Below are 72,089 nucleotides of genomic sequence, written 5' to 3' on the forward strand. Positions count from 1 at the left end.
CTTGATTGAGAACCCCTTCGGCGGGAGATCTGAGGCTCGCAATTGCGCCGTGCACGGGCGGCCACAGCTAATCACAAGGTGCCTTCTCCGCCCCGTAGCTCCAGAGTGAGAAATTGACGACTCGGCTACCTGCCAATTAGAGTCACGCCTCACCTGATGGCTTCTCTTGTTTTTTTCTTGCCAGCTCCTTTGTTTGGTGCCAGCCTCCCTTCATCATGCTCGTGATTTCGAGCCTTCGCTCCCGTAGCCCAGAGACAAGGCCCCTCCCCCCCCCCCCCCCAACCATTTTGCTCTTTCACCTCCTCCTGTGTCTCGACCCCCGTAATTATCATCTCTTTGCGACAAATGCTTCTTTAATTTGTGCTGCGCTGCTCCACTTTTGTTCTCGCTTATGGTCTTGCGGGTGCCACTTCTAGGCGAGGGAGGAGGGGGGGGGGGGAGGCATGCACAGTGCAGTGGTTCTTTCGGTAAAGTCACGTAGGTAGAAAAATAAAATAAACAAAAAAATAAATTATTAGTTACAATTTTTTATTTTTTGTGGAGTAACCGGAGTGAACTCACACCCACGTACGTGGGGATGCTATGTCCGAATAAATTAATAACTGTGGATTCTATAGAAACCCCACAGGAAATTAGGGGACAAAACTCAAAGCTTCGCAACACACACACACACATATATATTCAAGAATACATTGCAGCAGAACCCAAGCCGAAAACACACACCCGGTATTTGTAGGTTATGCGTCCCACCGTAAAACACTAACCCAGGCTAATTGAACCTGCTGAGCTTTCAACATATGATGACAGCCGGGCACATTGAGAGCAATTTGGGCAGTTCGGCAAAAAAAAAAATAATGTTACATTCATATTTAAGCTGAACAACTTTGACGTATGGCCCGTTGTCAATGCACAGGAGGAATAAATAAAAATAATAATATTTTTATTTTATTTACTTTTTCTACCTACGTAAACAAAAAATATTTTTTTTTAATAAAATAAATAAAAAATAAAAAATATGTTTGTTTGTTTTATTTTATTTTTCTACCGACGTGACTTTACCGAAAGAATCAAAGAGTATGGATTCCTGCAGTCACGAAAGCTTCAAATCAAGAGTGCAGTGGTTGTATAGGATTGCTTCTGTGAGCGCGTGCTGTTAAGCTGACCTGATAAGTTGTGCCCACTGTAAACGTGTACGTCCCCTTATCTAAATCCACTACTGGATCAAGTGGGGGGTGGGGGGCTATCCACAGTGGCGTGGACTCGTGGGGACTAGTTGACCATATTTCACCGCGCTCGATTAGTGCGGGGTTGGTGAAGGACAGGGAATAGACGTGGGAGCACAGAAGTACCATACAACAATGGATGATTTTTCCGACGCTACCCTATGCTGCCCTTAATGGGTACTGTGGGTAAAGAAATAATATAAAACAACATCCACATACAAATTACAGTTATTTTAGCTTGGCAGCCCATGGGCTTTCCATACTTAAGAGTGTTTTTTTTTTTTAATCCTTTATATTAAGTTCACTTGTGTACTTGCTTGCTTGCTTGTGCGCTTATGACCGTGCAAATCTTTCGGTCGTTTTTTAACCCACTTCCCGTGATCCAATCGAGCTGAAATTATGCACACAGACTCGTTGTGCGTGACAATTTATTTTCGTGAAATTTTTTTCAAAAATGTTACACTTTTTAGGAACATTTTTTAAGTATTTTATTACGAATTGCTTAATGGTGGCAGGCAATCATCTGACCCATAGGTGGCAGCCATCTCAAGCCAGAGGACGAGAGGACTCTAGCCGCCACGCATATAAAGGATTTATAGTGAAAAACTTTGTTTTTACGGGTTAATTTTTATTTAGTCAGCAGCAGCATTTGCTTAACGGGTCTGACTGTTTACGAGACCCTGAAAGTCAAAACCTGGTCATCGGCCGTGATCTTTACAACGCTGAATGGAAGCCGAACACAGTTGTGAACAATATACACATATATAAACTAAACTCTATATATTTTTAATTTTTTACTAGGCAAAGCTCGCTGAGCTATATAGCTCTTTTTCAGAAGCGGATCTGGCCAAAAATGATAGTTCACCGAAGTGGCTTATCATGGGGAAATGTATAGAAGCCAAAACTCTAAACGCGCGTTGATTCTAAATGTGAAGGGGAAAACCCGAGCACCCAGAGAAAGATGTACGCGACCACGGGGAGAGACACGCAAACTCCAAATATACAGCAGCAGGCGTCAGGGTCGGGATCGAACCCACGACCTCCTGTAGACCAGGCGAGGTAGTTAACATCTCCTAGCCACCGTGATGATGATGATGAGAGAGAGAGACACGCAAACTCCAAATATACAGCAGCAGGCATCGTCAGGTTCGGGATCGAACCCACGACCTCCTGTATCCCAGGCGAGGGAGTGAGCATCTCACTACGTGGAGAGAGACACGCAAACTCCAAATATACAGCAGCAGGCGTCAGGGTCGGGATCAAACCTACGACCTCCTGTGTACCAGCCGAGCTAGTTAACATCTCCTAGCCACCGTGATGATGATGATGAGAGAGAGACACGCAAACTCCAAATATACAGCAGCAGGCGTCAGGGTCGGGATCGAACCCACGACCTCCTGTAGACCAGGCGAGGTAGTTAACATCTCCTAGCCACCGTGATGATGATGAGAGAGAGACACGCAAACTCCAAATATACAGCAGCAGGCGTCAGGGTTGTGATCTAACCCACGACCTCCTGTAGACCAGGCGAGGTAGTTAACATCTCCTAGCCACCGTGATGATGATGAGAGAGAGACACGCAAACTCCAAATATACAGCAGCAGGCGTCAGGGTTGTGATCTAACCCACGACCTCCTGTAGACCAGGCGAGGTAGTTAACATCTCCTAGCCACCGTGATGATGATGAGAGAGAGACACGCAAACTCCAAATATACAGCAGCAGGCGTCAGGGTTGTGATCTAACCCACGACCTCCTGTAGACCAGGCGAGGTAGTTAACATCTCCTAGCCACCGTGATGATGATGAGAGAGAGACACGCAAACTCCAAATTTACAGCAGCAGGCGTCAGGGTTGTGATCTAACCCACGACCTCCTGTAGACCAGGCGAGGTAGTTAACATCTCCTAGCCACCGTGATGATGATGAGAGAGAGACACGCAAACTCCAAATATACAGCAGCAGGCATCGTCAGGGTCGGGATCAAACCTACGACCTCCTGTATCCCAGGCGAGGTAGTTAACATCTCCTAGCCACCGTGATGATGATGATGATGATGAGAGAGAGACACGCAAACTCCAAATATACAGCAGCAGGCATCGTCAGGGTCAGGATCGAACCCACGACCTCCTGTATATCAGGCGAGGTAGTTAATATCTCTTAGCCACCGTGATGATGATGAGAGCGAGAGGGACACGCAAACTCCAAATATACAGCAGCAGGCGTCAGGGTCGGGATCAAACCTACGACCTCCTGTGTACCAGCCGAGCTAGTTAACATTTCACCACCGTGGCGCCCCAATACACAATATATACTGCTGTGCATAGACAGTTTTTAGGTTTTCACGGTCGCACTGTACAGCTCCCTGTTTTCAGGTTGAGCCGCGCGTGGTTTGGCACGATGTCCGACGTTTACGCTGCACGCGCTGGGACCTTCTTCAGGAACTGAATGTTGCTGAACGAGCTCCCAAAAGGGCTGGCATCGGAGAGCCACTATACCCCGTGCTTGTATGACTTCAGTATAAGACCATATTATACACAGTATATATATTCTTTGGTTATTTTGGTGAAGGCATGTATAAAGAGAAAATAATACATTAAATAATAGCATACGACGTTTCGATTGCAACACAAGCAATCATCATCAGGTACAAATGAAAGAGAAAACAAACCTCGTAAACTTAGAAATGTAATGTGTCTACGGTTCTGAGTTTCGTCTCTCTCTCAAACTTAGCAATCTTTGGAAGAACGTAATCAACCCAGGTAGGGTGTTGACTGTCATGTTAGCCGACTATCTGTGTTGTATTGCATTACATTTCTAAGTTTACTAGGTTTTGTTTTCTCTTCCATTTGTACCTGATGACGATTGCTTGTGTTGCAATTGAAACATCGTTTGCTATTATTTAACTTATTATGTTCTCTTTCTACGTGACTTTACCGAAAGAACCAAGGAGTAAATTCCTGCAGTCACGAAAGCTCCAAATCACAGTACATACATGTTTTTACTTTATTTTATATGACCACATGGTAAACTACTGGAGTCTGTCCTCCTTCAACGGAGGATGAGGAACAGCAAAACAACTTCCAGGAGCTCTCTCCTGAAGCCTTCTCGTCGTGGCTGGCGGATCTCAACATTGGCATTTAGCTCCTTGTACATATTATCCATACAGAAGAATAGAATATGATCCTAATATATATGTGTGTGTGTGCAAACACGTGTCCATTAGTACAAAAAAACGTCAATCAGTTTGAGCTGGGGCTTAAGTTTGATTGTGTCTGTGATCGAGAATTTCGAGTCAAATGTCATCTTCATTTAGCTCCTGTGAATGTGTATCACAGCCCTCAGCTGACTGAGCGAGAAAATACTGAACAACATTTTAACACGAGCATGATTGGATCCTCATAGTAGTTTCATGCTCGTGAAATAATAAGAAGAATAAACTCACCACGGTCTCAGCAAATTATAGATACCACCATCTCCTTTTTGGCATCCAGCACTCGGTTTCGTGAATCATTTTTTTTCTTTTCTCCTGAAGATTATTCAAATTTCCCAAAAGTATTTTTAAAAATGTTGCCCTTAAACTCCGAAGACGAATTGCCCTGTTTATTCTGTGTCAGGAATGCGCAGCTGTGTGGTGAGTTCTGGCCAACGCATTCAGGTGGCACTTTGGGACTCCGTGGTTCTGTTGTGCTATAAAGAGGGCCTTGTGCGTGGACTAACGAGTTCTGACACATCCCAAGGTATGTGGGAATTGTACGCTATGCATGGAATATATTTAGAAGTGAGAGTTATGTAGTACAGTGTTTAATAACAATACGAATTTTCAGCTACTGTCGGATGGAAGCCTTGTATGTCCAAAACTGTTACTTTTCAGAAAACGAAAGAAAGCCTGTTTTTTCCCCCAAAATAAATGCTTTTCATTGGTTACATATTTGTAAAACACATTGACAGATGTAAAGGGTGACCAATAGCATTAATTTTTGAAAAAATATGGAGATATAAAATATGGATTCTGCCTGATACATTGTTGCTGTCGGGATGGAAACCTTGTATCTCTGTCTTGCCTCACGGCAGATGTGGAGCGTACGTTCACAGGAAGTTCCTGTTTTTTTAGGCTAATTTTGGTCACGTGACCAGGAAGTCACGATGTTAGATTTCAGTGAACCACGTGGGCATGGGCCATCTTACTCATAATTCAAGATGGCGGCACGCATTGCATCTCAGTGAGACCACAGCCGCACTTGTCCATTGTGGGAGCTTAAGAAGCATTGTCTGTAAGTTTGTTTATATTCCTATAATATTGGCAATGCTGTTGTAATGTTGGAATGACCGTATATGCCTTTATGGTGCCGTTAAGTTGTTGTAGTAAATACGAGGCCTAGTTAGTAACGAAGCCTGCGACTTTCCTTATTGTGGATGTTAATTGTGATTTAGTAGGTCGAGTCAGACTTGTGCCTATGTTGCAATCCTGAGAGTAAAGATGACGAAGTATCTCATCCACAGTTTAGTGTTAAGTGTAATGCTGTACATTTGGGGTGCAGTTGGATGAATATACGATGCACCTGTATGCAACGCACCGGCTTGTGCTTTTGTCTAGTTGTTCAGTGGTAATGTAGGGGCCTGGTCCGTCCAGGATCTATTGTTATCTAAGACAATGTTCTGATGCTGTGATGTTCATTTTGTTGGTGTTTCCGGATTATAACAGATGCTGTATCAGTGTTTTCTCACCAGTTTTACCTTGTTACAATCAATAAATGACGATTGGAGTTGGACGTTCATCCTGGCTCCGAGGGTTTATTGAACGCAAGGTTATCTACTCGACTAGCGCACAGCGAGGCCGAGATGATCTCCATATTTATATTATAATAAATAATTTATTTTATAACTAAAATAAATGTATTTATTTTGTCAGGTCTGCGACACAATCTTGGTCCACATCAAAGAAAGGTTCTCCTTTACCGACCACCTTGTAAGTGCCACGCTGCTACAAGGAGAGATGTTTCAACAGCATGGCCATACATTCCCTGTTGAGGCTCTGAACATCACTGTCAGGGCATACCCTATGTTAAATGAGGCGAAGCTGAAGACTGAACTGTCTCTCATTTATTAGAGTCCAGAATTCAAGGGCTGCTGTGGTGCACTGGCGCTGTACCAGGTTTTGCTGAAGTACAATTTCCAGGATACTTTTTCAGAGACTGTTGCTCTGTTGAACATCCTCATAACCACTCCCATGACAACTGCTGAAGCTGAGAGATGTTTCTCAACCTTAAAGAGAATCAAGACATTCCTGAGAAATGTAATGGGACAGGAACGTCTGAATGCACTGGCTATGCTTTCCATGGAGAGGGAACTAGTCAGGAACATGCCTGCTTTCAATGAGAGAGTAATTGATCACTTTGCTACTTTGAAAGAGAAGAAGAGCAAAATTTCAGTATAAGTAAGCAGTGTATTAAGCGAGTAATGTGACGTAAGCAGTGTAATAATAGTGAGTATAGAAACAAACAAGGAGATGTATTGTAAGAGTCACTTTATTTTTCATTAATATTAAAGTAGTGAAGTTGCCTTTACATGCTTAAGCTGTTACTTTATCCATTGCATGGGTGGACCTTATCCTTGTCAATCATCCAAACATTTGCCCCCCCTGAGAGATTTTGTAGGAGCCGCCACTGCTTTTAAATAACTTTTATTGCCGCCAGCAATATCAGTACTGGAGGCGATTTCGATTCGAAATACAGTCACCAGCAAACGAATGAAATATAAACGCTACAAAGCCACGCGCTGTGGCGCTACAAGCACCACGCACAACACGAAAGAAAGGTCACGTGGTGGCTGTGGTGGTCATCGCGCACGCCACGGTGACAAGCGAGCGCTTCAGAAGGTGAACACGAGGGTGCCGTCCACGCTGGTACAGAGAGGGGCTTTTCCGGCTCCCCAGCGTTCGAAGAAGACGTGCACATTACCGACATGTGTGTGGTATGCGTGCTGCAGCTGCAGCCGCGCCTTGAGCAGGCTTTTGAACACTGGAAGCACGCAGCAGTCATCAGTGTCACCTTCCAGCATATTTTTCCTCGTTCTGTACACTGCCATCTTCACCTGAGCACAGGCGAAGTTGGCGAGATCATGGCGCTTGTTCGCCAGGTAAGGCACCACCCCATATACGAAGCTGCTGTTGGCTTTAGAAGGAGAGTGACTTTAGGAGGAAAGTGATTCTTGAAGAAGAGTGACTTGTGTTTCGCAGTGGCTTTAGAAGCCATTGCTAGTAACTTAAAATGCATTATTGTGGTCGTGGGGCGAGTCAAAATAAAGACATGGTTTGGGCAGAGCGTGAGCGGTAGTGCATAGGAAGACGTTACAAGGAAAAATAAAAACCCGTATCAGAATAAACACTTTTAAAGAATGTAATAAAGTACACGACCAAAATTAATAGCTGGATGGACGAGGAGATGTGTATGCAGACAGGATTAAAGCTTTGCATGTAGATGGATTTTTGAAGGAGAGATCTTGAACTTAATATCTCCCACATTTGCATTGTTTTTACTGCACAGTATTTTATATTGTGCAGCGTGTAATACAATTTAAATAAATAAACTGTATTCTTGATTTATAATGTATTGCCTTTTTGTACAATGGGTTATATAACATAGACCTAGATATTTTTTTTCTTTAATTTACTTGATTTGTGAAATAAAATCCATGAGATGAAAAACAATATCCCACGTGAATTATGACTTTGGCAAACGTTAATAATGCTAGCGTCATGATAAAATTGTTAAACAAACATAGATTAAATATGTACTATCCCAGTCGAATGTCTTTCTTAATAACGAACACCACACTGGCAAAACATCGCCTTATGTAAGTTAATTCTCTCTGGACGTACACTCCTTTTACATATGTTTGTATCATTATCTAAAACGTATGTGTGTCAGCATGTATCTCCTTCCAGCATGTGTCCACCATATATTTGTTTTATGTACTCAACTGGCGAGCAGTTATTATCAGGCCACTGAACTTGTACCAGGAAGATAAAAGCATTTTTTGGGAAGGGTTTTTTTATTTAAGTCTTTATCAGTACCAAATGGCCAATGATGGCGTGACTATAATATTATTATTATACTTGTTTTTCCCAGGAAATCCCCAATGAGTCTCAAGGCTCTTATTCTAAGAGGGTCCTGTCAAATGTATGCAGTGATGGGGGGGCAATGTTGGTGTCATGTGTAATTCCAGGAAGTTTTTAGGTATTGTGATGTTTTCAACAATACCGATTACTATGTAGGGGTTTTGTTTTCTTGCAATCTACAGGAGGAAACTAGGGGAGAAAACGTACAAGCGTCACGCGGAAAGGTGCCCCGATCGGGAATCGAAGGCACAGCTTTCTTTCTGTGAACGACCAAGTGTCACCACGACACCACGTGGGCTGCCCTGAATTGTATTTGTGCAAATGTGAAAGTGCATATTTATTTTTTAAGTGAATTCAGAATTTAAGCGAGGCACTCAGTGGCGTAGTAAACTACATATTCAGCTTGGTGGGGTTGTGGCAATCGTTCACGTGGGAGCCCCCAATATTTGATTTACGCAATTTGCGTAATCTAAACGTTACTGCTCTAATTAAATTAAAATAAAACGTGGAACTGCAATGAAGGAATTTTTCATTTAAAAAATATTCAAACTGCGTTTTTTTGTTCTTTTACACTCCATAATAGAAGTTTTTGGGTTAGATCGTGTAAATACACTGTTGTTGAATACATATTTCATGGTGCTTGTCAAGGGGAGGCACACAACTCGTAGATTTGGCCACCAGTGGCGGGGGGGGGAAGGCACCCCCTGCCTCCCCGAGTGATGCTACTGAAGGCACGCCAACTGGCCAGAGAGCCGGCCAACTACTTGGTGATCCCTGTCATCTCAGTGACCTGTCTCATCGGGCAGCTGGAGGTGACGAAATGCGATGGCAAGAAAAGCGCAAAGGACCGAGGAACGACGGATGCGCGGTGTCGAATTCGCTTGGGCTTAACAAGGCAGCTCGTGCAAGCCGCAAATCAAGTGCTGGTGCGTTGCCTGGAAATGCTGGCCATTACCGCACCGTTCAGAGCTCAAAATAATTGTCAAGATGTTATTGCTCGGAGAACGGCATAAGCCTGCTAAACGCGCACAGCTTAAGCCAATCCCACCCATCACTGTCTGGGCTCCCCAGAAACCCGCACCCAAAGGAAATGATCGAATTTACTCCGAGCTTGTGTTTATTTTTTTGTTTTTTTATTGAAAAGTGAGAACATGCATCTATTTCAAACACCGCTGGATGTCTCTTTATATTTTAAAAAAATAAGTTTTTTTCCCCGTTAGGGTTTTGGACAAGGGTCTTCATCACACCAGTATCCCAGTGGGGGGGGGGGGGGGGGGGGACGTTTTCTTACGAACAAGTTGGCGAGAGAGTCCGTTAAGCGAGCCTCCACTCTGGCAGGGCATTCAACGTCGCAGAGAAACGCGCGCGCGCGCGAACACTCGCAAACGCACACACAGAGGGACACACGCGTTAGGTACTGGCAGCAGCACAACGAGTTATAATAGACGATAACTTATTCACTTTTTGTCGGGTCCAAAATTCCCTTGTTGATCTCGAGCAGGAACGCTCCAAGGCTGGACATTGACTGTTAATTTCATGGTGAGTGGTTTACGAGCTTTGTAAAAGATAAAGGCGCAGCCCAGCAACTGCTTCCGTCACTGCTGGTGGTGGAAGGGCCTCCACTTAGAGCCGTGCTCTTCACTGATTTTCAGAGGGGGTTGGAGGGGGTGGGGGCGGTGCACTTTCCCCAATAAGACAGCATCAGTGTGAGAACTGCCACACATTTGAAACCATTGGGGTTTAACAGCAGCATACAGTGGGGCGTTTTCACACATTTGGATATTGCCGGGGGGGGTGGGGGGGGCATTAAAGGCCACCAGGGGCCGCCAGTATCCTGAGGGCCTTGCAATGAAGAACATTGGTTTAGAGGGAGTTGAAGAGTTTATTCTTTGGTTCTTTCGGTAAAGTCACGTGTAAAGAAAAAATAATAAATTAAATAATAGCATACTACGACGTTTCGATTGCAACACAAGCACTCTTCATCAGGTATAAAAGAAATAGCAACAAAAATCTAACCAGAAAACTATAGACAGACATACGAATTGCCCGATGATGCTGGTTGCAATTACCAACGAAACGTCGTACTCAAATTGTAAATGTTGTGGCTTCAACACACCGGTGGGCTAAAGCAGTGAACTATTTGTCTTTGTCAACGTGACACTTTTTTACTGATTGGCCGTGTCGGGTGGTGGAGGGTTACGACACATTTATAAATAAACGCGATCTAAACCCAAAAACGTTGATTATGAATAACATTGGTCGCGAAAGCCTACGTGTTAAAAAGACATACTGTCTGCTTATATGTCTGTCTATAGTTTTCTGGTTAGATTTTTGTTGCTATTTCTTTTATACCTGATGATGATTGCTTGTGTTGCAATCGAAACGTCGTAGTATGCTATTATTTAATTTATTATTTTTTCTTTACACGTGACTTTACCGAAAGAACCAAAGAATAATTCCTGCAGTCACGAAAGCTCCGAAATTGAGATTGGAGTTGAAGAGGTCGCTTCTGGGAGATATATTTGACCTCTTGCACGCTTTTTCCTGCTTCAGCTTTATTTCGTTTGAACCAGTTGGGAACTCAGGACACTTGCGTGGAGTCTCATTTGCAAGAGTGACGACTGTCCACACATCTTGTAGGGAGGTCGGCGTGCCCACAATTTAACTCACCACCCAACCACCTGCAGCTCCACACAACTACCTGTTTATGCTGGAACACGGACGGAGGCGGTGGGTATTTATTTATTTATTAAACCTTCCCCATTGTTTAAACCGCGGCTCCGGCGAGACGGGAATCGAACCGGCGACACCGGATTGCAGGTCCAGTGAAGGAAACCATTATCACTAAACTAAAGTGTTTTCGTTTTGCCACGTAAGATCCCACTGAGCTATAGCGCTTTTTTTTCAGAAGCGATCTGACCGCAAATGCACGTTGATTCTAATTGTGGAAGGAAAAACCGGAGGACCCCGGAAATAAATCCACGCTACCTCCAAATATACAGGCGTCACGGTCGGAATCGAACCCATGCACTGGTGGGGGGGGGGGGGGGGTGGCACGTGCCCCCCCAATAGAAATCCCGAATATCGATCGGATCATTGGGGTTTATTAGTAATATATCGGCATTTTGTGACCCCCACTGCCACTGTGTAGCATATTATTACGTGCCAGGGACTCTATGAGATGATAGGACAATAGTCAGAGTCCATAATTGGCAATAAGTAACGGCAAAGTGCTTATAAGTGACTCAGAATGGTGCGCAGTGGCGTATACAGTACACGAATTCCCTGAAGGCATCAACATCTTCAGCGAGCGCGATGCCGATCACACAACGCGGTTCGAATTTGACCCTCGATCGATGGCTGCGCCATCACCGCACACGCGTCGAATATCAAGCAAGGGACAAGTCCTTACTTACTAACAACTCCTCTATCTTTCGATTTAAAGCTTTCGTGACTGCAGGTATTCATCTTCTTGGTTCTTTCGGTAAAGTCACGTAGAAGGAAAATAATAAAACAATAAAAAATAAAACATAATAAAATAATTCTCACGACGTTTCGGCCACAACGCAAGCAGCCGTCTTTAGGTAGAGAACAGGTCTGTCGAGAAGGCAGGGTCTGAATTGCCCCCCCTACTTGAAAATCCTGGCTCTGCCATTGAACCCATGCACCACCTGGATACGAGGCGAGGTAGTTAACATCTCGCCATCCGTGGCGTCCCTGTGGCAGGCATCAGGAGTCGTTTTTCTAGCTCCCCTGACGGCAACGTGAAGTCCGCTCGGACGGGGGGGGGGGAAGCGAAGACGACTGAAGACGGACGTTGACGTTTCCTGCTCATATCAGTCAGTGTCCCATCATCTCCCCGTGGCTCGTGGCCTGGCTCCTGTGGCGCACGGGCCGTTATCGGTTTCCGAGGAATGCCGAAGGCAGAGATTTTGTTGCAAGTGAAGGCGTAGGCGAAACGGGGGCGGGGTGGGGAGTGGGTAGGGGGGGTTATGGCAATATGACAGGAATTCTCCAACGCACAGGGCAACAGTTTGTTCTCCCTGACTTCGGGTTGCCACGCAGCAGCCCGCCCTGCCAATGCAACTGTGGCAATGAACTTTCATTCCCGAGCACAGAATGCGAGGAAAACAACGTCGTTTAATGCGCACGCGCTGCCAGGTCGCGCGTCGTGAAAAGTTGACGAGAAATAAGATCAGAAAACACACACACGCACACACATAGACAGAGATTTCCCCGTACAGCCCCCGTCGGTTTGTCGGTACAAGTGCTGTTTTTTTTGCGAGCACCGCTTAAGGACGGTGGCGTGAGCAGCAACCCACGCCCGTCCGCCGACGTCTCCCCCAGTGGCGCTGGTCACGAGTCGACGAAGGGGCGAACCAGCCTCTGGTCCGGATCGATGCCGCTGACGTTCGTCACGGAGCGGGAATTGAACTCGGGCGCGCAGGTTTGTGGCGAGGCACGCTCGCCGCTGCGTTTCCGCTTCCTCGTCACTGACACGCGCGTGTGCGCGCACACGCCGACTACACACTGCCACGCATTTATAAAAAATTCACCCGTAAAAACAAAGTTTTTCACTCTAATGCGTGGCGGCTAGAGTCCTCTCGTCCTCTGGCTTGAGATGGCTGCCACCTATGGGTCAGATGATTGTCTGCCAGCATTAAGCAATTGGTAATTAAATATTTAAATGTTTTTCCCTAAACAGTGTAAAATTTTTGAATTTTTTTTTTACACTGGCTGCTTAACATCTTCCTCCTCCACACAGACTCGTTGTGCGTGACAAATTAATTGTCACGCACAACGAGTCTGTGTGGAAAATGTCAGCTCGATTGGATCACGAGAAGTGGGTTAAAAAACGACCGAAAGATTTGCACGGTCGTAAGCAAGCAAGCAAGCACGCAAGCACGCTAGCAAGCAAGCGAACTTAATATAAAGGATTTAAAAACAAGAAAATCAAACATCCCCCGTATAGCCTTCACATACCGTTGGGGCAAGTGCTGTTAGCATGCACCTATGAAGGCCAGAACGGCACACGAGGGGGGGGGGGGGGGTGGCCAACACCACGCCCAGCCGCCAATGTTTTTACGCACCGCACCAGTTAGTCATTTGAGGCTGAGTCGACCTAGGGGATGCCCAGGACCGGTTCAGATAATCGTCACTGATGTTGGCCGTGAGCGAGATGCGAACTCGCTTCGCCAGGTTCGTAGCGTAGCGCGCTAGCCGCTACACTACCACTCCACACTGTCACACACAGACACACACCAGCACACAGAACGACAAACACAAAGACAAATATCCCCCATGTAGCCTTAACAGGCTGTTGGGGCAAGTGTAATTATCATAAACACACACCAGCATATACACAGAGACACGTACACACAGACAAAAATAATAACACAGACCTCCCCCGTCGTGTTGTTCGCAAGCAGAGACACATACCAGTAACGCATTGCCACACAGATACACACGGACAATGACAAAGAGCCCCCGTATCGCCTTTACTAGATTGTTAGGGGCAAGTGCTGTTAGCGAGCACCTATGAAGCCCAGCACGGCACACGAGGGAGTGGGTGGCCAGCACCTACGCCCGGACACAAAGACACACACACACACACGCGCGCACAGGTATTGGATGACTTTGGTATTTGCTACGAAATTTCTCGGCGCTGATCACGAGCTTCATGCTCGACATTAACGGTGGTTCCCGGCTGAGCAAATCTGCCCGTGTTTGCTGGCAAACACGGGGGGCTGTCTGGGCAATGCGATCCCTTAATAGCAACCTTGCCCCAGGTGAGACATCTGGTTCCGCCGGGGAGGGCTCCTCTCTACCTCCCCAGACGGCATCCTCCACAGCCGGATGTGTTACTCAGCAGTACGATCATTTACACCCTCAAAAAATTCCAAAACCTGGGGGGGGGGGTGGGTGGGTGGGGGAAGATGTTAAGCAGCCTTTTGTCTCGCTGGATGGTGAAGTGTGTTGTTCTTTGTCTTCATCTCCCCCCCCCCCCCGCCGCTCCCCCACCACCACCATCCCCGCCTCGAGGTCTCCTTGCGGTGGTATGCCTCTCGTGCTCAGGTGTGCAGCTGGAGTCGAATTGCAAAATGCCTTCCTCCTTCTTTGGCCTCGGGAGAAACACTTGGCGGCGGGACAAGAATGAGGGGCTGTTTTTTTGGGGTGGTTTTTTTTGCGGTACGAATCGTGTTTTCTCTGCGCCGCGCTATTGGGGGTACGTGTCTCCTTGTCTGGCTTCGAGGGATGCAGCTTGCGTCTTGGAATCTCTGTGTGTGGTTGATTATACACGTGCATAGAGATCTGTTTCGATGATTTTGCTGCGACAAATGTCCACGCGATGAGCCGCTTTGTTGAGCTATTTTTTTGTGATCGCCAGGTCGCTTGTGAAAGATAAGTTAATACCTCAGTGCGCTTTACCTGGTAAGATAAAAAAAACATTATTTCGTTTTCGATTTAAAGCTTTCGTGACTGCAGGGATTCATCTTCTTGGTTCTTTCGGTAAAGTCACGTAGAAGGGAAGTAATAAAATAATAAAAATAAAACATAATGAGAATAATTTTATTATGTTTTGTTTTAATTATTTTATTACTTCCCTTCTACGTGACTTTACCGAAAGAACCAAGAAGAATATTTCTTTTATTTGTATATTTAACTGATTTGTTCACTTTTCCTATATTGTGCACCCCTATCACGTGTTTGTATTGTTTGTTGCTGCACCGTTCTGACCCGTCCCGAACTGGACATGTGATTAAAAAAAGCTTTATAGCTCATCGGATTCCTCCTGCAGTATAAATACATATTCTGATTTTGAAAAAAAGAAATGAATGAGCATTTTACGATTTTCGATATATTTTTTGTTGTCTTTCCCCCACAATGTTGTTTGTTTAACACGCGATTAGGAATTCACAGTCGATGTTACGATTCGTGATCGATTTTTTTCGGTTAGCCAATGGACGTAGCATGGTCTGGCACAAAACAAATACAGTACAACCAAAAGTCAACCACATCGTTTATGCGGTCTAGCCCAATACTTGAATACGTTTGACATCGATTGTACTATTGATGTAGTTTTAAAAAAAATGGTTAATGAGCACAGTTGCAGCGCTAATGTTCCCGAGCTACCTGGCCACCTCGATAATTGGATTTAAATACGTAAAACAAATACACATCAAATGTCTTCCAATATTCTCCAAATTGTAAGATTCCGTGAAAAGTAAAACACACACCGCCAAAAAAAAAGTTGTGCTCGATGTCAACAAAGTGATACAGATCTGGTCACAGACGCAGACACCGATTGGATGTTAAGATGCTCCCCCTAAACTTTGTTTTCATAACGCAGTAAAGTGGGCAGGGAAGGGGAGACGCGATTCTTATAATCCAGATGATACAACAAATGGCGCGTGGACATTATCGTTCACAAATTTTGTTTTCTTTAGAATAAATAAACAGAGGTGTATCGATTGTATGGAGGGTCGATTATTTTTGGCTTTGGGATCCAAAATATGTTTTGTCCCTGGGTGACATTTGTCATGGCTGACTTCAGTGGCTACTCTTTTAAATTGTGTTAATAAAAACAAAAACTACTTTCCACGGTGAAGGATTAATCCTGGTTTATGTCACAACCCCACAGAGATAATAATGTTCGCTGGGTGGGCATGCAACAATGCGTGGGTTTATCGATTTCAATTTGATTTCGACCCTCGATGAATTGATCGCATTGTTCGTGTGAGAATTGGTTATTTCCGATTGAGCCTCAATGTATCCAAATTATATGCGCGTGGTTAATTTAGGCCTCAGGAGTATCTAAACAGCAGAACCATTTTGTTAATTAAGATAATGTTGTCATTCGGGTGGCACGAGGCCAACGAGGCAGGTTTTTTTAATCTTGGTTAGGAATCATTAGCACGGTGTGGTAAGCGGAAAAAAACCCGAATGCGACGTGTTTATTAAAGTTCCAAAAACGATGTCTCTACCCTCTGCATGTTTTCTCGTGCCCACTATATCATCCATCCAAACATTTTAAATGGCATTGACGTGCGCTGCGATGTTTTGAAACTCCCATGGGCCGCTTGTGTGTGTGTGTGTGGGACTCTTGAGCAAAGCCGTTACCGCAAGTTTAGCATTCACCGCAATGAATTACAGATGCTGACGCGTATTAGAAGCGGCGAGTGGAGGCGAAGCGTTAAGCGAAGCAGTGTGCCAGCTCCTCGCCTCGCTCTCCCATCCGTGGATTAGCGTTGAAGAATCCCGCGTGCCCTTCCCTAGCAGCGTGCGGGGGGGGGTGAGGAAGGGGGGGGGGGAGGAAGGGGGGGGGGGGGAGGAAGGGGGGGGGGGGTGAGGAAGGGGGGGGGGGGTGAGGAAGGGGGGGGGGGGTGAGGAAGGGGGGGGGGGGTGAGGAAGGGGGGGGGGGGGTGAGGAAGGGGGGGGGGGGGGTGAGGAAGGGGGGGGGGGGGTGAGGAGGGGGGGGGGGGGTGGGAAGGGGGGGGGGGTGAGGAAAGGGGGGGGGGGGTGAGGAAGGGGGGGGGGGTGAGGAAGGGGGGGGGGGTGGGAATGAGGGGGGGGGGGGGGCGGAGCGAGGGGGGGGATGAGAGAGGGAGTGGACGAGGGAGATGAGGAAGGGGGGGGGTGGGGACGAGGGGGGGGGGGCTGAGGGGGGAGGTGTGGTGAGGGAGGGGGTGGGGATGTGGGAGATGAGGAAGGGGTAGGGACGAGGGGGGGGGGACGAGGGGGGGGGGGGGGGAGGGAGGGGGGGCGAGGGGGGAACGAGGGGGGGTGAGGGAGGGGGTGGGGATGAGGGAGATGGGGAAAGGGGGTGGGGACGAGGGGGGGGGACGAGGGAGGGGGATGAAGGAGGGGGATGAGGGAGGGGGTGGGGAAGAGGTGGGGGGGGACGAGGGAAGGGGGGACGAGGGGGGTGCTGGTCTCTGACCAAAATCTCCTGGAATGTGCCCCATCCCGCTGGATTTTGGAAGCTAAGCAGATTACGAGCCTGGCTATTGCTGGATATCGCCTATACAGACAGGTGCCTTCCAGCAGGCGTTGTGGGCAGTCAAAGCAAGAATAACAATAACAACAACAGTAATCGCAGCAATACAACAAAAAAGAACAACCTGATACTCCATGGCAAGTAATTGCTTAACATTGTGTGTGCTGAATACACACGCACCTTTGTGTGTGTGATGCCTTATCGTTCTCGGGAGATCTCTGCGTGAACGGCAGGGCTCGTCTGACTCAATTTCCCTTCTATGATATTGCACGGGGAAGGCGTGAAGCCTTCGGGGGATTTAAAATCAATCGTGCTTAAGGTAGTAGTTTTTTTTTTCAATAAACCATTGAAGTGTAGAAGAAACTTCACCCCGTCCTCGTAGGACGGTCTGATTGCAATCTGCTAACCCCTACCTTGACCGCGTACGCAGCCGACCGCGCTAATCGGAGGCGCGGAGGGAAAGACAAGACGCTAAACACAAAAGCGCATCTTGTTGGTTATTTCGGTAAAGTCACGTAGAATGGAAATAATAAAATAATAAAAATAAAACATAATAAAATTATTCTCACGACGTTTCGGCCACAACGCAAGCAGCCGTCCTCAGGTGGAGAACAGGTCTGTCGAGAAGACAGAGTCTGAATGACACACCCCAAGAGCAGTTCCAAGATCAATCTAGATGACGATTTAGAAGTGCACATAGCTTCCAGTGGCTTCCTAGCATGGGAAGGGAAGAGCGTTCCAGACGGCCGCAGAAGCGCGTCTGAAAGCGCCGCGCGATGCGGTGACCGCCGTCTTTGCTCGGTGGCGAGCAGCCAAACGCCGCCGCCGCTGCTGCTGCTGCTGGGACGATGATCGGAGATCGTGCGATGATTTAAGCTCCTTGACGAGGTCAGCAAGGTAATCGCCAGCTCACACCCTGCTCTTCTTGATTTGCCTCGGAGTTGACTCTTGATTAACGTTGCCCACCACCGTCTCCAATCTTGAGCCTCGTGTTAATTGCATCGTACGGCGGGACCTGCTGCTTTCTTGAAGTCACCACGCGGCTTCCTGTATAGTTCTACTTCGTGGCCATTTCCCCCAGCATCCATCCTTGTGTAGCAAGCCCTCATCCCTCTGACAATATGCCCACGACAGATTTGGTCCAATTAGACGTCTCTCCTTGTCAACCCACTCGAAATTTCGTCCACTCTGTATTCTCTCTTTGTGAACCCATTCCATATTCTTTGAACTTTCCTTATTCTCTTTTTTTTACGATCAGAGGAAACAAGAAGATGCTCGGTGTAGTCGGCACTTTGCTTCGTTCATCACTTCGTTGTTTTTTTAATGCTTTGCTTTATGTAACCCCTCCCCCCCTTCGTTTTAAAATGAATGATTTCACGAAAGATTTCACGCTCTGCTCTCCTAACCCCTTCCCTCTCTCTCTACCCCCTCTCTCTACCCCCTCTCTCTCTACCCCCTCTCTCTACCCCCTCTCTCTCTACCCCCTCTCCTCTACCCCCTCTCTCTACCCCCCCCCCTCTCTCTCTACCCCCCTCTCTCTACCCCCCCCCCTCTCTCTACCCCCTCTCTCTACCCCCCCTCTCTCTCTACCCCCTCTCTCTACCCCCCCCCTCTCTCTACCCCCCTCTCTCTACCCCCCCTCTCTCTCTCCCCCCTCTCTCACTACCCCCCCCCCCTCTCTACCCCCTCTCTCTCCCCCCCCTCTCTCTACCCCCTCTCTATCTACCCCCCCTCTCTCTACCCCCCTCTCTCTACCCCCCTCTCTCTCTCTCTACCCCCTCTCTCCCTACTCCATGTCTATGTTCCCGCTATGTTTTCTCTGTAATATTTGTAATATTGCTATTCTCTATTACGTTCTGTTCCACTTGGTTTATCTCCATTGTTGTTGACACCGTGCCCATGTCTCGACTATTTTCAGTTTTCTCTTCTTTTCTGAGCAGCCACGTCTCCGCCGATTTGTAAAACTCAACCAGGCTCCACTCCGGGGCCTTTACGAGTATTCTTATAAATTCCCCGCTCGTCTGCCTTATTGGGGGGCTGTCCTGCTTGCGGAGTGTGTGCGTGTTTGCATTTTTTTGCGCGTGTGACTGATGAGCATGCATATACGGTGTATCTGAATGTGTGTGTGCAATGCGAGGGAGTGTGTGCGTGTGTATGTGTGTATGTTTGAATGTATGTGTATGTACGTGGGGAGCGGTAGTGTAGCGGTTAGCACACCGCGCTACGAATCCGGCGATCCAAGGTCGATTTCCACTCACGGACAACACCCAGTGACGATGATTTGAATCGGTCCTGGGCCTCCTCTAGGTCGACTCAAATGAGTACGCGTGTGGTGTGTAAACATCACCACTGGGGAGACAAAGGCGGCCGGGCGTGGTGTTGGCCAACCTACCCTCTCGTGTGCTGTTCCGGCCATCATAGGTGCTCGCTAACAGCAATTGCCCCAAACGTATGTGAATGCTATATGGATGATATTTTTACGGTTTTTCGGTAAAGTCACGTAGGTAAAAAATGTAAATTAATAAAAGTATTTTACTTTTATTAATTTAATTGTTTTGAAATTAAAATTAATAAAAGTATTTTACTTTTATTAATTTTTTTTACCTACGTGACATTATTACAAGTAAAATACTTTTATTAATAAAAGTAAAATACTTTTATTAATTTAATTTTTTTACCTACGTGACTTTACCGAAAAAACCTAAGAATATGAATCCTTGCAGTCACGAAAGCTTCAAATCTAGAATTATATGGAGGATATGTGTCTGTGCATATGAATGGCCATGGTTCTGGCCACATACCCCCCCCCCCCCCCCCGCTTGTGTACCACGCCGGCCGTAATGAATGCTCGCTCACCGAACTTGCCCCGACATTCTGTTGAAGTCTAAGTAGGCAGGGATGGGTGGATGGGGGGGAGAGTGTCTTTGCCTTTGTATTTGGAAATGCCACTTTTCCCCCAGAGCAATCCTGATCTGCTTTCAGCAATCTGCCCTCCTCTGTCAGAATACCCCACAGATGATTGATTCCTCTCACCTGCCGTAGCTGTTGGCTATTCACGGCAAGATTTTTTATCTGCTTCCACCTCTGCTCGTGATAATCGCGACTTGCATTGTTTAATCTTTGCGTGTTACAGCACTGCAGGAGCAATTCGTTCCTCTTAGAGATTTATCCGCGAATTTATTTCACTCATCCGTGGGAGCAATTTGCGACAATCGCGGAAAATTGGAGAAGTTTGCCTGCTCCACTCCAAATCGCTCGCAAACTAAAAATCACGTGGCCAAGTGGAAGCCGTTCCGTGGATAAGTGGAACATTAGGGCCGCAGTTAAAAAAATTTCACAGACCCTAAAGGTCTGACAGATAGAAGGGGTCGGGGGGGGGGGGGTAATAGGATAATGGATAATAATACTAATACTTTCATTTAGAAAGCGTCATTCATACCAATAACATACCATAACTCTGTAAATGAATTAAACATACAGAATAAATCCTGTATACAGCCATTACCAAGCAAGTTAAAACCCTGCTACCAAGCAAAATCTAAAATGAATACACACCTTATATGGTACCAAAACAAAAAGGCACGTGCAATAAAACAAGTTATCACAATAACAAAAATAAATAAGTATAACCCGTAAAAACAAAGTTTTTCACTCTAAATCCTTTATATGCGTGGCGGCTAGAGTCCTTTCGCCCTCTGGCTTGAGATGGCTGCCACCTATGGGTCAGATGATTGTCTGCCAGTATGAAGCAATTGGTAATTAAAGATTTAATTTGCTTTCCCTAAACAGTGTAACATTTTGGAAAAAGAATTTTCACGAACATTAATTGTCTCGCACAACGAGTCTGTGTGCAAAATGTCAGCTCGATTGGATCACGGGAAGTGGGTTAAAAAACGACCGAAAGATTTGCACGGTCGCAAGCAAGCAAGCACGCAAGCAAGCAAGCAAGCGAACTTAATATAAAGGATTTAAAAAAGGAATCCATTGGATAGGAGGAGTTGCGTATGGAACGTTCGCGACAAATGTTGGGTTGTGGAGAAGTGAACGGAGCGGTTGGCAAATCGGTCATTTGTTTAACCGGCGGGACAATTTCCCAAGATGCCGTCAGCCACGTTGGAGGCTTCGCACGTGCCACTCCGTCACGGAACAGATAAACCCACGTTTTGTTTTTTTGCGCGGCACTATCGGAACAGGCTTGCCGCATTTCATTTCAGCCTGCCAGACGCGGCTGCTTGCGTACACTCGGTCACTACACGACCAACCCCCTTCCCTCCCCACTACGCACATCACAGGTCCTGCAGTGTGTCTTGAGGTGCACCGGGGGATGAAAAGAACAGTGGAATGTCAGTGCAAAAGATGTGTGTGCAGCATTGAAAGATTACAGGTAGGATGAGCCTTTTTGCAATGGTCATAATTTTCAGCCTGTTCTGGAACAGTTACTTTTGCACTGATATATTTATATATTTGATTCGTTGCTCTGTCGTAACCTCGGTCTCTTGAGTTCTCGGTCGAACAAAATAAGCGTGGAAACTTACAACAAGCGGGCGGAATCGCACTTCTGACTCCACCGAAGCAGCCGGTTTTGCGGCGAGCGATTTCCATCTTTTTCTGCCGTACGGCACGCTATTGCCGCGGGGGCTCTAAAGGACCCCTAGGAGCGAGAGTTGAAAAATTCCAGAAAATTACTCCGCGAAATAATACACAGATGAACGTCGGTCTCCACGTGCCCTGCCGGTCCTGGGGGTTTATATGGGCAACATGCTTCCCCATGGCGGTCAGCGAGCGTTCTTGAAGAGGGTCATGGGACCAGTCAACATATCACGTTCGTTGTTTGGACCTGAACCAGGGGCTGTTGGCGTGAGTTGTTGTTGTTGTTTTGTTGCTCTGGAGACCGAGAGATCAATGATCGATCGATGTTCGGTCGCCGCGTTGATGGCATTCGTCGTTTTGAAGCTTTCGTGACTGCAGGGATTCCTCTTCTTGGTTCATTCGGTAAAGTCACGTAGAATGGAAATAATAAAATAATAAAAATAAAACATTTTATCATGGAAATAATAAAAGAATAAAAATAATAATTCGGGTGCTCAAGCTGCTGGCTTGAGCACCCGAATGTGTCATCGTAGCTGTTGCTCTGAATCTCCGTCAGCCGTACGACAGAGGGAGATATCAATTGCCATCGATGGTCAGAACTGCTGTTTGTGTTTAGTTTGTTGTATTTCCCACACACCTCCTCATCGCACGGTTGGCTACTTAGGGTGCGAAAGAGTTCACCTACACATGGCATGGGGGGTCCCTCACCCATTAGCGAATTGACAAAGGGCAGTAAAGTATGATTATTACTACTACTGTATTTAAAAAATTAAAAATAATATTAGCGTTATTATTCGTATTTTGTATTCTTATTTGAAGGCTAAATAATTGTCTATTATCATCAACATTAAACAAAATATTTGTTGATTCTGCACTGATCGTAGGTGCACAAAGTACAGCCAATACATTCGTCAATAACACTTTGGCATGAATACACCCTTGTGATATGATATGAAGAAGAGCAATTGCTGAAAACAACGCCTATTTTTAAACTGTTTTCTTTTAAGTCCACAGTGTTATTGACGAATGTTCAGTTTTTTTTTATTATCACCAACATGTCGTTATAAAACGCCGTTGTTAGAGCACTGGGTATTCACATTAGTGGCGCGTGCTTTAGCCCTGCAGGGCCAATGTAATGGGATGCAATCCGCCTTTCCCAACAGAGTAAAACTTTCTGCTGCAACTTCACATTTGTTGACAGTTTGTTGGCTTTCGCGAGCGGATGGTCCCTTCTTAATCCGCGTGCGCTTGCATGGGCCGTCAAACTCCCCCCCGCCCGCCCGCCCGCCCCTTGCTTCTTCTCCCTGGAGTTTATTCAGTCTGCCATCGCTCCGGTTCCACGGAAAATATATATATTTTTTAAATCCACAAGCAAGTGACGAGCGTCCTTAAAAGATCCACACGCGCGCGCGGGATGCAGCGTGGGGAGTTCGCGTACGCATTTGTGCGTGCGAGCGAGCGGTGTGTGTGTGTTGGACTTTTTTCGCACCGTACGCAAAGCTCAACCGTGCTATTTGGATGTGAGGAGCTCGGCTAGCCCACCTCATTGGGCTCGGGCTCCCCATTGCCCCCCACCCCCCCCCCCCCCACTGGAACATGAGACCTTCGAGAATTCCTCACTTCCAAGCGCCATCATCATCATCATCACCACCGACACAGAGATCGTGCGGTGCCGTGATGGTCGGCAACGGTGGAGTTCGCAATCCCAGAAGTCGCCGGCTCGATTCGATCTCGATTCTAAGGAAACAGCGGTGCCACGTTTCTTAAACCCCCTCGCTGCCAGCTCTGGCCACCCCAGCAGAGTAACGTCCAGGGCACGGCTAGGAGTTGGGGCAGGTCTCGTGTGGGGCTACCTGCTACGTCGACGGGCAATATTGTCTCCCCCCACATACATCACATCTTTGGAGGCCGCCAGTGTTATTGAAGAATACGTTGTTGTGTGTGTGTGCGTGTTACCTACGCTTGTGCAACACTGCCAGACTCAGTATCGCCGAATAATTTGCACGAATTGGTGCTCGCTACTAAAAGCATGTGCGTCCTTTGAATAAAAAAAGCTTAGATCGTGATAATTGTTTTTTTACCCTTATATCTGGCAACAAAACTGACACCTTTTTTACAACTAGTCATGTTTGCATAGACCACAATACCTGCAGTCATAATGCAAACAAAAACATAACTCTGATAATGTATACACTGTCCTTGAAGTTGATTGGTCCACACCCGAGACAGCTTTCCTTAGAGCCTAGTCTCACATGGGTTGGACCAGATGACGCCAAAAGGCGCACAACTCAAAGACAATGCACCATCAGAGTATGAGAGCTCGGGCAAATGAGGTTCCAATGGTGTAAAAGCTTAGATCTGTTTAGGCATGTAAGCACACGTAGTTTACTGCAATGTAACGCCAGGCTCGCTCGCTCTCTCTGCCGTTGAGTCCTTTATTTCTCCTCTTGTTTATTGTGCAGTGGCCATAAACAATCCACTGCTGCAGTCGCCCCGCTCGATCTGAGACGCTGCTTGAAATATTCAACTTGCCCCGTCGTCATAGACGCTGCAGTGTGCACGGATCCCGTAAATGACCGCTACAATGCGGTGCATCATGGGACATTTTTTTTGCCAGTATCAAAGTATGACAAACAAAGATAGGTTCTTACCATTTCTGGGCAATAAAACAGGGAGGTGTGAAGATGTTCAAACAGCAAATGGATACTAGATTTGAAGCTTTCGTGACTGCAAGGATTCATATTCTTAGGTGTTTTCGGTAAAGTCACATAGGTAAAACATTAAAATTAATAAAAAAAAAATAAAAAAAAAAAATCACGACGTTTCGGAGGCAACACAAGTCTCCGTCATCAGGACGTCATCAGGATGACGGAGACTTGTGTTGCCTCCGAAACGTCGTGATTTTTATTTTTATTTTATTTTACTTTTATTAATTTTAATGTTTTACCTACGTGACTTTACCGAAAACACCTAAGAATAGCAAATGGATACCTTTAGCAAGGCATCAAGTCTGCGTTAACCACACGTACTTGTGAACATGCAAATAGACATGGTAGGATAGTATATGGCATTGTCTTTGAAACTGATTGGCCTGCACCAGAGACGGTCTTCTTTATGGCCTAGTCTCACCAGTGTCAGAAGAGAGAATGCCAAAATGCGAACAGTACAAGTACAATGCACGCATCAGAACAATTATAGCTCGGGGTGAGCAGCAAAATAAGTTTCGATGTATGAAATGACGAATAACTTTTACCCTTTCTGGAAATACATGCGGTGCAGCTTGAAGGGGGGACAGCCAGCATTTGAGTCTCAGTCTGCGGTCTGGTTGACAACAACCCATGTAATTTTAGTTAAGTCTTAAGTCTGTAGATTTCATTTCGTCCATTCTCCTAGTTTAGAAGGCAACGGAACATTTATAAGATTTAGTCGACCCTTACATATTAAATATTTATGTGAGGTGCATGTAATTCCCCCCCCCCCACCCCTCAAATATTTAACAGGTCACGAAATCAGTGATATCAGTAAATATGTTGACATACATATTTAAAGCTTTCGTGACTGCAGGGATTCATCTTCTTGGTTCTTTCGGTAAAGTCACGTAGAATGGAAATAATAAAATAATAAAAATAAAACATAATAAAATAATTCTCACGACGTTTCGGCCACAACGCAAGCAGCCGTCCTCAGGTGAAGAACAGGTCTGTCGATAAGACAGAGTCTGAATGACACGTCCTGGGCTTGGAGCGTCTATTTAAGCTGGGAGCGAGGAGGAAGAGCGCCTTGACAAAATAATTTGCATATCAAGAGGAATTTTAGCATATTTATGTAATATTATACTATGTATTATTCTACCCACCCTACTGCATACCACACTGCTGCATATTCACCATACAACTACGAATTTTTACACCATCTTTTTACACCATCTTAGTCTGCATCTTCATTCAGTCATACCTTGGCATAGTTATGCTTTAGTCTTCGCTGGGTAAGTTATAATCGATCTTATTTAGTGTGTTCTTTCTCCCTCTTCCCTCATGTTCACGCGTCGCCGCACTCATTGACATGTTAATTTTTTCTCTAACCCCTCCCTCTCTCCGCCACAAAGACGATCTCCCTCTCTGTGCCTGTGTTACTCTCTCTATGTATCTTGGTGATATCTGTCTGCTTATATGTCTGTCTATAGTTTTCTGGTTAGATTTTTGTTGCTATTTCATTTATACCTGACGATGATTGCTTGTGTTGCAATCGAAACGTCGTATGCTAGTATTTATTTTTTTATTTTATCTTTATACGTGACTTTACCGAAAGAACCAATGAGTAAGTTATAATCGTCACGATTCGTGATTCTCATCCACTCATAGCCATCGTTGACTTTATAAAAAAAAATGTTTAACCCACTTGTCTTGGATAATTCCGTAAACAACAATAAATGTTGGCTGGTGGTCAGGTTTTCTGGCTCAAGGATTCCTCGCCGTAGGTGAACGTGAGCATTCGGTGCAATAATTCTGTAAATGATTTCACCGCTCAAGGCCACTCCATCTATGAATGCCATTCTGTTTCTTCCAAAGCCGATGCCCTCATCAGACAAAATTCGCTGAATGTCTCCATGCCAAGAATTATCATTTTTGCACAACAGACAAAAATAACGTTGCAAGCCAGCGTCAATCTTCATACTGCACTTAACATTCACAAAACCTCCTGGGAGTACAGATACAATTACAATGCATTTGAATGTGCGTAAATTCATATTGTTGTATTGCCTGTGTAAATGCAATTAACTCACGTAATTGTTGGCACGACCGCTGTGGGAGAAAAAAAACATGCTGACAACTAATATGAATACTGACCACGTGTGTATGTTGCATTTCTTTCGCACCTTACTTAGCCAACCGTGCTCATCGGAAGTGTGGGAAATATTAGAGTGGTCTAGAGTTGAAGCTTTCGTGACTGCAGGGATTCATACTCTTAGTTTTTTCGGTAAAGTCACGTAGGTAAAAAAATTTAATTAATAAAGTATTTTACTTTTATTAATAAAAGTATTTTACTTGTATTAATGTCACGTAGGTAAAAAATAAAATAAAAAAAAGTAAAATACTTTTATTAATTTAAATTTTAACAAATTAAATTAATAAAAGTAAAATACTTTTATTACAAATAGTTCAAGTGTCAACGTGACACTTTTTTGCTGATTGGCCGTGTAGGGTGGTGGAGGGTTACGACACATTTATAAATAACGCGATCGAACCCAAAAACTTTTATTATGAATCATTTTGGTCGCGAAAGCCTACGCGTTAAACCAATTGTACAGCATTATCGGCTCGAAATTAACTTAGAAGCGAATGTACTTTTTCGCAAGGTGCCGTTGCACCCCCTCTCTCTCTCCCTGTCCCATAACAACGCTCAGGAGGGCCTCCTTTGGGTCCTGGAGAGTTGTGCCACTGTGGGAACCCGGGCCGGCTCTTTTGTTTGCACCGCAAACAACCACCGTGAAGAGTGGGGTGGAGGAAGGGATATCACTGTTACCCAAACAAGTCATTAGTAACCGGAGCAACATGCCCCACTGCCAGCATTGGATCCTATGTAGCGCTTATTTCCGCAAAGTTGAACGGAATTACGCAAATTTGTAAAAAAAAAGCGTGCGTGTTGTAAAACGTGTCCGTCACGGGAGACGACATGACTATTCTGTGCTCTTTGGTTCTTTCGGTAAAGTGACGTAGATAGAAAATTAATAGATCACGACGTTTCGATCGCAACACAAGCAACCGTCAGCGGTTCTCCTACTGTTTGTCTCACCTGATGACGGTTGCTTGTGTTGTGATCGAAACGTCGTGATCGATTACTTTTCTATCTACGTGACTTTACCCAAAGGACCAAAGAGTATGGATTCCTGCAGTCACGAAAGCTTCAAATGAAGAACAAATATTCTGTTTAACACCGTAGGCTTTCGCTACCATTATCATACATTTTTTTTGGTAAGATCGCATAAATATGTCGTTAAAACCCGCCACCACCCGACACAGCCAACTAGTAAGGGTTGTTACGTAAACAGAACGTGCCAATTCGTCACTAGAATAGCACTAACCGGTGTGTTGGAGAGCCAAGCCACAACATTTACAATCTGAGTACGACGTTTCGCCAGTAATTACAACTAGCTTCATCAGGCGACAGCCAGATTTGTGGCTCTATTACGAATGAATATTCTTTATAGGACCCTTTCTTTTTGCCAGTATCAAAGTATGAAAAAATAAGAATAGGTTGTACCTTGTCTGGCAATGAAACAGGTGTTAAGATGTTCCAACAACAAAAAGATATCTTTGCAAGGCATCAAAGACAATGCTTATATTATAATCAGAGCATGTTTCCTTGTTTAGCCACGATTACGTGTGGCTAATGCAGACTTAATGCCTTGCAAAAAAGGTTTATATTGATTTAAAGCTTTCGTGTCTGCAGGGATTCATATTATTGTTTCTTTCATGAAGACACGTAGAAGAGAAATGATAAAATAATAAAAATAAAACAATAAAATTCTCACGTTTCGATTGCAACACAAGCAATCATCATCAGGTGTGAAAACCACAGCAAGAAAATTTGAAAAAAGTGGCGGTTTTTTCAAATTTTAACAAAAGAACCAAGAAAAGGTTTATATTGGGTGTTTGAACATCTTGACACCTTCTGTTTCATTGCCAGAAAGGGTACAACCGTTTTCTTAATTTTTCCGAAATATTCTGGTTCCATCCGTGAGGTTTGTGGAGAGACATCCACCAGAATGAACGTCTGTGAACAAGTAAACCCGTAAAAACAAAGTTTTTCACTATAAATCCTTTATATGCGTGGCGGCTAGAGTCTTCTCGTCCTCTGGCTTGAGATGGCTGTCACCTATGGGTCAGATGATTGTCTGCCAGTATTAAGCAATTGGTAATGAAATATTTAATTTGTTTTCCCTAAACAGTGTAAAATTTTGGGAATTTTTTTTCATGAACATTAATTGTCTCGCACAACGAGTCTGTGTGGAAAATGTCAGCTCGATTGGATCACGGGAAGTGAGTTCAAAAACGACCGAAAGATTTGCACGGTCGTAAGCAAGCAAGCAAGCACGCAAGCAAGCAAGCAAGCAAGCGAACTTAATATAAAGGATTTAACAAGTAAACCCGTAAAAACAAAGTTTTTCACTATAAATCCTTTATATGCGTCGCGGCGAACTTAATATAAAGGATTAAAAAATATATTCGGCTGTGGAGGACGCGGGGATCGATCCCGCGACCTTTGGCATGGGAAGCGAGGGCGCTACCAACTGCGCTACTCCGCCACGGCCTGTGGAGGGGTTACGCTCTGGGCTCTTACACTGACGTTCAACCAAAGCCATGAATGCGTTCTATTTGAATATATGTAAAATATTTTTTTTTTGCCTAAAAAGTGTAACATTTTGGGAGTTTTTTTTCACTAACAATAATTGTCTGGCACAACGAGTCTGTGTGGAAAATGTCAGCTCGATTGGATCACGGGAAGTGGGTTAAAAAACGACCGAAAGATTTGCACGGTCCTAAGCAAGCAAGCAAGCACGTGAACTTAATATAAAGTATTTAAAAATAGCTTCATAGCTCATCGGATTCCTCCAGTATAAATATTCTGCCGATTCCGATATCCTTTCATGTCTAGGGGGGAAACAAAAAATGTTGTAAAGTAGTTGTTGCCAAATGTTATTGGCCTTGCTAAAGGCAGCGGGCGAGTGTTGCCGTATCTGTGAATGCCATCACAATCGGGAGCCTGGCACCGCCGTGTCAAACCCGTTAGTAGCAGTTGCCTGCCGGTACAAGAATTTGGCACACTGCAAAGTGGAAATGTGCCCTGTGGGTTACTCTTACTGATTTGAGACCACAGAAGAAGAATACAACTCCTACTCGCTGAATAAATTCAAAGGAGTGCATGAACGTGGAAAACCACGCACTTATCTAGACTATGCAAGAAATGTGTGTTTTTGTACCAAGGCGCTATAAATTACATCGGGTGAAAGGGGGGAGGAATTTATTGGACGTGTTCGCTGTGCCTCAAATTGTGCGGTGTTGGGTTTGTTTCGGCAATTACGTCTTTGTAGATCTGCAAAGCATTAACTGAAGATAAACACGTTCAAAAGTAGTATAAATTAGTATATATTTTTTTTATTCCATTGCATACCTGTCGAGCAATAAGCAAACTCCACACTCCCACACAATGTACAGCTTTCAGGAGTTGGTTAACATTACAACCAAGATAACGTACACTTTATGCAGCACTTAAAAGCTTAAAGGTGTTCAAAGTTAAGTTTAAGCCCGTGTCATGAACCCCATACAAAATTAGTTGGACATGTTTGAAATTGGAGGACTCAGACTGAGTTTCAATTACAAATGGTTAGAGTGAACTTCAATTGAAGGTAAAGCATTGTATATTTGAGCATTTTTAGTGGTGGCACCATGTAGATTTGTCAGTGTACCTATGGAGACAACACTAGTGGTTAAAACCGCAGACGAAACGGGACACATACACTGTGTACGATCCCATGAGAATGCGTACGGATCCAGATCGCTGATCAGTTAATACATTAAAGAGACACCGTTACACGTGAACACGTGTAAAATGTTACACAAGGAAAACACGGGCAACTTCCACACGTGCGCGCGTGGCGTGTTCCCGCAGCGCAGTAGGTATTACTGAACTTTTCAAAGAACTCTATCTATTACCGTGCTCCCCGCTGAGAACAAGAGAAGCGCCACCCTAGAATGGCCCCGCTCAAGCTACAAGAACGTCTATCTGTTGCCTCTATAAACAGTGTCTCTAAGGTTTGTTCCACGACCGCATTCCGCAATTTTGATAATAAAAATATTTCAAGATTGTGAAAGCGCAGCAACAGGTGTCAAAACAAGAGTTGTACTGCTGCTGCTGCTGCTGCCCCGATTCTGCAAGTCAAGTGGCCCAACTAATGCGGCCAATGCAAATAAATTACAGAGCGTAAAATAAATACCGGACTGCACTGCGTGATAATAAATTCCCCGTGGTTTCAAACCCGTTGTTTGAAACACGTGCGGCCGTTGCCTGGGTTTAATGTTAAAAATTACACACGAAAGAACATTCGTGCAAAGGGATGCCAGACTTTAAGGAAGTCAGAAACTTCATATTCTAAAACATGCTATAATGGCCGTCGATTATCGTGATATGATTGTCGTTTCATTAAATTGTCGTTCAAATCAAACCCAAAATGTTGACTAAATGTGTTTTATACCAAATGTGGCCCATCAATGTTACAAAGGTTGAGGTCGTTGAACTCTGTTTTAACTCACTGAGTAGACAGAATTCAAAAGCAAATTCCTGTTGGTACTCATCTTTAAATGAAACTGTTAGCAAGTGTTTCGATGTGTATGGTTTTGGCCTATGGGGACCCCAAGACCAGTGGCTCTCGGGTTAACCGAACGTCGGTACGTGCTGTACTACTGCCACCTACGGGCACACTGCAGTAAATGCCATTTTTTTCTTATACCAGAGTAGAAAAGCCGTACTCATGGCAGCAAAAGCTGCGATAATACAGCAGCACACGCTGCAGTCGAAACTAAATGAGGTCATCACCCTTGTAGCTATTTAAAAAATCAACAAGTGCTTGTTCGCAACTGCAACACAAAGGAAGTGCAATCAACTCTGAAGGCAGCGTTTAGGACGTTAACCTTTATTAACACTTTTATTGCACAAAGTATGGTACATCTACCGAGACGGGGCGGTTATCGTGCGTGCATTCTGTGAATGCACCGTCCTCAGTGCTATCGCTACATCTCCCCAATTCATTGCCATTCACGATGCGAGTCCATACACGTGTGCGAGCATGTGTTGGGAGGTGGACGGTACAGGGAGGGAGGGGGGGGGAGATGTTTTTTTGGAAGGGCCACATATATACATATGAATCGGCTGCGTTACAGACGACAACAAAATGAAGTGAAGCTGTCGGGCAGTTACCCGAAGGAGTGGTGGGAAACATGATTGACCCGTGTTGATCTTCATCTGACACAGATCCCTCAACGGTGGGCCACGAGCGAGAAGCTTCCCGAACCGAACAGGATTCACTGCGCGTGGGGTATTATTTTTCATTGCGCAGAGCCTCGATGAACGCCTCCAGCTTCTCTTGAATTTCTCGTACTCGTTCTGTAATTGCATCGGAAACGAGCGTCACAGACAGCCCAAGCCAGCTCATCATAGCCAATGTCATCATCACCATCACTTAGACCAAAATCATTATCAACATCACCTCCACCAATATCATCATCATCATCACCACCACCAAAGTCATTATCACCATCATCTCCACCAATTTCATTATCACCATCACCTCCACCAATGTCATCATTATCATCACCACCACCATCACCAATTTCATTATCACTATCATCTCCACCAATTTCATTATCACCATCACCTCCACCAATGTCATCATCATCATCATCACCACCACCAATTTCATTATCACCATCATCTCCACCAATTTAATTATCAACATCACCTCCACCAATGTCATCATCATCATCACCACCAACACCAAAGTCATTATCACCATCATCTCCACCAATTTCATTATCACCATCATCTCCAACAATGTCATCATCACCATCATCATTACCACCACCACCATGTCAACATCACCATCAGTCATGGTGAAAAGGTCAATTGGTTATCAGTGTGTGACAATGAGTGCTTTAGCATCAATGGGGAAACTCACTGAGCTCCTCAGCCAACTGAACCCGACGCCCAGTCAGAAGCCTGATCTTCTTGCTGTTGTCTTCTGCAAAGTCCTCCAGCACCTCCTTCACATTCTTCTCCAGCCTCCGAGCTGCACAAATATTAAGTTACAATCTCTACACAAGTAGAGGCGGTTCTGTCTCCTCTGCTGCTTCTCTCACGTATCTAACACAACTCCCCCTGCTGGCCAATTTCAACTATTTCTTCTCAGCTTCGTCCAAAAACATCTAGCTGACACAAGGCACTTTTTCACATTTAATTGTTAAAACCCCTTACACTATGAAAATGTAACAAATGAGTCCAGGTGACTGCTGAAGCGAGAAATTAAACACACACAAGTCAACACTTCGGACTCTGCTCATGAGACCCAGAAGGTTGAACTGGTCAAGAGTTTGCATGCTTGAACACATGCTGTTAACACAAGTCTGAAAGGTCAATATTCCGAGAGAATTTTTTTTAACATTTTTATTAAAGTGGACGTACAGAACGTATGTTTATTTCACTAACCAGAATTCTCTTCTGCAGTGCTCCGGGAGGTTTAATCATCAATCATCACGTCTCCCCAAGGCGCCACCATCCCCGATAATCCCACGATGCAACAATTCACTCAGCACCTATACACGTTACTGACTTTATTCAACCAAACTATTTTTTATTTTACCAGGCAAAGGCCCACGAGCTATTATCTCGTTTTCAGAAACGACCTGGCCACAAACGTTAGCTCAACAAAGTGGCTTATCACGTCATAATCAACGTTTTTGGGTTTAGATCGCGTTATTTATAAATGTGTCGTAACCCTCCACCACCCGACACGGCCAATCAGTAAAAAAGTGTCACGTTGACAAAAGACAAATAGTTCACTGCTTTAGCCCACCGGTGTGTTGAAGCCACAACATTTACAATTTGAGTACGACGTTTCGCTGGTAATTGCATCCAGCATCATCGGGCAATTCGCCAGAATGGTGAATTGCCCGATGATGCTGGTGAATTGCCCGATGATTGGGCAATTCGCCAGAATGGTGAATTGCCCGATGATGCTGGATGCAATTACCAGCGAAACGTCGTACTCAAATTGTAAATGTTGTGGCTTCAACACACCGGTGGGCTAAAGCAGTGAACTATTTGTCTTTTGTCAACGTGACACTTTTTTACTGATTGGCCGTGTCGGGTGGTGGAGGGTTACGACACATTTATAAATAACGCGATCTAAACCCAAAAACGTTGATTATGAATAACATTGGTCGCAAAAGCCTACGTGTTAAACTGGCTTACCACGTGTGGAAATTTATAACAGCCAAATACTCAATCTCCCCCAGGTGTATGTCATCCCGGACGTTTTCCATTCATTCTCGAAACACAGTGGTTCAATTGTGTTTCTATTCCCTCCAGTACCAAGCCTGATCCCGTGCCGCTGACCTTCAGTGTTGGTGAGCTGCTGCCTTAGTGTGTTGGCCGTGATTGACAGCATGCGCTGGATCCTCCAGAACAGCACGACGTCGTTGCACTCCAACTACAGGGCGCACAGGGCACAGCCGAGGGTTCAATCGCTGCACAGCCCATGGGCTTGCAAAGTCATAACACCCGAACATGCAAACGACATCTGCATTGCGATCCTTTCATTTAACGTGTGACGCGAAGATGGGAAAACGGTAATGTCAGGCTCCAGCGGCAGAGTTTACCAACCACCGATTCTCGCGACCCCATCGCACTCCGCCTGTCCATGTTTACGCACGTTCTCCGTCCAAATACAAATTAAGCTTCGATTTAAAGCTTTCGTGACTGCAGGGATTGATCTTCTTGGTTCTTTCGGTAAAGTCACGTAGAAGGGAAATAATAAAATAATAAAAATATAACAGAATTAAACAATTCTCACGACGTTTCGGCCACAACGCAAGCAGCCGTCCTCAGGTGAAGAACAGGTCTGTCTTCAGACGCTGTCTTCCCGACAGACCTGTTCTTCACCTGAGGACAGCTGCTTGCGTTGTGGCCGAAACGTCGTGAGAATAATTTCATGTTTTATTTTCATTATTTTATTATTTCCCTTCTACGTGACTTTACCGAAAGAACCAAGAAGACAAATTAAGCTGTTACACACTGCACGCGCGTGAAGATAGCTAAACATAGCCCGCATGACCCAGAGTGCGCGTCTTAACTTGAATCGCCGCGCTCCACTTCACACGAGACACTCACGCACGGCGTCTTGTACTGGAATCGGCCGCTAGCTACGTCACATCACAAGTGTTTGCCAATCATCAGGCTGGAGCAGCGTGCAACAACCTCATCTGTAGTTGACCGAATGAGAGTGGCGATTACGAAAAGGCGTACCGTGTTGGCTCGTGAGGACTGGAACATGGGAAGCTCTTCTCTAGAGAAACAGGGCTAATGAACGTTAAGTGTGGCGCTTGCCTCCGAGTCCACGAAGTTCTTCTGGTAGTAGTAGAATCCTCGCCGGCACAGATTGCAGTGGTCCAGGGCTTTTTTGAGGAAGCTGCGTCTGTAAACCTGGTGCCACGTGTCTTTGATCTGACGCACAACGATATGAACACAACACAGTGTGACGATTTCAATGATACATCACAACGAACGGTTAAGGGTGCAATCATTTTCAGGATTAAAAAAAAGAATGAATGCATTTCAGATGGTTGGAGTATTAAAGCTACCTAACTCAATTACACGAATGTATGACCAAATCACCCGGATTGTGCCCAGTCTCTAAGCAGATGTAAACTAAACTATTTTTTATATTACCAGGTAAGGCCCACTAAGCTATATAACTCTTTTTCAGAAGTGACCGGACCACAAACGATAGCTCAACGAAGTGGCTTATCACAATGTGGAAATGTATAGCAGTCAAATACTCTAAATGCATCATGGGACCTCCTTTGCCAGTACCACAATATGAGAATAGGTTTTCCCCTTATTTCCGTGAACAAAACAGGTGTTATGTTAAAACACCGAACTGAGACCTTTAACAAGGAATCATGTCTGCATTCACCACAAGACTTGTGGTCAGAATGCAAACAAAAAACGTACTCTGAAAAAATATGCATTGTCCTTGAAACCGATTGGTTCACAGCTCTGCCCTCTCGTGCCATTATAAAGCCACAACATATATGATCAGAGTAAGTTTTTGTTTGAATTCCGACCACAAGTCTTGTGGTTAATGCAGACATGATTCCTTGTAAAAAGGTTTCAGTTTGGTGTTTTAACATAACACCTGTTTTGTTTCCAGAAAAAAGGAGAAAACCTATTCTCACTCTAAATGCATGTTGATTCTAAATGTGGAGGGGAAAAACTGCAGGACATGGAGAAAAATCCACACAACAGGCGTAGGGTCAGGATCGAACCCATGACCTCCTGTATACCAGGCAAGGTCGCGCTTGGATGGGCAACCACCATGCACAAAGCTGATGTTGTAGGCTCCTATGTTATCAGCAGATGGTAATACGGCGAAATCCATGTTTACAGTGTACTATGCTCAAATGTATCTGGCCTTGACAATCATCCAATCCACACTGACCAGCATGGTGAAGGCTGGTGAAATAACCCCCAAGACGCGTGCGAAGCAGGAAGACCCTCAACCAGCAGCGGTTTTACAATATGGCTCTACGTGTATACATGTGTAACTCACTCTGTGTGCTAATTCTTTCATGTTTTGAACGAGAGATCAACTGGGAACCCTGTCAGTATGTCGTGTGTCGTGTGCGCATCTTCAATTGGTTAAATAGGGGGGGCGTACCAAGCCAGCGTCCACCTCCACGCCGCGGGACTCCAGGTTCTTGCGCACGGTGGTGATCTCATCGCTGGCCAGGTACGCCGTGTGCTCGCCATCCACCTTCAGCAGCCGCTCCAGCTCCGACTTTGTCTCGTTCCGGACGCTCTGTAGCCATGGGCGGGGGGGGGGGGGGGTAATGGGGCCAAAGGGTTAAAAGATAATTATTCGCAATGTTTAGGACGTTTTTAAATTGCTGTATTCTCTACAAATATTCGTCATGTATTGATCGAGCTGTCCCTTTTACAGTGATTCCAGGATTGTCATGATTCAAGGTTGTGATTTCATTCAAGAATATATTCCATATTGACTCGTTTTTACAGTCTCGTTTGTACTGTTTTCTTTCGTCTCATTTCGACACAGCGTTGTTTGCTCCAAAATGTTGATGCATGTATTGTGAGTGTAAGGGCCCAATTGAATCAAAGAATCGATGCATCATCACCTGCCAAAAATGGAGGCCACCATTCCATGTATATTTCACAAAACTGCAATAAATGATATCATTTTTTTCATTTACCAACCAAGGTAAGGCAATGTGGCTTGCAATCTGAAAGCTGTGAGTGTATATTAGTCAGGCACTGAAACAGCCATTAATGGCTCCAGGGTTGATGCAAAACAAATAATTAGGACATTGTCAGAAGTCAACAGTGGTCGTAAGTGTAATAAATTCTGTTCAGACGACGTCTTGACTTCAGAGTTGTTTATTCGTTTCTCCCGTTCACAGCCTTCCACCGCCTTCACACACTCGGTTCCCTCACCTCTCTCTCCGCTCCCTCACGCTGCTGGCTGACAGCGTGAGAGAGACTGCCGCGGCCGCCCGCCACGTGGCTGGAGCGGGACCACGGCACCAGCGTGGCTTCCCCCTTAGTTCCTCCGCACACTGACCTCGTGTTGTCTTTCTCCACCCCTTATAATACCTGGCCCACGTGATACCACGTAGCCAATCCTCAGCCACACCCCTGGAACATTCTCGAAGATACAGTCTGGCTCCAGGGCTACGCCCCTGGCTCGACACCCCATTGGCTGCGGGCTGAGGCCGGCAGAGCCTATCACGATAGCCCAGGTGTAACCTCACATTACATAAGTATGGACTCTTCCCTGCCATACCAATTTGGAATTTCAACCACAGTCGAAGAGCTGTAGACAGGAGAGAAACACCACACAACGCTCGTTTGTGTGGACAACCCACTAAGACCTATGGCTTGTTTATTTACAATTTCTGGAATCTCTTAAGCAGTGGTGTAGGTATCAGTTGTGCAGACGGTGCAGCTGCACCGGGACCCACAGGTTAGAGACACCCAGGTACGAGGCTACGAAGATGGGAAATTGTATAGGAGAGGGCCCACATCCTTCCTAGCACCAGGGTCTGTGGCAACCACGCTACGCCACTGCTCTAAAAAGGTGTGCCAAGTCCATTCTCTTACTCATATGCCACAACCATGAACATGTTTGCACCCTTGGTAAAGGCAAAACGCACGATTTATGCAACTACGTATAAGAGATGTGTTTCGGTGAAAATGTAAAGACCTGCTCTGGGGTGCGGTTGGTCCATTGAATCCAACGTTCCCTCCACTCTGGGCCAACCATGTCCCTGATGACATTATCAGCTGGAAAATACACGGACATATTTACAAGCACAATGAAGAATAATGTTATTGTTGGGGTATATAATAAAACTGCATAGATCCTGCTAAAGTGCATACACTTTTCATTTGGAGGATGTTGCACACCCATAACATTTCATAGCATGAAGATTGTAGTGAGGATTTGGTTATAATCTTGATTTGAAGCTTTCGTAACTGCAGGAATCCATACTATTTGGTTCTTTCGGTAAAGTCACGTAGGTAGAAAAAATAATAGATCACGGCGTTTCGATCGCAATGCAAGCAATCAGTCATCAGGCGGAAGATTGCTTGCGCCTGATGACGATTGCTTGCGTTGCGATGGAAACGTCGTGATCTATTATTTTTTCTACCTACATGACTTTACCGAAAGAACCAAAGAGATTTGATTATACTCTATCCTACATACATCATAACAGTAGTGTGTCAACAAATATAGACTTTAATGATCATCTAGACTGATCATTACAAAATTTAAACCATGCATAGACAGACTACGTTGATGCATCAAATAAGAAAAGATGAAGTGCATACAATTTGTGTGTGTGTGTGTGGAATAGTGGCGCAGCAGTTAACGCATTCCGTTACAAACGCAACGTCCCTGGTTTGATTTCTGGGCATAGACAACATCAGTGGAAGGTGGCATGTGAGATTATTCTGGGCTTTCCCTGGGTCAACTAAGATTTAAATGAGTCATTGGTGCTGTGTGTGAATATAAAGGTGGCTGGGCCATGGTACGGACCACCTCACCCCATCATTAATAGTTATTTGCTAACAGCACTTGTCCCAACAGCCTGTATGGCCATACGGTGAGTCTTTGTATAGTGTGTGTAGATTTAACAACACTCAAAGATGTGCATCGTATGCATTACTCTATAATTAGGAAGCCACTGGAGCTATGCACTTTCAAATCTAGATTGAAAATTCATTTATTTAGAACTGATGTTTATGTTTAGTTTGTTATCCTTCCCCTGCACCGGCGATTAGTACGGTTGGCTACGTACGAAGCGAAAGAAGTTCAATGTACGTACATACACGCACGTTTGAAAAGCTCTCGGCATTATCTTCAGACCACCAGCTCGAAATAATTTAACGTGTGATAACAGGGGTGCGTGTGTGTTTATCGTACTGTCACGCAGCCGGGCCTGTAGCGTGTCCTCCATGAACTTGATGGCAGCATCCCACTGCTGCTTGTCGGAGATGGAGCGGTCCTCCAGCGCGTTGTGCTGGATCACCCTCTGGACACGCGGAGTACACGAGAGCGGCAAGGAGGGCATGGTGCTAAGGAATAGGGAAACTGTCCATCCGTTTCAAAATCAGGCTGCCAGTGACAACAACGTGCAGTTGATTCATCCTGTAATTCGTTCTGCTAAGCACACATTTTAACATGACGATAAAACCCACATTCTTATATAGTCGTAGCCAATATTGCTCAAGACCTATACAGGACTGAGAAGTGGTAGAGGCAATGTGTGTGCTAAGTTTAATTATTGCTGGCTTCGAGGGTTTTGTTGTTTTTGTGAAAGCATGTGAAGAGTCCTCTGACAGACGGTCAAACGAACGTATATAATACTCGTGGGCCGTTCCGTTCAATAGAGAGGGTGACGTAACACTCACCTGACTCTCGTCGGACATTCACCACTCGCCAGTCATCAACTCACACGGCCTCTTTCCACTCACCAGTTTATACAATAAAGTGGGAAGCCCATTAAGATTCAATGGCGCCCCCGCCCCCCGCCACACACACCGTTCCCCAGTGGCACACACCTTATCCTTTGAACGATTTTGAACCAGGGCTCGTATCGCATGCTGGGCTATCGTTTTGAATTGGTAGAGTGAATATTCTAAAACTACTACTAAACTATGTTTATTTTACCAGGTAATTGCAACTGAGCTTCTAGTTCAGTTTCAGAAACGACCTGGCCACAAATGACAGCTCAACCAAGTGGCTTATCACGTGGAAATTTACAACAGCCAAATACCATTCACGCACATCGATTCTAAACGTGGAGGGAAAAACCGGAGAACCCGGAGAAAAATCCACGCGACCACGGGCAGAGACACGCAAACTTCAAATGTACAGGTGTCAGGGTTGGGATCGAACCCACAACCTCCTTCATACCAGACGAGGTAATTAACATCTCGCCACAAGCCGGTCGGCTTCATATAAGAAATATCACCACCGGGAGGTAAAGTGTGTGCGCTATATTCTTAGGTTTTTTCGGTAAAGTCACGTAGGTAAAAAAATTAAATTAATAAAAGTAAAATAAAATTAAAATAAAATAAAAATCACGACGGAAGCTTGTGTTGCCTCCGAAACGTCGTGATTTTTATTTTATTTTACTTTGATTAATTTAATTTTTTTACCTACGTGACTTTACCGAAAAAACCTAAGAATATGAATCCTGTGTGCGCTGTACCAGGCTGTCCTCGGCCTGCTCGTTCCAGTGGTGCCGCTTGATGCCCTCGTCCTTGACCGCCTCCTTGAGCTTGTCGAAGATGTCGTCCGCCTCCTGCTCCTTCTGGTCGGCCATGAATCGGGAGAACTCCTCCTGCAGCGTCTCCCACGCCACCTGGGTGCAGGAAGGCACGCGCGCGGTTGTCGCAGGCCCGAATCGCAGAGCGACGCCGGACAAATTATCCCGTTAATAAGGCAGCGCTTGGGCAATGATGGCGATACTGTGCCGATGATAACGCCTGCAACAAAAAGTATTAAACTAGTATACAACGGCTCTTGTTGTCCCGCTGCTGTCGAGAGAAACGTGGCAAGAATTTTTACTCTGAAGTGGCAGTCTAAAATGAAAGGCCGTGTACATTATACACGGTGTGGCGATGTAATGTGGCATGCTCAGCATGACGGAAGGACCGATGGTAGCAGTCACGATTGCGACTTTTTCCAACTCGAAAATTACCTTTTGTGTGGTTTATTAGTCTTGTCTGTTTCCAACCTGCTACGCAGTCTCATCACACGATGTTGATTCAGGAAATTACTAATTACTGGGAGATAAATAAATAAAAAGCTGAAAGGCTCCAACTGCTTTAATACACATTGAGATGTATGAAAAGTAGGTTGTAGCTAGAAAAAGTAGACGTGGTAAAGGCAGCGGCGTAACGACATTATCAGCTCAGGGGGTGCGGCAATCGGTCCGATGGGACCCCAATATCTGATTTGCGCAATTTGCAGAAGCCAAACATTACCGCTCCAATTAAATTAGAATAAAAAGTGAAATGTAAATTAAATAATTTTCATAAAAAATAAATGTAAACCGGGTTTTAAATAAGTTTTTGTTCCTTTTTACTGTTGTTGAAAAACATCTCATTGTGGCTGTCAAGGGGTCCCAACTCGCAGCTTTGGCCACCAGGGGGAGGCCAAGGCACCTCCTGCCCCCACGCTCTTTCCGCTTCTGGGTAAAGGAGCTTGGAGCAATTTCGATTTAAAGCTTTCGTGACTGCAGGGATTCGTATTCTTGGTTATTTCGGTAAAGTCATATAGAAGGGAAACAATAAAATAATAAAAATATAAAACCACAAAAATTCTCACTTTTTCAAATTTTCTTGCTGTGGATTTCACACAACAGTGTTGCAGTCGAAATGTCGTGATAATTAAATTTTTTATATTTTTATTATTTTATTGTTTCCCTTCTACGTGACTTTACCGAAAAAGAACCAAGAATATGAGCTTGGAGCAGCTATAGTCACCTCGATGGCCTTGTTGGGCAGCTGCTTCTCGGCCCACTGCTTGAGCCTGATGTCCACCGTCGTGTTGAAAGTGCCCGAGTCGGTCGACTGTGCAGCGGGGAGGTAGATGTTCTCAATGACGTGCGTCGACACTCGCTCCCACAGCTTCTTCTGCAGGATGTCCTCCCTGCAGGGTCAAAGCAAGAGCAATTCGTCGTCACCTCCGTCATTCTCGTCATCAATCCACTGCTCGATGAGAGCGTTTCCATGCCATGAGGATCAATGACGGTTGTTTGCCTTCACCACATTGGTCAGTGTGGGTTGGCGAAGGCAGCATAGATCGAGCATCGTACATTACAATTGATGTTGTTGTACTGGCCTCTGCTGACAATGCAGCCCCGCAGAAGCCAACATCACTATCCAGGTTCAACCATGCTTAGCTTCTGAGATCTGATGCATTTGGGTAGTTTGGTTATAAACTACCACTGTTTTCATGATTATACATGGAACAATTTATCATTCGTAATTGATTCTTGATCTAATGATACGTACAAAAGCACGCATGTATTTATTGATAATTTTGCATTCATGAAAACTGTGTCAATGTCAAATTTAAACCAATGGCGAGAACAGAACTCTACGAATGAGACGACACATTTTGAAGCAATGAGGTCCAAATAACACGAAGTAGAATTGATTCTTGAACGGAAACACGAGCAGAACCCGTTGACACTTTCTCAAACTACTGGCGCTGTGAAACTTTACATGCCTAATCACCATCATCATCTACATGGTAGTGCACATGCCGTAGTGCACATGTTAAATAATTGGGGTGTCGTAATCGTCCAACGAGGAGCAATTTTCGAATAAACCACATGAAACAAAGAGTTATTATTGTGAGAATTCGTCATGAAGGGAATTGGCCAAAACTAACTGTTTTATTTGGTCATAGTGTCGTTAAGATGCACGTAATAATTAATCAAATGCATGAAGGCGGACAGACATGGAAATTTGGCGTCACATATCCAAATTAATTAGGTTGTTTTCTTAGCACTGCCAAGATATAACATGGCCATATTTATTCAACATGATTTTCTGCCCAGCTTGAGAATGACTGCATCTTACCAGTGCTTGGGGGTGACCTGTGAGAGGCTGATGACTTCATCCAAAATCTCATTCTTGGCTTTTTCAAAGAGTTCATTCTAGACCACACACGTAATATACATTTTAGCAAAACAACACGACGTAAGTTTTCGTGGCTGTGCTGTATAGTCTTGTGATGCATTTATTTTTGGACTGCATGTTGCGTACAATGAGAAAAAACATACTTCCCCCCCCCCCCACCGTCCCAGTCCCTGACTGCCACACATTTAGATAAGCTTGCCGAGGTGTATTCTTAGGTTTTTTCGGTAAAGTCACGTAGGTAAAAAATAAAAATTAATAAAAGTAAAATAAAAATAAAATAAAAATCACGACGTTTCGGGGGCAACACAAGCTTCCGTCTTCAGGTGGAACCTCCGAAACGTCGTGATTTTTATTTTATTTTACTTTTATTAATTTTAATTTTTTACCTACGTGACTTTACCGAGAAAACCTAAGAATATGAATCCTTGCAGTCACGAAAGCTTAAAATCTAGAATTGCCGAGGTGTATCAGCTGTACCTTCCCTTCTAGCCTCGCCCACCTCCACCTTCTAGCCCCGCCCACTCCCCCCCAGTGCCTGACTGCCACACTTAGATAAGCTCCTCTCCCCTCCCCTGAACCAGTATTTAAGAGCTTGTCTCCTGAATTTCTCTTCACTTGATACAGTAAATTTGGTTGTGACGGTCCCACCTGAAGACGGAGACTTGTGTTGTTTCCGAAACGTCGTGATTTTTATTTCATTATTATTTTTTACCTACGTGACTTGACCGAAAAAAACCTAAGAGTATGAATCCTTGCAGTCACGAAAACTTCAAATCTAGAAGCTTCTAATCTAGAATACATACAGATGCACATCTCAAGGTTGTAATGGGATGCTAGAAAGGTATATTGTGTGATGGGTTGCACTCACCCGATCCAGCTCTCTCAACCTTGGGTAATTATTTTTCCATTCGGTCTCCAGGTTAAATCTCGTAGCTGCATCCCACACAAACGTTTCCCTACTCAATACTTTGCAAGCAGCAACAGCAATCAATTATCAATTTAAAACGCACAAAAGCACGACTGAAACGACACTTTACTAAGACCTCACTTTGATGTGTTAGTGACACAGAGAGCAGAGCGCTGAAGGCACCGTTGAGACCCTGGGTTTTGAATTCAGACAACAGCTTGCAAAAATTAAACCGAATTCTCGAGTCAAGCGATTTGACGGTTGCAGCCTGGTCACCAACGACTGGGAAAGGGATACCCCCCCATACTGTGTGGAGGTCTGCGATATCTGCTTCTTTCGACTGTTCTCCTAACACTAAGCGTTGCACTGCTCTGCTAAAGACATGGATGACTACTTCATCTCATGATGCGATGCGCCTTCGTTTCATTTTGGACTGGAGGACAAAACAAGGGTGCAACTGCTCGCGGCGTTCTTCTTTCTTTCGTACGGCTGATGTAGACGCAGAGCGACAACTGCAATTATTTCACATTTAGGTGGTCAAGCATCGGAGCGTATCGGCGTTGATCGATTGCAACGCTAACCTTTGAATGCGTCTGCCTGCTGCTCCACAGACTCGCGCACCATCTTCCAGAAGCAGTCGGACACAGCCAGGCTCAGGTTTTTCGTCGTAACCTGATGCGCCTTGAGCATCCCCGACCTGCGTCGAGCAACGTCGCAGGGCGAGTACGCAAACACAAGTCGAGTACATTTTATTTTTTGCTTAAAACACGTAACGCCTTTAATGGCACAAAAGCTGCAACTGAAAGCACCATCATATGAATGCTCAAAACATAAAAATAGAAAATTCCATGCAATGATGATATATGTCCATATACTGTCTATAGTTAAACCAAACTAAACTTTTAATTTTACCATGTAAGGCCCAGAGCTATACAGCTCTTTTTCAGAAACGACCTGGCCACTAATGACAGCTCAACGAAGTAGCTTATCACGTGGAAATTTATAGCAGCCAAATACTCTAAAAGGGATGTTTCTAAATGTGGAATGAAAAACCGGACCCGGAGAAAAATCTACCTGGCCACAGGGAGAACATGCAAACTTTAAATATACAAGCATCAGGGTCAGGATCGAAACCGCGACCTCCTGCACGCCAGGCGAGGTAGTTAACATCTATCCACCACGGCAACCCCAGTTGTTGCAGAGGATTGTGAGCATGTGTCATTCATGCGTCCATTGCCAAAGATGATATATACGACTGAACAGCAACAGTTCCATGAGCCTATTATTGCACGCATATACAAATTGTCCATGAAGATCATGGACAGAATGACAACATACTTAATAGGCTAACATACCGCAGAGCCGAGCAAGGTTAAAGGAAGGTTTGTACACGCATTTTTTACTTGCATAAATCATACGGGGAATCATTTGGACAAGGTTTGACGTCACCTACTTTTACATGCGAATCGAGTGATTGTCTCAATTGTGTAATCACATTTAATACATTTATTTACGTATTTTAAATTCCCAAATAAATATTGTGATTATCCCCCCAAGGTATATATTCATCTGGTATACATTCTGCTGATACACCAATATTGCACATGTACTTATATCTAAATCAAGTCCTAATGAAATACATCCATGGCATTCATTCTATTTCAATAAATGTCCCCCAGAGCAGATAATCAACTGTTTAACATTTGGTTAAGGTTACACAAACATGCCCTTATCTAGAACTACTGCTCTTACAATTACTAGAAATTTAATGAAGGCATAATTTAAAAAGCATGATGTTCTACCTAAATAAAATACAACATTATTAAGCACCTGCAGAGTTTGGACTTCTGGAAGAACTCTTCTTCATAGTCTTTGATTGATTCGATGCTTTCGTCTCTATTTCCTAAAAAAAAATACAAAAGACATGAAGTGGATTTTTTTGTTAAAAATCAACACAAAGTTGCTTTAATAACTACACGTGAGTGCAATGATATTGGCTGTTTGTGTGCAATTGCCAGTGTGAACACGCTTACCTTTGCCGGTAACAACTGCAAAGTAACCCAAGGCCTTCATTGGGAAGAGCTTTCCATCCAAGATTTGCTGGATCTGTGGGGGGGAAAAAATGTACAGCGGATGCCATTTCCCAAAAAAACGACACATGTAGAGGAATGTAACTTGGGTTTCAAACTTGTGGGGGGAAAAAAAATACACGTGCCAATGTCTGTAAGGGTTGGCATGTAACATGTCAGTAGATGCACATTGCACATGAGCAAACATAACGAACCCGACTAGAAATATTATTTCACATATTACATACCTCTCAACCCCTTATTAGTGCCTACCTTTTTACAGACCCCGTGCACTTATAAATCTCAACGTTCATCCATCAAAGTACCATCACAAGAGAGAAACACAAACAAATAGACACTTTTTTTTACTATTGGTATGAGCAAGTCAAGCTTAGGGAATTAGTGGTGGTGCAATGGTTAGCGTGCTGTGCTATGAACCAGACAACCTTAGTTTGATTCCTGGCCACGGCTAACATCAAAGGCAACTGGTGTCTGATACAGTCCAGGTCATCATCTCAACTTTCACCAACCGTGCCCTCACCAGCATGAATAATTGTGATGTAACAACCCCCCTAACCAAGACGACCTGGAAAGGCCTCCATTCAGCAGTGGATTTACAAAAGAGCAATTATTATTACAACTCAAACATCAAAGACTTGCAGAAAATGTTCTCCTTGTACTGATGCCCACACAACAGGTTGCCTTGACGGCAATGTTTGGACACGCATTTACACGGGAGGCGTGGCATTAAACAGTGCGAGGGTGGCCTGTTGCCCGGTTCGTGTTAATTTTTTTACATTTACTGGACGAAACGCAGCTGCAGTCATGCTCTGACTCACTCTGTTGGGGCTGGCCAGGTTCTTTTCTGCCAGGTCCACTTTGGTGAGGACAAAGATTGTCCTCCTGCCCTGCGGGTCCATGTTGCTCACGAGGTCGGTCACTATGCTTCTCTCCGCATCCACAGAGCCGTCTGTAAAGTGGTCATGGGTTACTTAAACATCCCCTCCTACCCGCTGTGTTGGCACAAGCACACATCACTGCCCTGCATTATAGCTGTCAGTATCCACATGTACAATATTGACTCCAATGATAATTTTGTGTGATGCATTACATAGATTTGTGTCAAATGAGGACACATATCCACACAAAGGGTTATTGCCTATAAACATATAGCAGTTCACCCAGCAAGCCTGACTGCCGACAAGACAATACATGTCTAAACAGGTCCAAAGTTTTCTTGTATTAAACAAATGCTGCTGAAATTATGCACTCCCAAAAGTGGCCAAAGTGATGGCTTTAGGATGTGTTCTAGACTAGAGTCATAGACATGCAAGACAATTTTATTGATTTTGATTTGCCGTCAGTGTTGTATTCGGTATTTTTTGGGGCTTGTTTGTCGTCTATCAGTTGTAACGTCTTTCTCGTATGTTATCTTGTTCGAGCCATACACCTAAAGGTAAATGCTGCACATAGCTTGTGCCAAATATAAAATAAGTGTTTCAAAAACACATGCGTGTATCATTAAGTGAAATAAAATATTTGAATCGAAAAACTGGTACATTGCTAATATTTACTTAGCAGCAGTGGTTCCAATGTTCTAATTAGGTACTTTATTTTTATCTGTTCTTTCCACTCGTGGACAAATTATATTGTGGGATTTTGGGATGGATGCTATGAATTGGGACAGGGTTTGAACTTGCCTTGTATACACAGGATGATTGCATTTGGATTCTGCATGTAGCCTTTGCTCATCGCGAATATCGCATCTTTGGTGTCTGGAGCCATTCCGGAAGTCATGGTCTGCAGAAATATAAACATTTCCAAGTGTTGAGCAAAGCAATATCAGCACGCAATTATTGGTTCTCATGTAACTTTTTTGAGTGATATTTGTTTAAAATCTCTTGAAAATTTCCAATATCAGTATTTTTGCCCCAACAATGTATATGTCCTTTCAAATAACCAATGATATTTGCCAACATGATAAACTGTACATATCCCATTTACTTTGTTACACAAACGTATTGTGGTTGCAGAGAATTGGTTTTGAAGTCAAAATAAGCTTCAAAAGATATCTGATCCAATTCCAGATGGTCAAAATTAAGACACTACTGTATAATCACTACACAACACTGCCAACATCAGCTGTTCAAGGGAAACAATTAAGTTTTTTGAAAAGTGGTAAGTTACTACACTTAAACGAATAGATTTTTATTAGGATAACTATTTTTAAGGGGAAAAAATTGTCACCTACTGAGAAATAACACTTTACCAACTAGACACTTACACTGATGACACCTGGTAAATCCACCAGCACCATCCTCTGGAGACCAGGTCCTTTTACACTCAGAGATATCGTCTGCGGATAAGAGAGAAGGGAAAGAAAACAGTCAGTCTCCTATAGACTTTTCCAGCCAGGCTCCACCGTTGTGGAATTCCCTTCCACGCTCCATTGGCGAATCCGTTACACTTTTTAAATCACGTCCTAAAACTCACCCATTTGTACAGGCTTTCTCCACAACTTAGCATTTCATCTTCTTGGTTCTTTCGGTAAAGTCACGTAGAAGGGAAGTAATAAAATATTTTAATATTTTAAAATATTTTATTATTTTAAAATATTTTATTATTTTATTACTTCCCTTCTACGTGACTTTACCGAAAGAACCAAGAAGATGAATCCCTGCAGTCACGAAAGCTTTAAATCGAAATTTAGCATTTCATGTAAAGCATTTTGAGGCATTGTGGGAATTGCACTCTAGAAAACCGAGTTATTATAGTTGTGCGTGGCGCCAGGCATCGTGTTTGCCTATCCAAACGGTGCAATGCTTTGCTCCAGCGATGTTGCCTCGTGCAAAGTACTGAGCCTTGCCTCTGCGCTGACGGTGTGCCCTTCCTTTACGCTCTTCTTCATTCGTATTTCGATTTCTTTGCGGAGAGCTGCGAGCTGGACGGCAAATGAGACATCACACAAAATGAAAGATTTCAACACGAGCGTGTGCGTCAGAGGGATAAGCAGTTAACATTTAAGCGGAAAACACACGCACACTAGGAAGGCAATAAAAAAGCAAGGCATTTAAACAGTCAAGCTTTGCTGTCTGAGATTATACGTGTATTACACGCTTCTCTAGCTCGGTCAGCGGATGCTTCTAAAGACTCACGTCGTCTTCCTTGGTCAGGTCGAACTCGCGCGAGCTGTCCTTGAAAATCGCCACGTGATGCGGACCTTCACTGAGCGTCACCTGGAAACAACAAAACACTCAATGAGTGGCATTTAAACCACTCGCTGCTTTTTTGGCTAGCCATCGAACAAAGGTGGTCACTGCATCGCGCGCTTTCAGATGCGCTTCTGCGGCCGTCTGGAACGCTCTTCCTTCTGATATTAGGAAGCCACTGGAGCTATGCACCTTTAAATCTCGATTGAAAACGCATTTCTGAACTGATTTTTGCGTTTAGTTTGGCCTTCCCCCGCACCTTCTATTAGCACAGATGTCAACATACATACAACGCAGTTTCGAAGTGCGCAGCAACGTACCTTGACAGGTGAACGGGTCATCATTTCTCCAGAGCCACGTGGAAATATGCGAGCTTGAGCGATCATTTCCAGTACGCTGGTCTTACCCGAGCTCTGGTCTCCAACTACTACCACCTGTCAACAATTTAACAAATTAATACATTTTTCCAACAATGCATTGTAAGGAATATTCTTTCTGCTAAAGTTCTGTTTATTTGAAATGCTGCTTTTTGTTCCATGCATAATTTGTCACCACAATAAAATAGTGATATATTAGTGTACATCTTTGCCATTTTCAATCTAATTATTTTTTGTCTACGAATTATCATTCATGAAATCTTGGGACAAGTTTAAGCATGTTTGTGTAAAACTCAATAAAAAAAATGTGCATACTACATTATGGCTGGCTGGCGCACAAGTGTACATTCGTGGTGGTGCAGTCACCCGCACATTTGCACGATGGCGTCACCCGCACATTTGCACGATGACGTCACCTGCACATTTTTGTGCGATGACGTCACCCGCACATTTTTGTGCCATGACGTCACCCGCATCGCACAGCCATAAGCCGTCCATATTCACACGTCACCCAACCTCAATCCAGGCAATCTATCCCGTGCAAATGCGTGGGCAATGCTAGTGTAAACGAAAATGTAAAACCACAAAACACATTTGTAGGGACCCAATAAACCTGGGAGTCAGTGGTTGGGAAATGTGGTTGTTCATAATAATAATAATAGGGTTTTTCCCCTTTTTTCTGGCAACAACTTCTGAAACCTTGTTACAAGGATTCATGTCTGCATTAACCACAATACTTGCAGTCAAATAATCACAGTGTGTTTTTTGTTTGCATTTGACTGCAAATATTGTGGTTAATGCAGACATGAATCCTTGTAAAAAGGTTTCAGTTTTGTTGCCAGAAAAAAGGGGAAAAACCCTATTATATTTTGGTACTGGCAAAAGAGGTCTAATGATGTGGTTGTTCATGTTTCATGCAGAATTCTTTTGGACAACATCTCAAGAAGGTGTTTACTTTCCGAAACAATTCACCAACGCCAGTATTCACAAATAATCTGAGATTGTCTCACCCTTGGCAACTGATCCTGTGTGTTGTAGTTGGCATCATAGTCCGAAAGTATGTCCAGAACTTCTGAGTACATTTCAATCAACGACTTCTGTTTCATCGGGAAGAAAGAAAGCAGAGCAGTGTTAAGATCACGATTCTACGCCAGCGGTCATTGTTCAAATTGATGTAAACAAAGTCCCTCGCATGTGGCCACTCCTCTGCATATATCACCTTAACCTTCCTCTGATGGATACCCTTGTCGTCCTTCTGCAGAAGCTGCTTTCTCAACTCCTTGTTCTCCTTCTCAAGCTGTTCCAGAATCCGCTGGTACTTCATCTGCACAAGTGGCACACTGAAAATTATCACTGCTGCCAACTGATTGCTCATATAATAATGAAACAATGTTACATGCGTACTTCTGGAAAAAATGTTTTAATCAGAACTGCGGTTAATTTAGATTTGACTGTAATAAACCAAATAATACAATTTTGATTTACGTAACATATCAAAGATGCTATACAGAATCAGTGGGCATATTTATATCAAGAGGCAATTAGACACAGGCAAAGTTAAAAAGGAAGGTCTTGAGTCTGGACTTGAATAGATGCAAGGTGTTGACAGCACGATGACTGGCTGGGCAGAGTAAGTTGAAAATATTCATAGCCTACAAAAGCATACTCTAAAGTGCTTTGTTGACCCTTCTATTTCCTTGATGAAGCAATCCATATTCATGGTTACGTTCATAATCAGGGGATGGATCTGTTGCAGTGATACTCGGTGTTGGCTACCTGAGTCTTAAGCAGCTCCTCCTGCAGTTGGTCAGATCTGTCCTTGTCCGAGATCTGCATAGGAAGAGTTGGAGCAAGATCACTGCAGGGATCCACTCGGCAATCAGCGAGTCAGTGAAGAAAACAATGGCTGTAGCTACGATAGGCATAATTGTATAATAAAAAAGCAACTTATAATTAGCAGAAGCAATGGCGAGGTGTAGTGGCATCACTGACCATTATGAATTTCACTCTTAAATTTTTAACTGATACCATATGTTAAGCTGTAAAATTCAGTATCGGTTGCATAACATATCAGCATTCATGTAACGTGAGTTGGACTTCAGTAAGTTACACTAGCGCTTCCCACTGTCATGAACACACATCCTGTTATATTGATGTTTGAATAGTTATCAGTCTCTTCAGCACCCTACTTCATAAACCAATGAGGGTTTATAATGTAAGTGATCCCAACCCATGTATTCATCATACAGATAAAACCTAAACGTGCAAACAGACACTGAAAAATACACTACTTTAAGACCATGCTACCTACAATTATTGCAATGGCGTTGAGTAGCTGCACAAAAACTACATACTTGCAGATGCCCTAATTAAAGTGGGACAGGTCATAATTAATATTTTTTTCATTATGCGCTGAGAATGCAGGACTGAGCTGGATTAGTACTCGGATAGATGACCACCAAGGTCTTGCCAGGAATTATAAGCGAGATATTGATTGGGCCTGGAGGTGGCAGTGTTGAATATCATCCACTCTTATACACATGGGTTTTCTAAGGGTACTTAAATTTGCTCCCATATTAATGGAACTGTTCAAACATCCCAATGCAGGACTTTCCCTAAATACAATCTTTAGACTGTGGGCTTTGTTGGGTAAGTAAACTTGGCATCATCAACAATTGGCATCATTATCCTGTCGAGGTAATGTTTTGACAAACTGGCATGGCAATTCACACCATTGGAACCTCATTTGCCAGTAAAAAATATGATAATTGGTTTTTTACCCTTCCATCTGGCAACAAAACTTACACCTTTTTTACAAGGAATCATGTTTTCCTTAGAGCCTAGCTTTCCTTAGAGCCTGGTCCAACCCATGTGAGACTAGGCTCTAAGGAAAGCTGACTCAGGTGTGGACCAATCAACTTCAAGGACAGTGCATACATTATCAGAGTTATCTTTTTTGTCTGCATTATGCTTGCAGGTATTGTGGTCTATGCAAACATGACTCCTTGTAAAAAAGGTGTCAGTTTTGTTGCCAGATGGAAGGGTAAAAAAACAATTCTCTGACATGGCAATTGTTCAACGCTGCCTGGATGGCCAGCTAGGCCAAGCAAGGTCAAGCCAGGTCATGGCATCGACAGGTGGCTGGCTGGCACGCACACCTTGGGCCTGTACTGGGGCGTGGTGGGGAAGGTCTGTGCCGCCGAGCGCCGGGCCTCCTCCTCGTGCTGCTGGATCTGCTGCTGGATCAGGATGAGCTCTCCAAGGAGACCCTGGTCACCGATAGTGGTGACCAGAGGAAGGGGCCACGCCCCAGTGGTTTATTGGTATGTGCACGCAGGTTGAGAGGTTGGGTGAGGGTTTAGGGAAAGTAGGCAGGGGCGGGGTAGCAGTAATTGATGGGCAAAGCCAGAGAAATGACACAACACAGACAGGACAGACATGCAACAATGGGAAAAATAATGTTATCGGTGATTTATTTTGTTCTTTAGCGAAGTGACAATACCCCTTGAGCTTCATCCATCTTTTTGCAGAGGAGACCTGGTTAGAGGGAGTTATGACGAGGGGACAGCATTTTGCTCGGTCCCTTGCAGGTATTTTTTTTTTCGTTATCGTGGATTCAGGCTGTGACAAACAGGTCTCAAAGAGTATTTAAAGTGAGCAAATTGGTGATTGTGTCCACAGAATTGATTGGGAATCTCTGGGAAATACCCATTGTGCACACTGGCTTTGTGGCTGGAATCCTAATAGGCTATCCAGCCACAAAATATGTAGTGTTTTTAATAAGACAATGTAACAAAAATAAGTATACAAATAAAAGCAACTAAAATGAAAAATCATGAACGTGGCTTTAACACAACAGGGCAAGGGCACAGGACAACTTCAGCAAAGACTACAGGCAGGATGTGAAGAAAGGAGAATGGAAATGAGTTTTTAAAACCTCCCAATGCTATATCTACTTCATTTTATTGTAATTACTGGTACCATATAAAACAATGAATACGCCTGCACATGCGTGAGTCCTTATACCAAATGGAGTGGGATCAGTTTACATTGTAGCAGTCACTTATCCAATTAATATCATGTATTTGTCATTCAGAAACACATACAGTACTGCCCTTGGGAAGCGCTAGTTTTGTATATTTGACATTTATAGAAAGATAGACGAGTCCTGTTATTAAATGGAGACCTAGCATATATTTACAAAATATAAACTAAATTACAGTTATTTATTTTATGCGTACTAAACTAAGCTATTATTTATACTGAATTTTAAATGATAACACAATGGCCAAGCAATGAATTTTTTTGTAAGAGCAAAAACATAAATAAAAATAAAACACGCATCGGTTGCAATGCTTTGTGAATTGAGTTTATGCAAGAATATTGGAAAAACAGTTGACAGGAATTATAATTATTATTTGCAATACCAGACAATCAACAATTTAGATCACTGGGATACTCTTCAACTGGAACTTTACACTAACACAGGTCAACAAAAGTATAATTTTAATGCCGGTGTGAGGTTCCTTTTGAAGAATGAGATTTTGTTCAACAGCCAAATTGGCACTGAAAGGGTCAGGATATTTTAAGCAAAACAAGTATATAAGAGTGAAACTCAGCTAACCAAGCAAATGCCGCAGTATGCTCTACCTTTTTGTATTTCTTTTCCCCATCTGCGGGCGTGCTGAAGCCCAGGCCCCCATCAGATGCATTCATGCTTGTGGATGCAGCTGGATCTGAAAAAAAAGGTAAATGTGGAGAAGCACAACCAATGTGGGGAAACACAACCAAATGCGTACGCGAGCCCCGTTTGCAAAGCCCAACATGCGTATAAGAACTGTCCTTTTTAATTCAGCCAAGGCGAGATTAGTGGATCTAGGGACACCTTATGAAGCTGAATTGATGTTGGAAATGTGTGAAGACATTACAATTGAGGTGATGCCTGCCTTTTGATAGATATCATTCAAAATTACATTTTATACATAAGTAGATCTTACACACAAACGATGAGGCCACTGGCAATATGGCCAAAATGTGTAGGTATTTTTTTTTACATTCGCTTATCGAATGAAGTCTCCGTTTTTAAGGTCAACAGACGGCAGTCAAGCAAACCCATTGTGGTACTGTATTTGGCTCCCACGTCAATGCTCCCTGTCTTCAACAACTCGCACTGACCAGCGTGGCAAAAGATGTTAAAATAACCCCCATGACCTACATCCGGCAGTGACGTGACACAAGGGCTCTAAATGTACATATATATATAAACAGTTGACATTATATTCGTTATTTTATAAGCTTAGGAACACACAGAAAAGGATATAAACACACAGAATGCGACGACTGGCTCACTCTAACCTCTCATTGTGGTTTTGTCGAGATGAGAAGGTGTACCTATTGAATATCCACATAACCCCATCGCAATCAATCGACAGCTCGGCACACTCAAAATGCAACAAAATTCACAGCTTACTCAACTAGCTGTAGCCAACGCAGAAATGAATGGGACACACAGCTTGCCTGTAGTTCATAAAACCTATGCTGCTCTCTGCGGGCTGAAGAAAAACAATCAGAGAGGGGAGAAGAGCATTACACACCTAACAAGTGAAGTGGACCTGCAGCTCCTTTGATATCTCTAAACAAACTCTCACCTGCAAAAACCAGCAAAAGCAACAACAGAAATAAAACAAACAATGAAAAAAAATAACAAAACCAGTTGCCGAGTGTGTAATGCATCTGTATGACCAGTGCAGAAAAGCAGGATTAAATGAAAAGGTCATCAATGTGCTGTAAAATAAAAATGTTCACGGTGCGCATTTAGCAAGATTAATCAAATTGAAATGTATCTGTACAATTGGAATGCTATAACGCGTATAAAAACCTTCGTTGTAAAATGTATCTGCAAAAAATACAAATACTTCCTAACTTGAATAATTGAACTAAAAGTACGGATGGAATGTACATCGGAATGTACGTGTAATGCAAAAACTGCTTACATACCAATAAATCGCACACACAACTCGACTGCCATAGACCAAGGATTCTCAATAATAATGGCCAAGTGAGCCTGATTTAAATGATATTCACTGGTAGTGTTATTTACAAATCAACGTGAATGCACGGTCTTGGATGTCAATTCGAGGGTAAAAAGCACTTTTGACAAAATCATAATACAGCCAAGGCACTGTTTACTCACCAGCTGTGATTTCATGTAAATTCTATTTCTGCTTATAGCAATATGTTCAGGAAATAAATGCCAATATTGAGGTCTGCTCGCTACGAAAGGGCTTCAGGAGAATTATTCTGTAGTTTTGCTACTCTTCAATGGAAGGAGCGCAGACAGCGGCTTACTATGTAGTCCATAGTACATTTCCAAACTAAACAATGTTTTTTTATTTCATCAGTTAAAGCCCACTGAGCTATATACAGTAAATCCTTGGATTGCGAGTAACTTGGTCTGCGAGTGTTTTACAAGACGAGCACATTTTTTAATAAATATTAATTTGATAAACGAGCAAGGTCTTGCAATACGAGTAGTACGCGTATACGCTTTGTCTGTCGAGCGTCACGTGATCACAACTGATACACGAGTGCTTTGAAATACGAGTGTTTGGATTACAAACACATTTCCGGAACGAATTATGCTCGCAATCCAAGGTTTTACTGTAGCTCTTTTTCAGAAGCTACCTGGCTACAGATGATAGCTCAATGAAGTGACTAATCACGTGGAAATTTAAATCAGCCAAATACTCTAAATGCATGTCTCTCGATGTGGAGGGAAAAAACGGAGGACCCGGAGAAAAATCTACGTAAACCACAGGGAGAACATACAAACTCCAAATATGCAGGTGTTGGGATCGAACCATAAACCTCCTGCATACCAGGCGAGGTAGTTAACATCTCACCACCATGGCACACAAGCAAGGCATCCACACTGCTAATATATATTATCTGAATTACCTGATGCCAAGGAGTCGCGTAGCCGCTGAAGGAACTCTGTCACCTTGTCAGGATTCGGCAGGAACTTGGCCAGGTCCTCCCTGTCTGGCAGATTCTGTGAAATCTTGTCTGTAAGCAGACCACAAACAGCGAATACATTAGTAACCACGGGTGGAGAGGCAGTGTAAAGACATCTTGCAGCAAAACTCTCATCGTATTTAATTAAAATGTACATCATTTGGAGCATAAGTTTGATGATATACACAAACATTTATTCGTTTACTTTTCTGTTTGAAGGTTTGTAAATTCCACACCAAAGCAACTATAAACATATTTTCAAATATTCTTAAGATTATACAAATTATAAACATAATCTATACTGCTCTGCCTTGAGTTTCTCTTCTTAAGAAATATTAGTGAAATATAACAATATGTTATACTTGTTACAAACACATTTATGTATACAGTATTACAAATCCAACACAATTGACTGAGGTTAGAAAAAAGTACGAAAAAACATGATATGTCAGTCTCATAATGATTACTCTGTAGTCATGTCACACCCAGGAAGAATATGGTAAATGTGCGCATATAGAAGTGGATAAGCTTACCAAAGTCGATGTATTTGTCCAGTTCCCAAACAAATTCTGGAATCACCCATGAGTACTCTGTCAAGTCTGGCAGCATATCCTTCCATTCCTCATATTTCTGAAACATTATTCAGACCCACACACAACCCATGAGACCTATCCAAATAACAATAAAATATGAAGTAAAAAAATATTCCACAAACCACTTCACAGTTTATTAAACGACAGCAGCCACAATCATAATTCTGCTGACCAAAGAGATAAAATAATTTAGATAGTAAAAATTACGTTCTAGAGCAGTTTCAGGAAGAGATGCATCTTATCATGAAATAAACAAGAAAAGACAAAATACGTTTACTGAGCAAATTATCTTACAAGCTTGATGTTCTGCAAGGATGTTGTAAAAAAAGAACAAGAGGTTGAAAGAGAACTAAGCAGTTTGATGACTTGAAGGAACAGGAGCAATACAAGAAAATAACGAGGCTCAAGACTGGAAGATAGGAGTTTGAGCCAAGAACCCACCATTGGGCAGAGAATTAAAGAGTGAGTCACAAGCGGTATCAAATTGAGGTGCACACATACCTGCTTGGCAGTATAGCTTCCTCCGACTGCTGTACCAAGCACAAGGTACCTCAGCCGCAAGAGCCGAGCTGCAACTCGTACCAGAATAAAAGTCCGGGCATGTGTCCAACCTCCTCCTGCGTAGCCACCTCCTTGACCAAACCGGTGGTAATTATAACCACGTCCACGTGTGAACGCAGAGTAGTGTCGTGCAAGTGCGCGGCGGTATCGCACGTGGTGGATATGATGTTGCTGTTGTGCGCTTGCATCCTGAGGTATGTAGCGCCGGGCTTGGCAAAGAGAAGGTGGCAGCAGGCAGCGAAAGTGGGAGGCAGCGGCGAGCACCAGCCATCAGGCCCACAGGCCCATCAGACAGGACAAGCCATCCCTTCTGCTGTGATGACAGCCTAGGATAGACATTGGTGTGTCAAAACAAAGTATAATAATAAACAATTTATAAAGCATGCATATTTCGCAAGTCGGACGCAATGTTCGATCAAGAACTCCAAGGCACAGAGCCAGAGTTCAAGGTGCCTCGTGTGCCCGCCAGAACAAATGAGAGCCTTGAGCTGCTGCTTGAAGGTAGATGCTGATTGGATGCTGCGTACGTGCAGTGGGAGAGAATTCCAGATGTCTGGTGCAGCTATGGAGAAATGCTGCTCGGCCAAGGCAGTCCTGGGTACAATGCGCAGGTTGTTAGACCCCGAAGGACCCAGCGGTTTGCTGTGATCAGTGGAGTGAGAAAGGACGAGAGGTATGGCGGGCGACATTGAGAAAGAGCTCGGTGGCACAGGATAACGATTTTGTACTCCATCCTTGATTTTACGGGGAGGCAGTTACAAGGTTTTTAGCGTAGCCATGGAAGCCATATGGCCGTGCCTAATACAAAGGACAGTACGTGAGAGGTTGTTTTGAAGATGCTGTAGTCTGAAATGGTGTTTTTGCTGAAGTCTGAGTAAGGATGGCGTTGCAATAATCAAGGTAGATGCCAACAATGTTACAAGAGTATATGCAGGGGGCTTTAGCAAACATTGGGAGGATGTGCCATATTTCTTTGAGATGCTAATTGCATATCTTTATCATGTTGAGCATGTGATTGTTAAGTGAGAATGAAAACTCAAGGTGATAGCGAAGATATTTATATGATTCGAGGGACCAAAGATGGAGCCAGAAATGAGATTTTGAGATAACAATACTGGTGAGCCGTTGCCTGGTGCCTCGACTTCATGGGTGATTTTACCAAAAACCAGTGCTAAGGTAGAGAGGTGCAATTAGTACAGTTCAGTGGGCCCTGGTCGGAGGTTAGAGTGAAATACTGTATAATTAAGTGTCATCATCGTAGGTATGAGTTTGTGGTAACTATGGACGTGGCGGCTGATTGGGGAGAAACAGACTGAGAAAAGTAAAGGACCCAGAATGGATTCCTTCAGGACACCTACGGTCGATTGGGGTTGAGGACTTCCAACTTTGATGTAGAACCTTCTGTCTGAGAGATAACCATGTGAGCCACTGAAGAGCTGTGCCAAGTCAGATTGTAGGCATTCAATCAAAATATTGTGATTTAAAGTGTAAAAGGTGGCAGATATGTCATGGCTGAAAAAACCAACGGTGGAAGAGAAATCAATGAAAGCTAGAATATCGTCGATAATCTTGATGAGTGCAGTCTTGGTGAAGTGGGCTGGGCAGTAGGTGGACAAGATAAAGGGACGAGGTGATGTAATCTTTGATTCTAACAAGTGTAAGGTGCTCAGGAAGTTTGGAGATGACTGATAAGTTGGTGAACATCGTGGTGTAAGGTGGATACAGGCATGCTGTTGTTGCACTCATTTTATAAAACCTCAGAGATGAAATTCATTTCCAAGATTATTTACAGTATCTACACTTCACACATCTTCCACACTACTTTGCTATTCACATCCACCCAGGCACTGAATTCAACTATTGACAACACATATGCTCACTATGAACTGTGTACAGATGTACACATTATATTTGAACGAGCCATGCTTTGAGGCTTGGCAATTGGGAATGTGTGTATTCTCTATGCTGAAATCAGACATTAAAACAGAGAGGATGCAACCTTGTCCCTAGAAAACATCTCTGATGGTGATAAGTTGATTCAATGGCAGATACGTATCCAAAGATGTAATGGGTTAATGAAATGTCAATGTCAACCACAAGGCATGGACCAGGACCAATGGTGATTTGAAATATGTCAATGAACAGTCTTTTCTGGGTACATTTATAGGATGCCATTCTAAGGTGTGTAACAACATGACATTTCGGCAGTTATGAGAGCTCATTTATCCCTGTCTGGCTCATTTATCTCGTTTAGTCAAGTTAAATCAGGCTCAAACCCAGGAACTCAGTAGTGTCTCATTAACACGAACTTTACGTGGCCATTATGAACTCCGACAATTCCATGGCCTAAACCCAGAACATCAACAGTGCTTGCTCAGCGAAATATGATATCGCACATTGAAAACCCCCCTTAGAGACCTCAGTTGTGCCGATCCAGTGCTTTAACTTGGCAACTACGCTCGCCCTGAAAGTTCCCGATAGGGTTAAAATCCTGGATCTCAGAGGACTTGTCTGACAGCCATAACACGTGTGACACAGCCATCACAAACCGACGGCGTGACAGACGCCCTTCGGGAGCTCGACTCTTTAAACCAGGACCTCGGTGGTGCTGGAGGAGTATCAGACATTGCTACGGGTGTCTCGTGAGTGGCAGAGCCAGACAAATATCACACACTTAATACTGAAGGGCCAATGGTGCCGCCTCTGCGTCTAACCGAAACCACCACCAAACGTGAAGTCGTAAAAAAGCACCTGACGCAACCATTGAGAAACAGAGCACCGGGCTCAATATTCAAAACTCATTTCTTTAGAACTGCTTTTTATTTTGTCCCCCCCCCCCGCCCGCACCTACGATTAGCGCGGCTGGCGAACGTACGGCGCGAAAGAAGTTCAACGTGCGTGCATTGCATACAACTGGAATCTCCCGTCTTGGTGCATCAATTAAAGCCATCGTGAACTTGACGTGGCCATGACACCCATCGCCACAAGGTTCTCCAAAACCACCAACCCATGACCTCGTGAGCGACGGTAAAAAGGTTTACGACAGATCCATGACCAACGCCTTCCCGAGCCACCAGGCCCACCGGCTGGCTCAACAAACGCTACCAAGGCTACGGGGCCAACAGCCTCGGTCTCGCCTAGTGTCAGTCGCACCGTCCCCCCCGCCTTACGCGGCGGAGCGTTCTAGGCCACAGCGGTACAGGCCCAAAAGCGCGGCCTTTAACACTCTCCCCGAGCGCTGGCGGGAGCACGGACTCTGGGCGCTTACCGAGCCAATGTGGTGGAGGAGGCGCGCAGCATTGTTCCGCGCACGGGAGTTTGTTAAAGCTTAGCAGAGCGAGTTAGCGGAGCGAGTTAGCGGAGCGAGCGCCACACGCGGGTGAGAAACGCCGCGCGCGTCGCCCTCATCGGCGGCCGGGCTGTCAGGCCGCAAGGGCAGGGAGGGTTGAGGGGTGGGGGGGGGTCCAAGCAAAGCCGCGCATGCGCACTGAGGGTGTGTTGGTGGGGGGGGTGAAGGTGAGTGAGGAGTCGAATCGATTGGATGTTGGTTTGAATTTCGATTTAAAGCTTTCGTGACTGCAGGGATTCATCTTCTTGGTTCTTTCGGTAAAGTCACGTAGAATGGAAATAATAAAATAATAAAAAATAAAACATATTTTATTATGTAGAATTTTTATTATTTTATTATTTCCATTCTACGTGACTACCGAAAGAACCAAGAAGATGTGGGTTTGAACTTAAACAAAATAAAAGAGAGTCGATTTTTAAGTCAAAGACTGCGTACCGCGGTGCTGTGTGTTGGAATCGAATTGGTGGTTTATGTGTGGAATCTATATATCGATACGTAGAGGTTCCCACCAAAGACAAAGATCCCCCGTGTAGCCTTAAAAGACTGTTGGGGCAAGTGTTGTGAGCGAGCGTGGTGTATTCCGCAAATATGCCCGACTGTGAGGGCGGGCACAAGCCGGCGTGAGTAGGTTAAACGTTGATTTTTATAAGGGCACCACGGGGTGACCAGCCCCTCCCCACCCTCCCCTCCCTCCCCACCCAGCCCCTCCCTGCACGACGGACGGACACAATAATCCCCTGTGGGCTGGTGGAACCAGTGGGTTCCTACCAGTAAAAATGTAGGTACAGCACTTGGCGGTTGTTCCAGCAGAGGGCTCTGTGAACACAACTCAACCATGCGAACGAGTGCTTTTTCGGGTATTTTATAAAGCGCAGCAGTTGCATACAAAATAAAAGTTCGTGATGGCAAAAAGATCTCATAATATCTGGTTTTTCCATGGCAGTGTTAGATGAAGACGTAAAATATCGGTTCTTTAAAATAATTAACTCATAATTATTCACTCATCTCATTTTGGGGCCGATGATAACATTTCCTGGAATTTGCCTCATCACAGAAGCTAAGCAGGTTGAGTCTGCATGGTCCAATTGTATGGAAGTTATTTTTTATATATAAGTCGCAGGGCTACGTAGTGGCCAGCAGAGGGCAGTGCTGCACATCCCATTGCCGCACGATACGATGCACCCACGTCTATGCTCCCCGCGTTCACCAACCCATACAGACCAGCGTGGTGAAGCATGGTCAAACAATGTCCACGACATACATGGAATGGGGAGGCCTTCAGCCACCAGTGGATTGACAAGGTGCTGTACATGTGTGCATCATGATGAATTAAATTTTTATTACAACATCCAGGGAATACAACGGTCGAGTGAAATGACATTTTGCAATCACCAATTCTAAGAAATATGAAAATGTTCAAAATCTCTTAGAAACCCAATGAACCTGTTTGTGACTTAAGCAAGACGATGATTTTATTTGCACAAGAGTCCAGAGTTGAACTCTCAAAAAGACTACCAAGTAAATGAAATTAATTCTAGGAATCGAGAGTAAGAAAAGCAAGCGTATCAGCTCTCCGATTGGCTTCAGTGTAACATTGAGGATAACCGGTGAGGCAATGACAGCTTGTACTAATTCGCATCACCCCCCCCCCCCCCCCCGCTGACATTTCGATGAATTGTCAATTGCTTGGGCTCATTAAAACATTCCAGCCGCCCCCACATCCTGCCTTCCGAAGGAGGGAAACCCCCCTGCAAGCAACGTCGAGTGGGACCCGACTGACGATGCCAATGCCTACGCTAAGCCTCACCCATTACCTCCCATTCGAATGCCACGCGTGGGAACGAGGTGTTATTTTTCATGAAACGTTTCGTCTGATATAAATACTTGTGTAATCGATAACGAGTAATTGATCAGAAATCCTGAGTCTGGTCAATGCTAATGTCACCTTCCATTTACATTTAATTAATATATACTCATAAATGTACTTACAAACATATATTGACTTAAAACATTCGAATCTAATGCCTCTGCAACAACAACAAAAAACCACAAAGACGTAGCAATGTGCCCCTTGGTGCTTCATTTCTTAAACAACCTTTTCCTTCTGTCAACGGGATAAATGCACGCCAGTGAAGGGGTGCTCATCATTGCGTTACAAATCCCAAATTCCAGCGCAAGCAGCGTTCGGGAACTTGTGATTGCGAGGTTCAGCCAGCTGCAGAGGTCAGTGCGAAAGCACCAATCCCCCCCCCCCCTTCCGCCCCCCCCTGGGAGAATTTTCGACCGGAGGATAAGTGAGTCAAAAAACTCCTCCACATTTAATGCATTCTTGCATTGTGAGGTTGCGTCCAGTATTTTATGATTTGCGTATGTTTTAACGCGTAAGGTTCGCAGTTGGAAATGCTGTAAAATGTTTTCTAATATACTTTCTTGGCAGTGTGCCCAACTGTTAACATGAACATGTTTAGTGCCGAAAAAGAAGTTGGCTTTGGTTTTTTTTTTAGCCACTCAGAATAATCTTGTTTATGCGTGTTATTTTGTCATATCTCGTTTCATTGGTATTTTATGAATAAATAAATACGTATATATTCATCAAGATACAAACGACTTCAAGCAGGTCCCTTGGTCTATCAGATTTTTGCAAATAATTTCGTGATAGGCAAAGCTAACAGGCAATGTATGTATAATCACGTGGAATGGTATTCTTAAGTGAGCACTTGTTTTGTGGCTCACTTTTACTATTCTATTTTACACACATTGCTTCGCAATATTTTTATGAAATGTGTGAATAAAAAAAACGTGTCTATCTGGCATCGCAAATTTTCCCACAATTCACATTTGAAATTTTTCTATGAATTAGAACTGTGCATTCTGGCCTAGGACATTGATTGCAAATTGTACGTACCATTGAGGTAATGCGACTATAGACGGACGATCATTCACTTTTACCAAAACAAACACTTTGCAGCTTAAACCATTAAACTGCGAGCAGAAAACAACACGTTGCGTTTTTTTTGTACCACTAAGCTGGTAATTGCACCGGCGTGCCGGATAGGAGGGATTTGGTGAATTATATCCTCTTCATGAAAACATATACCATGCTCCTTTCGCCTACCTGTCATCAAGCCCGGCTGAAAACACGCATTGGCTGAATACTTTCAGGTTCCAGGCTGTTTTGTGCAAGCTTGCAACATTCCTCAAACGTAATTCCCAAACACCCAAAAATGTTCAAGCCCCTCCACACTGTCCAGCCGAGTGTCACTTTCGTACTTGCCCCCTTTTTTTGTTTGTTCGCTCCGCTGTGCAAAACATTGCCAAGTTATTTTTAAAGTTATGCCTGCTTGCTCTCTAAGACAGATGGGAAAATTAGGGAGTTTATTAGCCATCAGAATCCAGGACATTCCATGCTCTGCATACGGTTAATGAGTTACCAGATTCTTTAAAAAGCTAATGATGGCAAAAGCCATGAGAGAGTTGAGAGGGTAGCATGTGATTTGCGAAATTCAGCCCTGTGTTCTGCGCCTTTGCGTGATATACCGTAGCTGTTAGTGTTCAAAATAAACATTGTGTCTAAGGCCGCACTGGTCAAGAGTCACACCATGTGTTCGCTGAAGAATTCTTTCATTGTAAAGGCCCGCAATAAACTAAGAGAGTCCCATTTATGCCTGCCCGGTTGTCATGATTGATTATCCAATTGACCTTTAACCCTTTGTCAATCCACTGTTGCAATGAAGGCCCTCGCCATGCCGTGATGATCATCAAGGTTGTTTGGCCATGTTTCACCACACTGGTCAGTGCGTGTTGGCGAAGGGGAGACGGTGGGCAGCTAGGATAGTTCAGAAATCACTCACCACTGTTCTATTCTTGCCCATGGCAAAATGGTAACGTCGAGGCCTGCCAAGAGGGCTTCAGTAGAGAGTTTGTGTACTTTTGCTTTTCCTCCGTGGAAGGAGTGCAGACTACAATGGTTTACTACATGGTCCAAAGTTTGGGTTGCATGGCAACAGTCGCACTGTTGTTTGTCTTTCATTTCCCATTCATGAAGGAGAAGTGCGCATTGGCCTGTTGGTGTTGTTCTGCTGCGGTTGATAGTCACACGATTGTCTTCGAGGAATGTCTAAGCCGGGAGGTGCGCTGTTTGGGTCTCCAATGAAGTGTTTATTCTGGACGTCTGCATTGGTCCACTCTGTTCACACGCGTGGACAGAGTGAGATTCTAGGGCGAGATTCAAGGACAGTGACAGAACGATCCCAGAAGGGAGGGGGGGGGGTCGAGATTTTTAAACAATAGCCAGGGACATTGTTGAGGTCTTTGTTGATGGGTCGGTGGTTGTCGTTGGCAAGAAAACGTGGAAACTCCCTTGCAGTTTGCGTGTCTCTGGTGGCCCGCTGTTCACCAGAACAGGGAGCAAGGGGGTTGGTGTTGGTTACTTACCAACTGATATTAGCCATCGCCAGGAATCTAACCCAGGTCACGCGGTTCATAGCGGAGTGCGCAAACCACTGCACCACCGCTTCCAAACCACCCTGCACTGTTGTGGCGGTCGAGAATTTTGCTGATGTAGAACAGGTGTGCTTATGTTTGCTGATAACAATCGATACATTTCAAAAAAAGAAACAAAAAACAAAAATCCTAACAGGTGTCACATACCAAGTCTATCTTTACATCTGGGCAGTTTCTGGTGGCCAATAAATAAAATACCTACATCGACCTTGTGAATACTTTGCCGGTAACGGTATACGTTAACAAAATAACGCTCGCTCTAAACATTCGCAAACTATGAGAGTTTTCACAAGGGCTGTCGTTTGTTATTCTTAACTTGGAATGATGGGCGGCATCCAAATAACAGCAGCCTTGAGTTTGCGTCACTGAAGGCATTTTCTTTAGAATTAACCTTTGCAAAGTTCATCCATCTAGAGACACTGTGCCCTGAGAAATGTAAATATTACGTTTGTGTATGTTGTCAGATATGCAAAAGGTTAAAGGTTGTTCTTAATGATGTAACTGTCTTGGAGACACAGTCCATGCATTGGTTCTGAGTAAAATTTTTCTGTATTTTATCATCACCACTGGCCATGATGTATCCACTGCTAGATGAAGGCTTCTGTAAGCAGCCACCGTCTCTCACGGTGTCACAATGTAACGTTCCATCGACCTTCTTCATGCAAGCTGATTTCTACACTCCTTCGCCACGCTTTGTCTCCTATTGGGCTGCTACTCCACTGTTTTACATACAATTATTATTCTACGTAAATATGCTTGGTTCTTGTTGACAACTACAATTATTTTGGTTCTGACTTTGATATTCTTTTTACAACGGCCATCATCTAGCCATAGCTTAAGTATAGTATTGTAAATTAAAGTTTGGGGTGACAGTATGTTTTGTTAAAAAAGATCACCATCAGCCATTGTCTATCCTCTTCTTATTTATGGTTAATGTTGATTTAGAGTTGCAGTTATAATTTTACATTGAGGTTTGGAGTAGTGGAGTGTATCGTGGCTGTGATGATGCCTCCTTCGTATTTGTGAACCTGGCATTGAGTCGTTTTGCGTCCCGTGGTCTGTTTTGGATGACCACAGTCGCACACAGGAGAGCCGTTTATTATTAAATGGAAAATTAAAGAAGACGCATGAAGACCTCCTCCCCACACCACCATCGCCAGCTCTCGTCTTCCTGCGATGCCACAATCCATTAACACTTCTGGACAATGAATATACGATGGCTGATGATGATAACCCGAAGATAATACGTTTTGTACATGCTCCCATACCCGTCAACCACAGCGTGGACGAGCATGCATGACCGGTATGAAGTCACCCATTCGGCTCATATGTTCAAATGAATAATGTCGCTCTCCAAATTCTAGGAAAGGGTCCTGCAGATTAATTGTTTTCTGTTTTAGACATTATTTATTAATAATGATAAAAACCCTGCAAAAATTGGACGAAGAATGTAGTTCAGACTGCATTGCCTTTATACCAATTGAGTGTCAGTGTGCTGGTCTGGATTTAATTGTTTTTCAGAAATGCAGCTTTGTTTGGAGGAGTTCCAAGCAACAGGGGTTCGGACTAACCCCCATAGCATTGTTAAATTGGTTTTCTGAGCTCTGAAAACATTTGGACAAGTGCCCCCGCCCCCAAGATATGCATGTTCTTATAGCAACTTTAACTGCTCGAATGTGCATTGGGATGCCATGTGAAATAATACCGGCTCTGTCATCGGTCCTTCTGTTCAAAACCATATCGTGTGAATGGACGATAAACTGTCGGTGTCAGTGCTACTAACAATGTGTTTTGTTGCATAATGTTGGGTTGTTCCGAGCTAAGAGACACACTGTGTGGTCCTAGTACGTAATGCAAGTAGGGCTCCCGTAAATCCAACGATGATGTCGCGGACGATGAACTTTGTGGATCCCACGCGCGATTGTGGATTATACGAAGAATATGGGCACAGATTATTATAGGAGTTTCCTCAAATCCTAAACCTCTGGCGTATAATAATAATAGGCATGAATTATAGGGCCTTGGATAACACTCTCTGTAGACGACTGTAGGTTATAACATGAATTCAGATATTTTTTTCTCCACTTTTATACTTTTTGTCCATTCTACGTGACTTTACCGAAATAACCAAGAAGATGAATCCCTGCTGTCACGAAAGCTTTAAATTGAAATTTTATACTTTATTTAAATATATTACTTTTTAATATATTACGTTGTCCCACAGAGCTGCACAAATTCAGAGTTTGCATAACGCATCATTGATTTACAGCCTTCGGTCAATCTACTGCTGTACGAAGGTCTATTCCCACGCAATGTCAGCTGCGGTGGTTGTTTGGCCGCGTGCTTCACCATGCCGGTCTGTGCGGTTTGGTGAGGATTTAGTTTAGATATCACTGGCCACTGATGTTAGCCGTTGCCATAAACCAAATTCTGACCTCTAGGTTCATGGCAAAAGGGTCAACGCTGTGGCGTCACAATTGTTTGAAGTGACTATACAATGGATTTACCATGGCTGATGATGATGCTGATGATGATACGACTTTAGACGGATGGCTAAGCTTTCCGCGGGAGGCTCAGCCATTCCACCCCCCGCTCCCTCGATAGTACGGGGATGCACAGTATGCTAACCATTGTGCCACCACAGCGATTCTTGACATCATTCGGTGATACTAAACACGCGGCGCAGTTGTTCTTCCCGCATGCAATAGTAAGTCACTTTCTTAGAAATACACAATGACTGCTTGGTATGCCAGTATCTTACGTGCACAGCGACCGTCACTTATAACTTTAACACATTGCTTCAGTGAGAGTTGACAAATAATGGTCAGCTTTTAAGTCGGGGTCACTTGCAATGCAGGGTTGACGTAAAGAGTGGATCACGTCGTCGGAGAGTGGTGACAAGCAATGTTTGCAATGCCCCCACAACTCGCAACATTGCACAGACACACCCTGGGGTCATGGGTCACTACCAGAATCCAAACTCGCCAACAAACACCTCGTTGTGAAGGACCCAACGCAGAAGATCCCTCGGTCTGATGTTCCACGAAGCTCATGGTCCACCCTAAATCGCAATCCACTGCACAGACAATGGCAGTAGATGCGGATTACCTGATGCACAAATGGAACATTAAAAACTCTCCAGTAGTAGTGTGCGACTGTGGTGATCCAGAACAGCCCGTACGACGTGTAACGGCGCAATACCCGATCCACAAATATGAAGGAGACACCGCGGCGAGACACTCCGCTGCTCCTGATGTGGTTATCTGGCTTGACCACCTGAATGTACAATTGTAGTCGTTGATAAAGAAAAAGACCAGAATCCAAAACCCACCACTGACCTGGCATGCATTTTTATATTGTCATTGCCTGCATCAGTGGCGGCTCCTGCAAAATCTCTCAGGGGGGGCAAATGTCTGGATGATTGATAAGGATAAGGTCCACCCATGCAATGAATAAATTAACAGCTTAAGCATGTAAAGGCAACTTCACTTCTTTAATATTAATGAAAAATAAAGTGACTCTTACAATACATCTTGTTTGTTTATATACTCACTATTAAAACAAACCACTCAAGTTTATTTTATTAAAGATTCCACTAGGTAGCGATAAATTATATTGTTGGATGAAACGTGCTTACGTATGATGACGTTAGCACGTATGATGACGTAAGCACGTTAGTGCATGCCCTCCCGGAAGCCATAGAGAATGCATTGGAGCGCCCCCGGTCGAAAAAAAACATCTTTGAATGTAAGTCTATGGGGCCACTCGGGGCGATTCTCAGCCGGAGTGAAATCGCCCCAAAAGAGGCGGTACTCCACAGAACGTGACATGACGCTGATTGGACTATATCCAGAGGCTGACAGTGACGGCTAGCGTGACTATGTGGTTCAATGACATTGGTGGTGCGTCGCCCAATCGCCCTAATGAAGAAACCGCCCCTGGCCTGCATATACATTTATGATATTCCATTAGTTTTTCTTTGTATAGATATACTCGGCATTTTTCGATTTAAAGCTTTCGTGACTGCAGGGATTCGTCACCTTGGTTCTTTCGGTAAAGTTACGTAGAATGGAAATAATAAAATAATAAAAATAAAACATAATAATTCTCACGACGTTTCGGCCACAACGCAAGCAGCCGTCCTCAGGTGAAGAACAGGTCTGTCGAGAGAATTATTTTATTATATTTTACTTTTATTACTTTATTATTTCCATTCTACGTGACTTTACCGAAAGAACCAAGAAGATACTCGGCATTGTTCAAGGGACAACATGTTCCTTTACCCCTGTAGCACGTGGTATATTGATTATGTACGGGAACGTGTATAGCCCATGTGGCATTCCACTGCTGGATGAGGGCCTCCCCGTGCCTGCGTGGATCGTGAGGGTTCTTTGACCAGACTCTTTGGTTTTTTCGGTAAAGTCACGTAGGTAAAAAATAAAATAAAATAAATGAAAACAACTAAATTAAATCACGACGTTTCGGGCGCAACCCAAGAGTCCGACATCAGGTGGGCAAGCATGGCCTACTGCTGATGCATACTGTTAATTTAGTTGTTTTCATTTATTTTATTTTATTTTTTACCCACGTGACTTTACCGAAAAAAACAAAGAGTATGAATCCTTGCAGTCACGAAAGCTTCAAATCTATGACCATACTTCGCCAGTGTCAGTTGGCGAAGGCAGGGAGTACAAAACGTGGATTTTCCTGAACTGCCCTCTGCTGCCCACCACAGAAACGTTGTGTGCCAGGTGGTCATTCATTCCAGATCCAGGCTCAAAGACTCCTTAGCTTCTGAGATCTCATGAGATTTGGCACATTCCGCGTACATTTGTCATAGGCCGTCTAAGTGCAACAACGTACCACTGATGCCCTGTAATATATTGATCATTGAATAGCTTGTCTCTAGTAATCGCCCGACGACATCTGTTGTGTCGGTTCTCCTATTCATCACAGAGACAGCACACATTACGCGACTCAACGAAGCGGCGGTCGTGTATAGGGCGGCCAATTAAGAGCGTCGAACAGAGTTTCTTAGATCATCTGGCTCTCCGTGTCCTCCAAGAAAGGGAATAACCAAGTATGCCCTATTTACTAAACATATCGATGGAAAGTAGCGGCAGCTGGAGCTTCGTAATGAGGGGTTCTGGCGTATTGTGCAGTGGTCCCTCGGTCCATCCATCAGCAGTGTCATGCTCAGCAATTACCGGTGTGGGCCGCTATCCGCTATTAAGATATCGGGTGACCAACTTGACAAGTTTTATTTTTTGCTGACTCGGGCAAATAAGCGTACGGTCCTCTGCCTTCTTTCAGGCCGGGGTTTAAGGATGCACGGTGGGTTCAACTGTGTTAGGTCAACTGCGCTTGTGAAAAAAAAATGTGTGTATCAAAGCTTCGGCGATTTCTCTCTAAAGATAAATGACAGGGAGAAGAACGTTTAACCTTTTGCTGAGCGCTAACTGTGAGTCAACTTCACCGCATGTCTCGTGCTGTGCAGTAAAATTGCAACGTTCCTCGTTTGTTTTTGACCTTATGTTAAGGTTTAAAACTATTAGATGGACAACATTAGAACGTGGGGAAATCGTATTATTTACGCGTAATAAAAGTCCACTGTGCGCATACTGTAAATACGATCTGCAAGTAGAAAAAAACAGAGAAAAACACATGCAATAGCTTAAGTCAACGTAGCATAGTCCTAAAACATAATTAGTGGTACCGTTTGCGAGCGTGCGCTGATATCATACATCTCCCGTTGTTCAGCTTGTGCAGAAGAGAAGGCCAAATGAAGTAAATTGATTCATTAAGCCTCACGGGTTTCCATGGGCCGAGAACACCATTGATTGCTCTTCATATAGCGATGCCCAATGTTCAACAATCAGAAAACCGCAAAAGCAACGGTCATCTGACGTCTCGCAATTATCGCTCAATGAAATGTGTGTTTTTTGGTGCTCGTTCGTTAAGTAGGGTTGCGTGAGCTCGCATTGCATACTGCAAGATCAGCTAATGTTCCAAGGCCCTAACATAATTCATCATTCCTTGTTTTGTTACACACGAACACTCAGCATTAATTACCAAGTACTGTCCAGTAAAACTTGCATGCCAGGAATTACACCCACAGACAGAAAGTGGAACACAACGTGAATAGGAGACCGTAGTTAGGTTTAATGATGTCAGAATCAGAATGTATATTTATACTGGAGGAATCCGATGAGCTATGAAGCTCTTTTTCACAGATGTCCAGTAGGGGCACGGGGTAAGAATGTTACAACAACAACAGTTACGAAAACACGATAGGAGTGCTTGAGTTGCGATCGAAACGTCGTGATCTATTATTTTTTCTACCCACGTGACTTTATCGAAAGAACCATAGAGTATGGATTCCTACAGTCACGAAAGCTTCAAATCAAGATTAGTATAAGAAAGGTAAATACATCACCCAAATACGTACAAATACAACTAAACCATGCCCTTCCTACTAGGCAAAGCCCACTGAGGTATTATGAACTTATTTTTCAGAAGCGATCTGGCCACAAATGATAGCTCAAAAAAGTGGCCCATCATTTGGACATTT

General features: G+C 44.1%; 1 protein-coding gene across 4 annotated transcripts; it reads right to left on the minus strand.

Annotated features, from left to right (window-relative positions):
* Positions 1 to 31,453: 31,453 nt before the first annotated feature.
* OPA1 (OPA1 mitochondrial dynamin like GTPase) lies at positions 31,454 to 57,932 on the minus strand. 4 transcript variants are annotated; one of them, XM_061566050.1, is made up of 29 exons: positions 57,607 to 57,932; positions 57,046 to 57,142; positions 56,456 to 56,563; positions 55,093 to 55,146; positions 54,149 to 54,234; positions 52,657 to 52,767; positions 51,275 to 51,328; positions 50,718 to 50,822; positions 50,509 to 50,595; positions 49,442 to 49,555; positions 49,068 to 49,148; positions 48,779 to 48,853; positions 48,197 to 48,268; positions 47,613 to 47,712; positions 46,752 to 46,882; positions 45,877 to 45,949; positions 45,674 to 45,746; positions 44,425 to 44,540; positions 43,805 to 43,869; positions 42,877 to 42,953; positions 41,773 to 41,938; positions 40,494 to 40,646; positions 39,203 to 39,311; positions 37,979 to 38,058; positions 36,419 to 36,559; positions 35,086 to 35,202; positions 34,096 to 34,189; positions 32,660 to 32,770; positions 31,454 to 32,088 (listed from the first exon to the last, which is right to left on the minus strand). In XM_061566050.1, the coding sequence occupies exons 2-29, from the start codon at positions 57,119 to 57,121 to the stop codon at positions 32,024 to 32,026; spliced, it is 2,694 nt and encodes an 897-aa protein (XP_061422034.1). In that variant the 5' UTR covers positions 57,122 to 57,142; positions 57,607 to 57,932; the 3' UTR covers positions 31,454 to 32,023. The 4 variants fall into 4 exon arrangements, with proteins under 4 accessions (XP_061422034.1, XP_061422031.1, XP_061422032.1 ...); XM_061566047.1 differs by lacking the exon at positions 55,093 to 55,146 and having other exon boundaries at positions 57,607 to 57,762; XM_061566048.1 differs by lacking the exon at positions 52,657 to 52,767 and having other exon boundaries at positions 57,607 to 57,762.
* Positions 57,933 to 72,089: the final 14,157 nt, after the last annotated feature.

The sequence above is a fragment of the Lethenteron reissneri genome, chromosome 36, assembly GCF_015708825.2.
Source record: "Lethenteron reissneri isolate LAM-NWPU_2019-01 chromosome 36, ASM1570882v1, whole genome shotgun sequence".
NCBI classification, from domain to species: Eukaryota; Metazoa; Chordata; class Hyperoartia; order Petromyzontiformes; family Petromyzontidae; genus Lethenteron; species Lethenteron reissneri.

Coding starts and splice junctions, on each gene's coding strand:
- OPA1 (XM_061566050.1), bottom strand. CDS start 57,121: ATGCTGCCAGACTTGACAGAGTACTCATGGGTGATTCCAGAATTTGTT. Junction 52,768..54,148: donor GGGAAAAGAAATACAAAAAG/GTAGAGCATACT, acceptor ATCGGTGACCAG/GGTCTCCTTGGAGAGCTCAT. Junction 38,059..39,202: donor ACAGGCCCGGCTGCGTGACA/GTACGATAAACA, acceptor TGTATTTTCCAG/CTGATAATGTCATCAGGGAC.